Raw genomic sequence first — 72,089 nt, forward strand, 5'->3', positions numbered from 1 at the left:
ATTTGCCGGTTCTCCAAACTACTCATAATTTCTGCTACCGGTTCATCAGAACCAGTCAGAACCGGCTGAATACCACCTCTGCATGGAACCATGTTGGGGAGAAAAGTGGGGGAAGAATTGGGCACCATTTTTTCTAGATAAAAATCCACTGACTCATCTTAAAATTACAACGCCTTGTTGTGGCGAAGGGGCTTGCGTAGCTCAATGAAGCTATGAGCTATTCTGTGCAGGGCCACCCAAGACAGGCAGGTCATAGAAGAGAGCTCTGACAAAATGTGATCCACTGGAGAAAGAAATGGCAACCCACTCTAGTATCTTTGCCATGAACACCCCATGGACAGTACCGAAAGACAAAAAGGCCTGGAGGAACGTTGACCATGGGGTTGCGATGGGTCGGACATGACTTCCCAACTAACAACAATATATTTTAAAAAAATATCAGTGTGGAATACCCCACATTCCAAAGTAGGTTTTAAAAGAATTTCAGTCCTGTGCATGTTGTAGAAAAAGGTCCATCTTTTTCATCTCAAGAAGAACGTTATTAAATTAACGTCAAGACTGCCATTATGAACCAGAATGGAAAAAATCCCCCCTTGCCACCGTTCCTCACCTCTTCCACAGGTGCTGTAGCAAAGCACAGCTCAAAGTAGACATGAAACAGTAGACCCGCACGTGACACTCTGGGTTCAATTAGCTCATCCACTGGGACTACCAGGGAAACTAAATAGGACTTAAACAAGAGGAACGACCAAGTCAAATTAATAGAACCAGATCCTTTTACCGGCTTCTTTCACGGTCCTGACCACCGGCCCTAAAAAGCAAATTGGAACAAGCAATACACTGTTGAAAAATCCTTTCACCACTAGTTTGAAGTTACTCATTGCTGGGAGTTAGAGGTTGGAAGGGGACAAAAACTCAAGTTTAGCCTTAACAAAGGCAGCATTCTTGGAGGGGGGAAAAAGCCATCTATTCTGATCAAACCACCATGAAATGCATCCTTACATTCTCAGGCTAAGAGTAACAGAGCTGCTGCCAATAATTCAATCTTTACTCAGGTTTATAAAGCACATTTTGATATTAGTAATGGAGAATAGACAAGCTTATCAAAAACATGACCACATGAAATGGTAAGAATTGAATGAGCATCCTTGGTTCAATATATTGTTAGATTGGGTCTTGAGACATAGTTCCCTAACAGATTCTCAGCCACTCCCAAGAACAGACAAACCATTACATGCTCCCAGAGAGAGTGTCTATGTGCACATAAGAACAAATCATATTTATTGTATTTAACTTAATGCAGGTTTGTCCATATATGTATGGGCCTTCAGTTTTGACTCCGGGTGACTGCAATACGTCAATGTAGTGGTTTTCCATTGCTGCCTCTTTCCTAAGACTGAAGGGTGTGACTGGCCCACAATCACCCAGGTAGCTTCTTGTCTAAGATGGAAGTAGAACTTAGAATCTCCTGGTTTCTAACCTAAAGTCATTAACCACTAAACTAAAGTGTCTGTCTAATGTAAATTTAGTTACATTTAAATGTGATGAAATTAACATTCTGTCTTGACCCTGCCCATGTTTTTATCCTGAGTGTGGCTCACCGTACTTTAAATAGGAGATGGAGAGGTATGTGATTCTATTCTTCACCGTACAAAACAAAAGAAAGGTCTGAGGCCATCTTGGAGGCTTCAGGATTGCCACAAAGCAGAAGAAGGGGCAGGTGGGGGGAATCGCTAGATGGTGTTTTGTAGCCAAAACAAGAAAGTTTTCCTGTGGGAACCAAGGGCATTCCGATAGGTGGCTGACGAGGGGAGGAGTGAAGTAACCAAGCAACCAGCCAGCACCTTGATTGGACAGCATGACCAGTGACTTGGGAGAAAGGGGAAACTTTTACTTTTTCATTGGGTGAAAACCATGGGAATTTTCAGTCGGCTTTCACCAGTTGTGCCAATATGATGTACATCATAAATTGTTCTTTGAGAAATTTGCCTGCCTCAGAATTTTGCTTTCTATGGGTGCATTACTTGGAATACTGACATCTTCCTTTCCTGAGAACTACAAGCCAGGTGTCCCCTCTCCCAACTGCAGCACCTTAACCATTACACCATACTGGCTTTCCCAGAAGAAGAAAAAAGCATATAACAATGAGAATCCTGTTTCTCGATGTACTAATTGTATGTGGAGAAAATGCTTGCACATAACAGCATACAATTCCCTCTGCAACCTAAACTGATAAACTCCTTGCACAGATTTACCATTTCTGTAAGTCTATTTAAGTCAGAATAATGTAAATCAGTGGTAGTCAACCTGGTCCCTACCGCCCACTAGTGGGCGTTCCAGCTTTCATGGTGGGCGGTAGGGGTTTGCGGTAGCTCTGCTTTATAAATTTCATAAAGTTACTTCCCTACTTTATAAATCACCATTACTGTGGAACCGGTGGGTGGTTAGAAAATGTTACTACTAACAGAGATACAAAAGTGGGTGGTAGGTATAAAAAGCTTGAATAGCCCTGATGTAAATGATCATTTTAGGGGAGGGGGTGTTCCCATCTGATTTGCATTCTCCATTTTCATTATTGGAGGATCCTCAAGTATTCAGCTGGGTGGAAAGGTAGTGTACAAATCAAATAAACAAATCTATAATAAGGATATTCTAAAATAGAATTGGTGGGCTCAGGAGCTAAGACTCTGAGCTTGTCAATCAGAAGGTTGGCAGTTCAGTGGTTCGAATCCCTAGTGTTGCATAACTGAATGAGCTCCTGTTACTTGTCCCAGCTTCTGCCAACTTAGCAGTTCAAAAGCATGTAAAAATGCAAGTAGAAAAATAGGAACCACCTTTGGTGGGAAGGTAACAGTGTTCCGTGCACCTTCAGTGTTTAGTCATGCCGGCCACATGATCACGGAGAAATCTTCAAACAGCGCTGGCTCTTTGGCTTTGAAATGGAGATGAGCACCGCCCCCTAGAGTCGGAAACGATTAGCACATATGTGCAAGGAGAACCTTTATCTTTACCTTTAAATTAAAATTAAAAGATGTGGCTCTGTCCTTTGATACTGTCATTCCTAGCTTGGAACTCTAAGATTTGCAGTCCAACACATCTGGAGAAGCCAATTGTGGATGAGGAAGAATCTTTCATCCGCTCTCCTTCCCAGAAAAGGCTAAATAGGACCTGTGCATTCAGAACCTGGTCAGGAAAGGCTGCTCTAATATCTGTGACATTACTTGAATTAACAGCCACTGCAAACCAATTAATCATTTTCAGCATTTTGGATTTATTTTTAGTCCCCTTTTTCCCCCTTCACCCACTAACATAGCTGAAATAATTACCCTTCTTTTCCCCTTATTTTTCCCATCAAGGCTTATATTTACCTATTTGTTAAAAGGATTTCTCCTGCCGGCATGCTGTTGCTGTGACAAGGCAACGTTGAGTGCACAGTAGGCAAAATAATATTGTATATTGCACAGTAAACCCCCTGCAATTGAATGTTAATTTAACCAATAAAGTAACGGTATAGCAATTAGGAGAATAATCATTTCTTATCTCTTAACAGGGTTAAAAGTAGAAGACAGATTTACCCTGTAGTGCTCACCGGCTCAGAAATTACTTCAAGAGTTACCAGAAGAAACTAGCTCCATCAGTTGCTGTGGCTTGCTAATTTTAAAAAGGGGGCAAAACAGGAGCCCAAGGATGATTTAGCTTCCCTTGCTCCTTCTCCCCATCTCATCCCAGGGCAAATTCTTGCAACTGTTTTATGAAAGACAGTTGCCAGGAGTCAGCAATGACTGAAAGGCTTTAGGAGAGCCACTTTGGTCTAGTTCAGGGGTCAACAACCTTAAACACTCAAAGAGCCAATTGGGCCCGTTTCCCACAGAAAAGAAAACACCAGGAGCCACAAAACCCTTCCTGTGCCTGACTATTTCCTGAGCATCCACAAAACTAGCATATGTATTTGAATTAAAGTTTCTGTTTTCTTCTGAAACTTTTCTTTTCTTGGATTTATCCATAGTTGGCCTACTGGGGGTTTGAAAAGCTCAATAAGTCATGTGTTGGTGGGTGTCGCCCATTGGCGGTTGTGATGCCTATTTTGAGCAACAGGGAGCTGCAGCAGAGGGATGAAAGAACCACATGCAGCTCCAAAGCTGCAGGCTGCTGACTCCTAGTCTAGTAGTAAAGGCATCCGGTCAGGAGACTGTAAATTCTAGTCTCACCTTAGGAATGGAAGCAGGCTGGGTGATTTTGGTCCAGTTACTCTTTCTCAGCCCAACATATCTCCCACGGTTGTTATTGTGGGAAAATAGGCAGAAGAAAAAGTATTGTGCATGTTTGCCACCTTGGGCTGTTTATAAAAATAATAAAGCCATAATAAAAGAAATAAAATGTCAGGTTAAAATGTGTGCATAAGAGGCTAAGAGCCACTCTCTATGATGGCTCACATGCCTGAGCCAAAAAGTTTGAATAATTCAATAAATTATTGTCCAATCTGTAACTGGGTCTCTACAGCTTCCAAGACAGATCATCATAAAATACAATGTTTATCCATCTCTCGTTTTAAAATCTTTCCCTGTAGAAATCCAGTATATCAGGAACAATTCTTATGCTGTAGTTTCATTGGTATACTTGGTTGAAGATGAAGAAGTTATTCAATCCCATGGGGCCAAGTTGGCCATTTTTGGGAGATTCCTTTAGTGGATTCAGAGGTGGGATTCAGCCAGTTCTTTCCCATTTATATGAACCAGTAGCGGCAGCTGCGGGAGGCTCCGCCCACCCACCCTGACGTAATGTGTGAGCACTGCGCATGTGCAGAAGGCCACCACCTGCACAGATGAGGCATGTGCAAGCAAAGTGAGCAAGCACACACACACACACACACACACATTTGTGAACCGGTAGGGAAGGTAAATAAATCCCACCTCTGAGTGGATTCCTGAACTGAACAAGGATTCATACTGTAAGGGCTCCTCTCCTAACTTAAGAAAGTGAAGATTCTTGAAATGGAGTATTTCAAAAGGAACCTTTAATTAAGAAGGTTGGAAACCATTAAAGTCAAAGCAACATTTGAATCCCCTTAGGCAATGCAAGTAGAATTAAAGCAGTAGAGACCCCCTCCCATCAGACAGTCTATCCTTGATCCTGGGGGGTGAACACTTACACCCCTCAGAGAGGGCCCGCAATTTGGGAGTCCTCCTGGATTCACAGCTGACACTGGAACACCATTTGTCGGCTGTGACCAGGGGGGCCTTTGCTCAGGTTCGTCTGGTGCATCAATTGCGGCCCTACTTGGATCAGGAGGCACTCCAAACGGTCACTCACGCCCTAGTCACCTCAAGTCTGGATTACTGCAACGCGCTCTACATGGGGCTACCCTTGAAAAGTGTTTGGAGACTGCAAGTAGTTCAGAATGCAGCTGCGTGAGCGATATTGGGTGTACCTAGGTACACCCACGTTACACCTATCCTCCACGAGCTGCACTGGCTACCTATTGGTCTCTGGACACAATTCAAGGTGTTGGTTATTACCTTTAAAGCCCTACATGGCTTAGGGCCAGCATACCTGCGAGACTGCCTACTGCCACATTCCTCCCAACGGCCGGTGAGATCCCACAGGGTGGGCCTCCTTCAGATGCCATCAGCCAGACAATGTCGGCTGGCGGCTCCCCAGAGGAGAAACTTCTCTGTGGCTGCTCCGACCCTTTGGAATGAGCTACCCCCAGAAATCCGGACCTTACCCACTCTCATGGCCTTCAGAAAAGCTGTTAAAACCTGGCTATTCTGGCAGGCCTGGGGCTGTTGACCTCATTGTTGACGTCCAGCCCCGATCATAACGAATGTATGTGTGTTGATTTTAACCTGCTTTTATTTTCATTTTTTATTACTTTTTTTCCCTTCGTTGTAAGCCGCCCGGAGTCCTCCGGGATTTGGCGGCCTATAAATCGTAGAAATAAATAAATAAATAAATAAATAAATAAATAAATAAATAAATAAATAAACAAACAAATAAATAAATAAATAAATAAATAAATAAATAAATAAATAAATAAATAATTTGTTAAAATGCAAATTCTAACCAATACACAAGTGTGAAGATGTTTCCTTTATCAACTGCCCTGAGAGCCAAATAAACATACATTCCCATAGCTATCTTTTGTTAGGCATTAAAGTAAAACGTCCCACATGGCCATCATAACATCCCTCCAAGAGGTGATGGGATCTCAGGAATTTCAGCGCCAGAAAACCAGTTGTAAAATATCAGTTGTCACAGGCACTGCCAATAAATTGACTCCAAGCCCCCCCCCCTCCCAACTGAATGGCTGTATCACTTTTAGGGATCTGACACATACATTCTATATGTCTAATCAATGATCAAATCAAATTAAATTTAGTACATCCCCAAGCCCAAATACAAAGAAAGTACCTAATAAAGCAAGAATTCTGTATAATATTATAATGAATGGCATTGCAATTTTTAAAAAACTGTTGTTATTCATCTCTTTCATTATTTACTTTTTTAAAAAATGCTGCAGGAATTAGGATATTTCCTCATATAGTCACCAACTAATCAGTACACAGCAGCCTTTTCTACTTCAAACATGCAGAATCTGTTAGTTCTTTTGGGGAAGGGAGATAGTACATTTCAGCCAAACACAGCAAAGATGCTTGTAAAGCAGACTTGCCTACACGCGCCTTTTCCCTTACAAACATCCATTCCTTTTACCCAACACTTAGCAGGAAACCTGGGAAATGGGGTTACTGGGTCCAAAGCTGAAAATTTCAATAATCCTTTTTAAATCCTGAGATTTAATAATGCTAGAAATACAAGTTTCATCGGAACAATGCTATTAATTTAATTGTATGTAAATTACAATAAACACTTTGTCAGCATTCCAAGTATCATGCAGAATTAAATCAGAGTCCAAGGCAAAACGATCCTTAAAGTTCCAATTTAATAAATCAGACATCTTGGCACATCTGTGGAATCCCAATTCTGGAAGTTACCTAGTATTCCCACCCAGTTGAAAGTTCATGATCTTGTCCCCACACCCACAAGTCCATCACATGGTCCAATCTTCTTCTTCCACGTTGGCATCTCCACCCAGCTGGTTCCGGTCAGGTGCAGAGGTGCGGAGACAAAAGATGACCTTGGGCTTCTAGAAAAGAATGACAACAACACATTCCACAATTCTACTCCTTTCTATTCCCCCCTCCCAACTACTACACTAATGAAACAGCAGGCCAAAGATCCTAAAAGGGATATAACTACAGGCCTGACACACTTCCTGAATGCTTAAGAGAAACATTTGTGATGGACAGAGGTTTGTGAGAACGCAACAGAGGTTCATAAAAATACACTAGTAGATGCATTCTGCAAATCTCCCATGAGAAGAGAAAACCATGAAGTCATGTCAAATTTTAGAAAACCACGTCCACACAAGCAGTTCTTTGTGTGCCTGGTTTGATCCAACCTTAATAAAATAGGCCTCAGCTTCTGCCAACCTAACAGTTCGAAATGTCTATGGAGATTCTGTCATCCAGGTTGTGCTTGTCCCAAAAGTGCTTTTTCAAGAGGCATCTGGGCTTTCTTGTTTTTCGTTGAAGATGATTCGCTTCTCATCCAAGAAGATTCTTCAGCTCTGACCGAATAAACCCTTCCATTCCCCACCAGCCAACCAGAGCTGAAGAAGCTTCTTGGATGAGAAGCAAAACTTCTCCAATGAAAAACAAGAAAGTCCAGTTGCCTCTTGAAGAAGCAATTTTGGGACCTCGATGGCTGAGAATCTCCATAGACATTTAGCGATGCGCTTTGGGATGAACACCCTTCAGAACTGAAGAAGGTTCTTGGATGAGAAGCGAAATGCCTTCAAAGAAAAACCAGAAAGTCCAGTTGCCTCTTGAAAAAGGACATTTGGGATAGCAGTTCGAAAGCATGTAGGTGAAAGTGGATTAATAGGTACCACTTCAGGAGGAAGATAACAGCACTCCATGTTTTTCCATGTGCTCTGAGGGCCACATAACCATGGAAATATTTTTGGACAGTGCTGGCTCAATGGCCTACAAATGGAGATGCCCCCTAAAGTTGGCTACAACTAGCAGAATAAAATCCACAGGTACTCCTTTGCTTTCTCCTTTTTCTGAGGAAGAAGTCCATAAATTACATAAGTTAAATGACACTAAGATCGATAATTGTAGCATATTAGGAGGTGTTTTTTTTAAAAGAAATGCACAATTTCAGTTTTTCTGTTTCTTTTAAGAAAATAAATCCCCCCCAAAACCCACTAATTATAATACAAAATTTGAAACATATAGTGATTTCCCCACCCCCCCACCCCCACTCTAGGCACTCTAAATACTGTCCTCCTTTGGCTTAGCAGCCTTAATATTTGCTCCAGACTTATGTTCCTAGTGGGTTTTTTTCCCTCCCATCAGAAAAGTTAATAATAGCTTTTGGGTTGCCCTTACTCAACCAGAAAGCAAAGCTAATGCAACATTCAGCGTATTTCTGCAGTAGGCTAGGAATCATCTAATAGGTCATAAATAAACCTACCCCCTTGCAGCAAAGACAATGGAATTACTTGTACTCCTACTACCTCCAATTACTGTAAGAGCGACAATTATAAGGTTGCACTCCTACATCCACCCTAAGGAGAAAATGGGAGGAAAGTGTTCCATTAGCCAGAGTGACAGTCAAATTTTCTCTCCATTAGCCCCAATGGTGTGCCACTATCACACAAGGGAAGCCGAGGTCATAGGGGAACAATTAAAGATTCTGACAATTAGCCCTTGTGATGTGCACTCCTTCAACCTAATGAGAGCATTAAAATAAAAAGGGGGGGGGGGGAAATCCCAGATATATTTTCACCTGACTTGCTTATTCAAAGTATAGGAAGTTAGCATCCAACCCACACCCTTCTAGAAGAATGAAATATTCTAGGAAATATTTAAAAAGCAGAACATTGTACTTCCCTGGATGAGAAAAGGAGAAACATGTTTTTAAAGACAAAGCTGCTTCTTCCAGCTCACCCGCCCCTTCAGCTCCAGGATGATGGGATTAAGACATGGCCCTCAGGACATGATAGGATTTGCCCTCTACCCATCTAACCACATGGCACCTGGGAAGATTATATCTATTGCCCAGCAATGTTCAACCAAGCCTGGGACATAGACATCCTACAAAGTTAGCTAAGACTCCTGCCCCCTGGGAGTCTGACAGCCAATGGGATACATTTCTGGTACAGGAACAGGAAACTCTAAGGCAGGGCCCAAGAGATTGTATAAATATAGCCTTCTCTCCACTTCATGTGCTTTTTTTGGCCCAGGATCTCAAACCATGGGGTCCTGCCCACCATTAAAACCATCTTTTCAAGCAGTCTCCATGTTTCCAGTGTCTTTCTCCCCACTTGGAACTGAACCCAGATGGACATTTTTCCCAACAAAAGTATAAATCGGTCATAGCATAAAGGGACCCCTAACAAGCCTACATATTTAATATTTGAGCATCCAGAGTCATCATATAATGCTTAGTGTGTTTTCCAATGCGTGTGCACACACGCACACACACACGCATAGGAATATGTCTACAGCAATGAGTTTTTCAGTCAAAAAGTCAAAATTCTGACACAGGAGGGGAAACATGGTCAGTGTTATCTTACTATGAAATCTCTAATGCTGCAGAACTGGTGTGTACTCCTTCCTTCTTTCCAACATTATTTCAACCCGTTATTTTAAGGCTCACTCATTACTAGGATACTGAGATTTATTTATTTTTCATTCTGAGTTGTGACAACACTACTCAGCAATGTTACTGGCTGTTTCAAGTCTAGTTAACTCTACGGGGAGTAACCAAGTAAAAGTACTATAGCTACAGTTTGTTAGGTTTTTTGGGGGGGGATTTGTTATGTGATTTGTTGCTTTCTTATATCCCCCCCTTTCCCAATAAAGTCCTTTTTTAATATAAAAATGTAATGTCATTATTTAAAACTCTCCCCTCTTTTAGATTTGCACAGTTGTATTTGACATTTACAAGGTCTTGTTTTGTGCTATTTCTGGATCTTAGGCAGAAAGATCCAAATCCATCAAACGTTTAGGTTTTCCTTCACTGCACATTCCATCTTTCTTAAAACAGCTACGATGTCCCTAGCAGGATAATCTGATATATCAAGAAATTCAGACTGATTATTGTCCAAAGTTGTTATTTATTACCTTTTATTCCACAATGAAAAGGACACCAGACGTCTCTGTGTTTCTGCTCAGTGTTGAACAATACTTAGTGAAGTATTCCACTTATTCCCATGTTCTCATTCTTTCATCATATATTTAACTCACAGCATTCAGCAACAACCTTCACATCCCTGTGGCCACAAAACACTCCATCATTCAACCCTTCTCACTTTTTAAAATGTACAGTACAAGAACAATAGCATTTAGACTTATATACAGCTTCACAGTGCTTTACAGACCTCTCTAAGTGGTTTACAGTGTCAGCCTATTGCCCCCAACAATCTGTGTCCTCATTTTACCCACTTCAGAAGGATGGGAGGCTGAGTCAACCTTGAGCCTGGTGAGATTCAAACTGCCAAACTGCCAAACTGCAGGCAGCCGGCAGCCGGCAGCCGGCAGCCGGCAGCCGGCAGCCAGCAGAAGTACTGCACTCTCACCACTGCACCACTGTGGCTCATAAACAATAACATTTCTTGCATTCATACATTGCTCGCTGATGTCCTGAAAAGCAAAAATTGGGTCTGCATACCCTAGGCCAGAGACGGTATTCTACCGGTTCGGACCAGTTCGCCTGAACCAGTAGCGGAAATTTCAGGTGGCATCATCCACCTGCACCAGCTCTATGGCATCCCATTTAGGCCCTTTTTTCACCAAAAGCGCATGTGCAGAAGGCTGAACGCATGCGTTCACATTTGCGAACCAGTAGGGAAGGTCAGTTAATACCCCCCACCTGCCCTCAGTCTAGTATAAAGCCACCTTACACTTCTCAAGTATCTTCCATTCTCATCTTTCATTCCCTTTCAATGAGAATTCTGCCATACACTTCCAAGGCACCCTTAAAAAAACTAATTCTCCTCTCATTTGTGCTTGTATTTTTGCACCTTTTCTCTTTGCATATAGGAACAAAATGGCATTCTTCTAATTATCAAGCTCAGAATTATAACTTGTCATGCAGATGTTGAACCCATCACAAAGCAAGTCACCTCCATAAACAAACCACTTGCAAATTGTGACAATTTCTCCATTGATATCAATTTCACGACCCTCTAAGTAACAACAATTTAACAATTATTTTGCAACATTCTTGCAGTATCGTATTTATGATTTCCTTTCATCAATTTCATCTCGGACATTAAAAATTACATCATTTGTTATATTTCTAGCCTTTAACACATTATTCTTAATTCTATATAAATCTCAAAACTATTTTATAGCATATTTTCACTTCAGTTTCAACCAACTCATGTAACTACCTGTAGTTTTAATTCTTTTTACTTTGACGATGGGCCCTTGTTTATCAATACTTGTTTCACTTCAAAACCTTTTTTAAAATTTATTTTTATTTTTAAACAAACATAGAACAAACAGACATAAACACACACAATACATAAAAATCATCCTCCAGTTACATACAGTATGTCGATTGGTTACAAAGCTTTGTGCTTTCTCACAATGGTCCCCACTTGCAATTTACACAAATTCTCATATCATCAATCCAATATATGTATAAACAATTATTATAATTATTAAACATTCATTTGACTATAACTGTTATTACATCATTTTATATAAAATATTAAATTTAAAGTAAATCTATATTATGGCATTTCATTACATCCTCCTAAAATCTTCCAATAACATTTTCCAAATCTTCCAAAACAGTTTTGTATTGCTTTAATTGAACAAAAACATAAAAAAGAATCATCTTTCATTACATCTTGTAGAAAGCATGTCGATTGGTTAATCTTTCAAGTCACGGCTTTCTCTTCACTCCAGTACAGCTACTGCTATTACTCCAGAAGAGTACCTGTATAAACAACCCGTGCTCTTCCAACTATCACTTTAAATAAACAAACTGAGAAGTCTTGAGTTATAAGTCAAATGTTCAGAGAGAAAAGAGAAAAACAATGTTTCCAAGCCTCCAGCCTCAAAGTGGCAGTGTTACTTCTTTTTCCTCTTCTTTTACATCCCTCTTTGTGTTCCAAACTTAAGGAGAAAAGTTCTTAAAAGAAAAACAATCCAATCAAGCATTGTACAAAAAAGAAAATTTTAATCCATAAGTATGAAAAAAAGAATAAAAAGTAGAAGAAGAAAAATTAACCAATCCAATTTAAAAAGTAGGACACATTTGTAAAAATTCAATCTGTAAAAAGAAAAAATTAAAAAAAGATTACTTGACCAAAATCCTACTAACTGTGAATGGATTCAACCAATCCAACACAAATTGCACTCACAAGGGACACCTGGGAGAAAAAAAGAAGAAGAGATCTGTACTGGAGAACTTTTGAAGTATAATGAAGTTCTTTAAAAGCCTCCATTCAGCCTACATGTTATTCTCTAGCCCGAATAAACACTTGCACATGAGTCATTCTCTTATGTGCATTTTTCTCATCCAGAGCTGTTTTCACTCCATCCTTTTTATATTTCTTACTAGTTGATAAGCCGGCATTGCCCAGGTATTTTTTTTAATCCTAATCCTGTATTAGACAGGAAAAGCCCTGATTTCAGCGACAATTAGATTACTTCCAAATGTTTTCCCTGTGCCCCCAGAAGTTCAAGAAAAGTGATACCACCTTAATTTCTAATGTTGGATTTTCCCCCTTACCAGAGGGAGCCTCCTTGTGGAGTACTGTGAAGCTGTTACCATGGCGACTCCATTGCATTGCACAGTAGAAGCCATTTTACGGCAGTATGGTAGAAGCCATTGTAAGGCACAACAGGATGTATCTTAGCAGAACACACACCCTGAGGGGTGTTAGGGGTGTCTTACCCCACCCACATTATTTTTTTCCAGAGGGTAAGTAATCTGTGTACCAAGTTTGATTGAGACTGCTCGAGACGTTCCAGAGTTATGCTGGAACATACACAGACACACACAGCCATTTTTATATATAGGATAGGATAGGATAGGATAGAATAGGATAGGATAGGATAGGATAGGATAGGATAGGATAGGATAGGATAGGATAGGATAGGATAGGATAGGATAGGATCGGATAGACAGACAGACAGACAAACAGATTGATTTATGTGGCACTCTATTAAAAATTCTTTTCACTTGCTTCTAGGCTGCTCCTACATTCTCTTTTTGTGTCTATTTTCCATTGCTTCTGTTGGGAGATTAATCTTTTAATATCATGTAAGACTGTGTCAGCTCTCCCAATAAACCAGACAGGAAATGCTTCTAATAGGGCTAATTCTACTTTATTGTAAGGCACTTCTTGCCACCACTTTTAACTGCGTGATCCATTAGGGTCGGTCCTTCCTAAGATTTTTTTCCTCTGACCCTTAAGCCACTGAGAACTGCAGTTCCTTGTCTGATTGTTTCCTAGGCAGCATCTCTTCCCCTTGTTCTCCAAGGTCATCAACACATTCCATCACAAATTCATATTTCTGCTTCTTACATTCTACTTTTACTCTTATTTTTCACTTCTTTCCATTTCTCCTAGATACATATTTTTCCCAGGATGGATGTTTGACACACATATACAAAAACCCCAGTGTGCCCCACATACAGTGCTCTCTGAGATTATAATGTCCACTGTTTTTTTCATTAAAGAGTTTTCATTGATCAGTTGTGGTTTTAGATGTGTATTCATTGCCACGTATAGAAATGAACTGAATGTTTACTTTCTTATTCAATAAAAAACACTACGTTAGTCTTTCAAGGTAGACCAGACAGGTAACCAATAACACTACCTTTATTGTAATAGAGTATTGCAAATCTGAAAGCACTTTTCCTCTCTCTTGCCTTTATTTTCTAGAGAAATAGGACAGTCACTTCTGAGATGGTTTTTCCATCCCCATTCCTTTGTGGGCTGGGATATCTCTTGTCTGACCATTGCCCTGATTGCAGCTCTTCCTCCTGTCCCCCAAGGTTTTTCTCACAGTCCAAGCCTGCTATATTTTCTGCAATTTAAGTATTTCCTTAATAAACTAAAGCCACGTTTTCACTTCCCTGCATGTATTAATCAACTTCATGAAGAGCAGACCATCTATTCAAATCTGTTACACCCGTTTCTTTCCCTTAATTTGATAGACTGACAAGCTATCCATTTTTCTTTATTTCTTTTCATCCATTCATTAACGCTGTTGATTATTTATTCTCTTTATATTCCGAATATCCATATGCCACGATCATCACCACATGAGCTCTGTCATCCATTACAGCTTTGGTCTATCAAGTATTCTCCATTAATGATCAGTTAGTAGTGGTAAGAGGTCAGTGCTGTGATACCTATTGGCCAGTTTAGCATTATTCCAAGCATGTTCATGGCCTTCTGTGTTAGCTAGGATCTCTATTTTGTAAGCCAGCATATACAGTAGATGCTCAGATATATGCCATATTCAGGTTCCACTAGAAAAATGCAGCATATTAATAACAAAATAAATCCTTTGTTTCCCAGCTTCTTTAGTAAATCACTTTACTAATTCAGAAAAAGTTTAATGAATTTGGGGTCTCTCTGCCCCTCAAAAAGTAATTACTTTGTTACCAATGTACTCATTTAAAAATTCATTAGATTTCTGTTTTCATGTAAATACCTCTGCCAAATTGTATTAACAAAACCTAACCTATTAGAGTTCATGGTCCACATAGCATCTGAAAGGGAATAATTGTGTAACTGCTCAGTGAAAACAAAGTAAATGTTCCTCTTGAGCTTCTGCAATTAAAAACCAGGAAATTAGAACTATTCAGGCTCAAAAATGCAAATATGGCATGTTTCCCACTAGCAGGAAAATAAAATGATAATGTGCAGCAGGAGATGCAGAAGGTCTTGTATTTCCTTTGAAATGGTTCCCTTTGTGAGCTGCTGGGACTTTCAGAATTGTAGGACTTAAATACAGGGTTTTAGCAAAGCTAGCTTTGGCATTAGGTGACAACTTAAGCCAGCAGTTTCGTAGGATACAATTCATCAGGAATTGTATTCTACAGTAAGTTTTTCTATGCAAAGTACTTTGAAATTCATGGATGTTGCTCCTGAGAATTTTTTTTTTTTTAAATATATTTTATTCAATTTTCACATTCCATTTGCAATCATTTATATACAGGGTATTCACTATAAAAAAAGAAAAAAAAAAGAAAAGAAAAAGGGAATAAAACGAACAGATAAAAAGGAAACACAACTCATCATTCACAACCCCACCTAACCCTTCCATCCTCCATACACCCCATCTACCCCCTCCAACTTTCCTTTCTCCCTCTAACACTCCCCTCCTACTTCCCTTTCCCCTCAAACCTTCCTTCTCCCCTTACTCCCCAGACACCCTCCTTACATTCCCCTTACTCCTTACATTCCCCTTACTCCTTCCTTACTCCTCCCTCTTCCTTCCCTCTACCTCCCTCCTTGGTGTATGCCTTTATTCGAGTGTTGTTTGATCTGATAAAGGTAAAATGAACCAAGGAAAAAAAAAAAAAGGAAATAAAAAAAAAAAAAGAACCACCGTATATAAATACATTCTTGTTCTTATTAAGGCTATGTTAACACCCCCCCACCCCACCCCCCCACAAATCCCCATCCCTAATCCTCCCAACTTCCCAGGGCCCACACCTGGCGCTACCTTCTGTCTAAAATATCTTGTGTACATATGGATTAAAAAATAAAATAAAAAATAAAAAAATAATATATCAAAAGAAAGAAAAAACAGAGAAAAAACAGAGAAAGAAAAAAGGGGAAAAAAGAAAAAAGAAAAGGAAAAAAAAAAAGAAACCACTCTTTGTGTTGATCTCAGCCCCCCATCTTTATCTATGTTTAAATAGTATAAATCATTCTATCTATATTTTATTCTCGTCTCTTACTTCTTTGCTATTTACCCCAACCTTCTGTAGGTTCTCCCGTTCCTCTTCCTAAACCTTATGATCCCTTCCGATAAAATTTAAGCAACGTGGTTCATGCCATATATTCAAATATAACTTTACAGACAAATAATCAAACTTTCCCTTCTGGTAAAATTTTACACAGGATGAATGATCTTTCTTTACCCCCTTTTCAAACAGTAAATCTAAATAATCTAGCCAAGCTTCCCCTTCTTAGTAAAATTAAGCAGCGTAAATCAGATATTACTTTACACAGAAATCAATTTCTATCTTAAGATAATTCCAACCAACTTCCTCTTCTAATAGGATTTAAATAACGTAATTCATTCCACATGCGTTTTACCCTTTTCCCTTACTTGTCTGAAGTTTTTCCCTTCAAGTAAAAATTAAATAGCATGGGTCATTCCACATATTCGAATACTTTCAGCAAGAGTCAGTTAACCTTCTATTTTAAAATAGTCCCTTCTAACAAAGTTTAAACAACATAAATCATTCAGCATTCTTTTTACACATTATCTTAAAATAATCCCAACCGACTTTCTGTTCTAATAAGCTTTAAACAACATAAGTTTTACCCTCATCCCTTGCTTGTCTAATGTTTACCTCAAATAACGTAGTTCATTCCACATGCATTTTACCCTCATCCCTTACTTGTCTGATATTTACCACTATCAAATTTATACTAGCATTTGTTTAAAATGTAATTCAGAGCAATTTCAACCAACTTTCCCTTCATATAAAAATTAAATAACATGGATCATTCCACATATTCAAATAATACTTTCAGCAAGAATCAGTTATCCTTCTATTTTAAAGTAGTCCCTTCTAACAAAGTTTAAACACCCTAAATCATTCTGCATTCTTTTTCCTCAAGCATTTTGAAATGTCTAAATTCTCGATCTCCGTTTTTCTACTTCTCCGAGGGAGGAGGGGCTACCCCCTCCATCTTGCAACCACATGGCCAGCCGCTCGGCTTCTCCTTCCGCTTGTCTCTCCACTCTTCCAAACGCGTCAGGAAGTCCCGCCTTCAGAATCCTACAATAGAAATCTTGAGCCTCCGAAACAGAGTTAAGACGAAATCTTTGATTCTCAAATGTAACCGTGATACCGGCAGGGGCCTCCCATCTGTATCGAATCTGTTGGCTCCTAAGCTCCTTAGTTAAAAAGACGTAATCCCTTCTTGCTTTCAGCATCTGAGAAGGAATATCTTTAAAAACAATCAGGTCTTGGCCGTCAACTCGGAGACTGTTATTATGAAACTTTTGCACAATCGCATTTCTAGATTCTTTTGTAGAGAAATGTATAATTATGTCCCTCGGGAGCTGTCGCTGTTCCGCTATCAATGAGTTCTGGCGATAAATTTTCCGAATCTGCCAATCAAAGTTAAGTCCCGGGCTTCCCAGCGCATGGCTGAAGGCTTCAGCAAAGGTCTGTTTCAAATTCTCTTGCTCCTTTTCACGGAATCCTCTGACTCTTACCGCAGATGCCTTCCTATTAAAATTTATCATCATAAGCTGTTTCTCATTGTCTCTAATTTTCTGTTGTAAAATTTCAATATTGGTAGTCAGATTAAAGTTAGCCTTCTCCAGACTTTCCAATTTGTTCTCTATTTCAGCAGAGTAATCTGACAGGGCAGACACAGCTGCAAACGTATTCGCCTTCATTTGATTAACTTTAGATTTTAAATCATCATATAATTCCAATACAAATTCCCTGATTTCTTTCTTAAAAGCATTAAGCATTTTAAGGAGATATTCCTGTGTTAAAAGTTCCCCAGCAGAAGGCACAGGAGACAAAGGCTGTGTTTCCAATGAAGATTCTTTAAATTCTTTTGTAGCAAGACGCTTCTTTGACTTGGGTGGCATAATAAATAAGCAAGTAAGCAGAGCTTCGCTCCCCTCTATTTCCAAAGAAGAAAAATTTATTTTGTTAAGGAGCAGTCTGCAGGAAGATAACACCGGCTAAGTACATCAATCATCCACGGAGAGAAATCGCCATTTTGAGGTCTATTTAGACAAAGAAGTCTCTAAGACGAATGGTGCTGGTATTTACGATAGTAATAAAAACATAAATCTCACAGGGGTGGGACCCGCCCGTATCAATTCTAGCTTGAAAAAACTTTGTCTTGTCCTGGGGGGGGGCTAGCCTGTCTGGGGCTGCCAAAAAAAAAAGGCAGCTGAGAAGAAATGGCTGGAGATAAAAGCTCCGCTTCGGCCGGATCTAATCTCTTTCCACAGCCATAAAAGAAAAAAGGCTGTGGCTTACGATTAGATCCTAACCTACGGGGCTATCCTCCCTGCCCCTTTCTTAGCCAAAAAGGGGTGCTATCTATGATCTTATTTAGATATACAGACCAGATCTCTGAGGAGCTCGGTGGAGCCCTCCTCGGCAACAGGCCACGCCCCCCGGAAGTTCACTCCTGAGAATTTTTGAAGTAGCCCTTCTTTAGTTCCCCATAAAGCATCACCTTCCACTGGTTAATTGTCTTTTGTTATCTTAGGACAGCACCAGATGCCATGAAAGACGCAGCCTGCAAAACCACGTGTCTTCCCTATCTTGTTGTGCATGAATCATGTTATTTCTTGGTATTGTGAAGTGTAACCAGGGGTGGGTTCCGGATTCTTTTACTGTCAGTTCGCTCAGGGACATGCTTTGTGCGTGCATGCGCAGTAGGTAAAAACAAGATGGCGGCGCCTATGGGGCCACCGAGGGAACCGGTTTGGGTGCATGGGTGGCCAAGTTACTACTTATTTGGCTGAACCGATCCGAACTGGTAGGAACCCAACTCTGAGTGTAACCCCAAGAAGGCAGAGCCATACTCAATCTTCTGCTGGCATGCCATGTGATGAGGCATCCTGTTCAATGAAATATTATAAGAGACATAAGAGACGTTAGTGGAGTATTCATAATCTTGTATATACTTATATCTATTATCTTATACACACTTGACAAAACAAATAAATAAAATAAATAAATAAATGTTCCTTATTATTATTATTGTCCAACATGCCACCTTCAAAATTCAAGAAAGGAAACCCCCAATTCCATTGTTTTAGAGAAAAGGTACTTTTACTGAATATGAAGTGAAAGCATTGAAAGTAAAGCGAGATCTGAGGCTAAAGGCGCAAAATTGTACATATCAAAAGTTTACCCAAATCCTTCCTCCCCAACAGCCACAAGCTAAATGTCCAATCTCCAGCCCCCAAGGGTGTCGTGTGGAGTGCATCTTCAGGTGGCCTTATCTGTCTGGTATGCAGAGACAGTTGACCTGGACCAGACCTAAACATGACCATTCTGCATGTGCAGAAGATGGTGAGAACAAAACTCCCTCCTCATCCCAAGGTATCTCCTCCAGCACAATTCCCCTCTCAAATACCGAAACCCCTTCCTTCCCCATTACTACGGCAGCCAATAGCAAGCAAGCGATGTAGAGGCTGACAATTATTTTGTCTGTACAATGATCTTAGTACTCAACTGCTTTGAAACTCATTTTATTTGGTACTCAACGCATTTTGACGTGAACATTTTGTCCCGGTATACTTCATTTGTTTGGTACTCAATGCACAAGCTAGAACAGTTATGACGAACCTTTTTGGCACCAAGTGCCCAAACCAGAACCCACATGCACACCTACGTGCATCGCAGCCCCAGAAACCCAAAGACAAGCTGGCCAGCACATCTGGTCTTTTGGTTCCTGGCATTCCGGCACATGCGAAGACCAGCTGACTGGCGCTGATATGCACGCCAGAAATCAGAAGAGTACAGAAGAGAGGGCTCTGTGTGTCACCTCTGGCATGTGTGCTATAGGTTCGCCATCACGGATCTAGAACCTATAGCTATTGGCTGCCCTGTGACTCACTACATTATTCCTCATGGGAAAAATTTCTTTGGTACTCATTGTTTTTGGCACTTATCACACCTCCCAGAGCCAATTAAGAATGAGTAGCAAGGCTACTCATATATACCACTGTATCCTTACCTGTCTCTTCAGCCAAAAAGCACCCAGTATGGCTTATAGAGTAAAAGCAGAACAGAGATAAAAGACATCAAGCTAACTAAGACCCTGGCATGATACCCATTTTCTCCTAGTAGATCCAATACCTAAACCCAGAATGTTCATGTGATGTTGCTCAATCTGTCTTTGAAAGCCCCCACTCAAACTATTTTTGTGTGCGAAATCTTTGCCTTGTACATACTCTACAATATTTGTGAAATTTAAGTCAAGATAATTACATATATTTACTAATATTTGTCCCTTGATATTCTTGCCATGTGCCTTCTTTACTCCTGCCAACTGCTAAATGTTAGCTAATAAGCTGCTTAGCTAGGGATATTTCCCTTATCTTTAGGGCCATGAACAAAAAGAGCTAGTTCTGATTATAGTACTACGCTTTTATTAGCCTCATTTATTGGGAAGAGGCTATTGTTCCAAGCAAAAAGGTTGAGTCTGAAATTTTTTTATTTGCTTCTGGTAAGGGGAATCACCTTAATTTTTTAATAAGCCTAACTCTGTCACAAAGTCAAGCTCTGATTTCTTCTATCTGAATCAAAGGCTACCTATGGTGAGACTGACACAACACTTAAAAGTGGCCAACAGCCTGTTGCCTCCAAAGATACTTGTTAAGACTCCATTAGGATCTTCTTAGCAAGGATGAGAGGACTTCATAACAGCTTCAGTGGCCGATCTATACAAGTTTTACTATTGGAAGGAGGATGAAGAAATGTTTTCCTATTCATGTTCACCACATTGCAGCGATTTTCTCCACTGCTGGTGGAGGAAGGGTCATCTACCCATTCCTGAATGTACAGAAAATTGTAAAAGGCCTCCACTGCCAATTCCTATTCTGCCTCTACTCCTTCTGTTCTGATTCACTGCCAAATTCTGCTGTCGTCGGGCCCTGATAGCTGCCTTGATGTTATATATGAAGTGTTTGTGAGGCAAAGGAATTATTCCTTTTTTCTGTACATCACCAACCAACGGGAAAAAACATCTACCAATCATATTTTTTGCAGCAGAAATGGACATGTCTGGCTGCAAGGCTGTGTGTTATTTGTGGACTTCTTATACTTTTCTCTTTGCAAATTGCATTCCATCATAAATACACCTAAATCATAACTAGTCTCCAGTGTGTCTGTGGAAGGATGGACAAAAGTATCAAAAAACAGTCATGGCCACCACCTAAATAAAACTCTGCCCCTTTTTTATATGCACCACAACTATCATCTTTCTTTCTTTTTTTCTTTTTACTTCTCCAGGCATCGTCAACTAGTATTTTTATTTATTTGTTTACCTTCCTTACCTTTCTTCCTATAGACAAAAAATACTGACTTCAGGGTTCTGCAGACTATGTTTGTTTCAAATAAAGAGCCACAATGATTTTAAGCTATAATCTCAGTTACATTATTTAAGCCAGTGATGTCATTTAATTAGTGTATTATTTCATGGTCACATCATGGTTACAAGTGTTATGCTATTGTGAGTGCTAGCAAGGAAGTTTATTTGCCTTTCACAATGCCCAGTTACTTAGGAGGCACAGCAAAATGATAGCTGATTACATTGATGGGAGGGGGGTTTTCAAGGAGACAGAAGGGGACTTACCAGAAATGGCCTATCAGGATCTCTGTGACTCCATCTGCTGAAGCTCAGTTGACTTTCCCTCTGACAGAATAGCTGGCAAAATATAACATGCAGATGCTGGTAAAACATTTGGAATTAAGGGAAGGAATATTATTTAAGAGGAGCCATGGTGGTGCAGTGGTTAGAATGCAGTATTTCAGGCTAATTATGCTGACTGCCGACTGTCAGCAGTTCAATTCTGACCGACTCAAGGTTGACTCAACCTTCCATCCTTCCGAGGTCAGTAAAATGAGGACCCAGATTGTTGGGACAATATGCTGACTCTATAAATAGCTTAGAGAGAGCTGTGAAGCACTGTGAAGTGGTATATGCTATCTCTATTGCTATTAAGCTGCGGGTAACTGAAGCCCATCTTGCTCATGGGCCAAAAATGACATGACAATTTCAAGGGGACACAGCAGAAAACGCTGTCAGAACATGCTTGTACGTGTTGAGTCTGTGCTACTAGAATGCTTTTAATACGACACTGTGTGACACAGGGCAGGATGGATTATGAACCTGATCCAGAAAAGCTCTTCTTGAGCCTGAGTGCTGAGGTTTAGCTACCTCTTAGCATGAAGATCCATCTTGTGATCAGAAATGGTACATACCAAGCCCAGGTTGACTATCTGAGATCCAGGCAGGATGCTGGATGATCTACAGTTGTGCCACACTGCTCAGAACAAATTGCCCAGTGTGCTCAATACAAATCGTTTGTCACCAAAGATTTGCTCCAGTTGGCTGGGGCTTTTTGCTGTGCTCTTGGACAGCTCCACTCAGCCAAGAGCTGTATTATATCAAAAGGAAAACACAGTTGAACACAGAGCAGCGTGGTACATGAGCCTGCCGTTTCTGCACAGAATGGGAATATAGGCTAACGATTTCTCTTCCTCACAGAAACCATAATCGCTTATGAACAGCTGGAGTGAGTCTGGATCTCATTCAAAAGTAAACAAATAGCTTTTACCAAAAAAAGAAAAAAGAAAAAAAGTAACAACAGATCTTGTTTCCTGGCTCTGCATTGCCATAGAAACACAACAGAGACAGAAGCCAAACAGGTCCCTTCTGTTCTCAGTTCATTTTTGCAATATAAGATCCACAGGTTTTTAAATGGCTGGAAGAAAACCGGCATGGTAATACAGATTTTAGAAGTATTATTGTTTATTTGTCTGTTGTTACAAGAATAGGCAACTGCAGTTACATGAAATTCTTGAGTGCTCCACTGTGGGCTTACACATATTTGGTTTCATGCTCTTCCACATATTAATTTGTTAATTCATTATTTAGTTTGCATTATTGTTTCATTCATTCATTTTACATTAGCTAAAACTCCCTTGGTCCCAAAGGATCTAGGCTCTCAGAATCATGTTATCAAATCCAGATTTACCACCAGTCAGTTTTCAAACCAACAGACAAAAACAGGGAAGTCCGGCCAAATTTAAAATGACTTTTTGTAGTAACCACCAGTGAACTCTGATGTATTTCTTGCCCTACTGGAATTTGGCATCATACAAAAATGTGGATCAGATAGATTTGTAACTGGCTGACCAACAGCATCCAATATCTTATGGATAATCCTCAATGGAACTACATTGATGTGGAGGGAAGCATGCAGTGGGGTATCACAAGGTTCTGTCCTAGGCCCTGGACTCTTCAACATCTTCACATGATTTAGACGAAGGGGTAGCAGGGGAACTCATCAAATTTGCAGACAACACCAAGATGGGGGAAATAGCCAACACTACAGAACATAAGTTCAAAATCCAGAAAAATCTTGAGAGACTTGAACACTGGGTCCTATCCAACAAAGTGCAATTCAGTGGTGAGAAAAAATACATTTAGAGAAGAAAAACCAAATGTATATATGATACCTGGCTCAACAGCAGTAACTGTGAGAGGGATTTAGGAGTTCTAGTGGACAATCACTTAAGTATGGGCCAACAGTCTGCTGCAGCTGCCAAAAACACCAATGTCCTAGGCCGCATCAACAGAGGGATAATATCAAGATCACGTGAAGTGTTAGCACTGTTTTATACTGCGCTGATAAGATCACATTTGGAATACTGCATCCAGTTTTGGTCACTACAATGCAAAAAAGATGTTGAAACTCTTGAAAGAATGCAGAAAAGAGCAACAAAGAGGATTAGTGAAATAGAGGGTAAACCATATGATGGACACTTGCTGAAGCTGGGAATGTTTAGTCTAATTAACACAAGGTCTAGGGTTGACATGATTGTAGTCTCCCAATATTTGAGAGGCTGTCACAAAGAAGAGAGCATGTAATAATTCAGCTCTTTTTTCTGACCATTACACCACCTCTGTGGTCACATGATAGCAATTTGGATAAGTGGCAACTGGCTCATATTTACAGCTAGTTAAACCTCTGCAGTCACATGATTGCAATTTGCAAATTTTCTGCCAATTTCCAGTTTTTTTTTAAAAAAAAAAACCTGCCAATGAGGAAAGTGACTAATTTGCTTAGCCACTGTGTGTTTCACGTGATAACCATGTGATTCAATTAACAACCATGGTAATTACCACTGCAAAAATTGTCATAAAATTGGGTTCAATTTTATTTACAACTAGTATGACTTTCAGTCTCAATTGTGGTCATAAGCAGAGAAATACCTATATCCTATTTCTGGTCCCCAAACAAGAGAATGTGCACTGCCTCGAGAATAGGTGGGACGGTGATTCCCAAGTACTGCACAAGATATTCCTAAACTAAAATCAGAGACTCCTAAACTTCTTGCCATCACATCTCCTTTTAGTGTAAATTTAATTTACATACATTTCCTAAAAGTCCCAACTGAAAATTGAAAGACAAAACAACAATGAAAACAGTGAAATTTTGGCAAAGGTGGATTTATTGTAACAAAGTAACAGAGGGAGGATCCAAGGGAGGTACACCTCACAGTTTGAGAAATTCTGTTCTAAGATAGCAATAGCATTTAGACTTATATACAGCTTTACAGCCCCATTTAAGCAATTTAGGGTGAGTATAACATCCACTGTGATTTACTTTGTTTAGATTTATAACGTACCCCTTTCAAAAAGTGTAACTTTGGGTGACTACAAAAATAAATAATAAAGAAAAATACTAAAACGTGTGTAATATATAACTCATTGTCATCGTCATCATCATTCTATCCATTGTCTATCCACTGCAGGATGAAGACCTCTTCCGCATGTTTCCTGTTAGGAATACAATTCTAACGGTTGGGTTGGCAATATATAAATCATGTAACAATATTGTACCTGTTTCTTTAAAGCATACTGTAAAATGTGATTTGTTGCTGTTTTCCCCAATCAGCCATAAGAGGGAGCCAGAACGACTGTTAGCTCTCTCTGTTGGATGCTGGTCTGATCTGATCTGAGTGCCGTGAGCTATTGTAAGTTTTGCAATTGCTAGCAAACTTTGTGTACCAGACGGTTTGTATGGTTACTGGACTATGTTATTTTCATTATCCCTTAGCTGAAAGACGTTGATGACTGACTGTCTTATCTGTGTATGACTTGGACTGTTTGATGGACTCTGATACCTCTATTTCCACGAAAGTAAAAGCCTATTTAAACTGCAGTGTCTTTGTATGCTGGTTTGTGTGTTCTTCAACACAACTCTCACAACGCTTTGCTGAACATACTTGCTCTCTCAACGGGGAGCTTACCTAACATTTCCAATCAATATGGTCCTAAGCTTTCTTTTGCCAATTGGGCAAGCAATACTTGCTGATGTCATCTTTATATTTATATATGTTAGAAAATATAGGCGGGGGGGAGAGGGAATACTGTACAATGCAACTGTAGTAGTACTGGTAGTTCTCGACTTACAACAGTTCATTTAGCAATTGTTCGAACTTACAATGGCACTGAAAAAAATAACGACATTTTTTCACTTCTGACAATTGCAGCATTCCTGTGGTCCCATGATTGACATTTGGCTCCTTGACAACTGACTCACATTTATGACAACTGCAGCATCTCCTGGGGTCATGTGATCACCTTTTACAAACTTTTGACAAGCAAAGTCAAAGGTGAAGCCAAATTCATTGAACGACGGTGATACTAATTTAACAACTGCAGCGATTCACTTAAATGTAACAAGAAAAGTCGTAAAATGGGAAAGAACTCATTTAACAAATTTCTCACTTAGCAACATAAATTCGGGGCTCAATTGTGGTTGTGAGTGAGGACTACCCATAGAGAGCACATTGCCAGAGCATTTCAAGATTTGGATTGTGAACGATGACACACTTGTACTCCTGAGTACTGTTGTTTTCTGTCCAGAATTTCACTGTTGTGCAAAGATATCTATGCTCTCATGTATGAATTAGTTTTCACTAATCTGACAGTTGCAGAATCAAAGGCCAGATGGAAACTAGTCAGCCAGCTCAAAAGAAAAAGTCGAATACTTTATTACAGGGGGAATAAAGGGGAAAAAATGAAACACAAGAGAGTTTGAGCGTTATTTCTACATAAAATTTGTTCTTGAATCACAGTTGTTGAAATTCCTTGATTATGTCTTCTTTCTTCATCAAACACTACTTACCTGAAGGGGTTGGTTTTTTTTTGCTGTTCTTTTGAGCCAAACTACTGATTCTTTCCTGCCAACAGAGTGAAGTTTTGCAATGTATTTCCTCTGCAATTCTGTAGAAAATGTCTATATTGCAGTTACTGAATTGCTATTTCTTCTGCACCTGGTAGCTGTCTCAGCCCTTTCCCACATGTTTTCCAAATAGCACTTAGTGGGCTGTTTTCCCTCCTGGCTCATGTTTTGAAAAATGAAACATGATTGGCCTTTAAGCCTAGGTATAAACAGCACAACTAACATCACACAACCTCTTTCCCTGACTAGTGCTACAACAGCAGTGTTGGCAATGTATGATAAGAAGTCCAGTTCTCAATTTTGTGGCTGCCAGCAGCTGGGGGGGGACGGGGGGACCCAGTAAATGGCAATGGAAAACATGCATGCTACAGCAATTTCCAAAATTATGCCACTATGAGTGGCTTGCATACCGTAAAATGACTATTATAGTGCCCAGTGCCACCACCAGAACAGAGGAGACAAAATGCAGTTGCCTCTGTCTACAACAACAGTCAATCCAATTTACCATATCTATGGACAAAATACACAAAAATGATCTAAAAATAAATAATCCAGACAGGTAAATCATGTTTCTGACCCACGAATGAAAATGATGCAAAAAATCCTATGCAACATTGCCCCCTGGCGAAATGTATTTGTTAAAACACCATATTCTAAAACTCCAATCCCATTTCTGTGGTCTGGGAATTGGAAGAGGCACACAACATTAAGCAAACATATTAGCTCTAAAACCTCCAGCTGTACAAATGGCTCTTATGAGAAAAAGGTTATTTTTTTTAGAATGCTAATGATTCTTTTAAACCACTGAGGCCATAGCCGAGACAGAAAAACAGAAAATAAATCGCATCGCATCAGGCTACTTGAAGAGCTATTTCTGTATGTTTCCAACCATTCACTAAGGCCAGCTAGAGGTGAGGGCAGTCTTGAATGTGTAATTAAGAAATGTAATTTTGCAGTACCTAGGAAGCATACCTTCTCAGTGATGGTCCTTGTACCCTGGAATGGAATGATATCCATTCAGAGATACTCCCACTTCTGATTTTTCACAAATGGTTAAAAACCTACCTGTACTCCCAGGTCTTGGGTTAGGATTTTTGGTGATGGTGATGATATTGGTCTTTTTACATTTTGAAGTTGGTCTTCTGGTCAACTATATTATTATTTCTACTACTGTTTTCTTTCTTATTCTTCTAAATTGTTGTTTTGGTTGGACAACTTCAAAATCGAAATATTAATTTATAAAAAGTTCAAGCTTACAAGTGTCTTTTAAATGCCGAACTAAATATTGACGACAACAGTTCTACTTAGCAAGCACCATATGAAATACACATGTTTCAAGTGAACTTGCATTACTTTGGGCATAAGTTTAGTGTCGCTGAATTATTTCAAAGTGCCTACTTAACACATCTCTGTTTCACACAGGGGCATATTAGTGTCGCTGAATTATTTCAAAGTGCCTACTTAACACATCTCTGTTTCACACAGGGGCATATTAGATGCATTCATACAACTTACATAGCTAGTTGAAATATGCCTTCCTTCTATCAGTCTCCAGCAGTTGGTATTTAATATATGATAATAATTATTTAGGGGACAGTGAACCACCATCAAGATTAGCTATTGATAAATCCATTTCACAGTCCATGAACCTATCTGGTTTCTTTTTTTTAACTTATTTAATTTAGTGGTCATTGCCACCATCTGATGGAGTGAATTCTATAGATGAACTCTGTATTTCTAGTCCTTTTTGCACAATATCACAGACCTCACCCAAGAAGAGGTCATTTCTGACATCACTGCCACCTTTATGACTTCAGACTGAAAGAACATGGCCATTCCAAGCTGAACAGATGAGGCTTTCTTAGGGGAAAACCCCCCACACAAAATGCCCTGTGTATTACAGAGTATCTCAACAATGCAGTAAACACTTTGCAAGTCTCAGGATTATATAAAAGGAGTGAAAAACAGGTAGGTAGCTTTCGCCTATCTTCCAGGTATGTTGAACGGTAGTTTCCAGACCCACATATTTGTGATAGTCACCTGACTGGGATATTTCAGTGGAAATAAGAATCAAATGGAGGAAGCCGGCACTTAATAGCAAATAAATTTACTGACTAGGCCAAATTTCCCCATCTCAAGATTCTCCAAATCCATTGAGTGTAGAAAACTTCAGCAAACACCATCGGTCATTACAGATGCATTCTATAGGCAAATTAAACCAAATGATTTACCTCAGATATTTGGTGAAATATCTGGTTCATACACTTGCAAATTGGGCTGACAGATTTGAGCACAATATTTTTATTTGAACAGTCCTCCACAACCATTTTTCCTGTCTGCTTCCAGTTACATTCCATCCAGTCAATCTTAATTCCTGGGTACTACAGGAACAAGCCTCTGCAGTTTTCTTGGCAACATTTTCATGTGTAGTTTGTCACTGTGTCTTTCTTCCGAGGGCTGAAAGACAGGGACTGGCCCACAGGCACCAAGCTAAAAATCACTAGCATGGTGCCATTCATCGTTGCACCAAACTAGCTCTCTGTTTATCAGAGTGAAGAGAAGGACGAGGGGAGACATGATAGCAATGTTCCAATACTTGAGGGGTTGCCACAGAGAGGAAGGGGTCAAGCTATTTTCAAAAGCACCTGAAGTTCAGACAAGGAATAATGGATGGAAACTGAACAAGGAGAGATTCAACCTAGAAACAAGGAGGAACTTTTTGACAGTGAGAACAATCAACCAATGGAACAGAAGTTGTGTGGGCTTCATCACTTGAGACTTTCAAGAAGAGATTGGACTGCCATTTGTCAGAAATGGTGTAGGGTCTCCTGCTTGAGCGGGGGGTGGGTGGGGTGGACTAGATGACCTATAAGGTCCCTTCCAACTTTGTTAATCTGTTAAAGAGTGGTATCTTTCCAGTTTTCTCTGATGGAAGTGGGAATGAGTGACCATACCCAAAATATGGAAATAATCTCGCATGTCTCCGCTGATTCATATTAAAGAATCTGATCATTCCAAATGCAGGGCTTCCCAAAGTTGGCAACTTTTGAGATGTGAGGATTACCAGAATGGGGAATTCTGGGAGTTGTAGTCCACACATCTTTAAAAGTTGCCAACGTTGAAAAATGCTGACTATATTTCGGGGAGCAGAAGTAGCCTTCCTCCACAGATAAGGCATAATCCTCTCTCCTTAAAAAGTCCCTGCTGTATAGGCTGCCCTGGTGATATACTTCTGCCCAGGGCAGGGGTGGGTTCCTGCCAGTTCTACCCTCTTCTATAGAAGAGGTTCCACAAATCTACAGTGCCATTTAGAAACGGTTCCAGCTCCCTCCCCCTGCCCATCTGTGCATCATCAAGATGAAGAGCGAGAGGAGGAATTCTGGGAGTTGAAGTCCACAAGTCTTAAAGCTGTCAAGTTTGAACACTCCTGGGGTTTTTTTTCTAAAGGGTTAGGGGTGCAAGGGTGTTGTAGCTTAACAGCTTTAAGACTTGCACACTTCAATGCCAGAGTCCCTGAGCCAACATTTTGGTTGCTAAGCAAGAGCGTTAAGTGAGTTCCATCACATTTTACAAGTTGGCCATGCCCACCCAGTCACATGGCTGGCAAGCCACTCCCACAAAGCAGGCCACACATACAGAAGAGGTTCTAAAAAATTTGAAACCCACCACTGGCCCAGGGGTCCCCAAACCTGGCAACTTTAAGACTTGTGGACTTGAACTCTCAGAATTCTGGGAGTTGAAGTCCACAAGTCTTAAAAGTTGCCAAGTTTGAAGACCTTTGCGTCCAGACCTTTTCTGGTAGAAAATGCCTTTCAGCATTCGCTCCTCCGTACCCCCCCCACCCTCGCCTCACTCGAATTTTATTCCCGCCTAGTCGCGCGCTTCATAACGATGTGCGCTTGCGCCGCTCCGCCGATGTCGCCGGAGCCAGCCTTCCATTACAGGAAAGTAACCACAAGTACGGTCTCGTTCTCCCCTTTTTTTCTGACCATAGAGTCTCTTGACTACCACCGCAAGCGGAATGGAGCCAGTGACAATACAGTAGCAAGCCTAGCGGCAAGGCCAGCCGTAAAGCGAGCCGCGATCCGATGTCGCGCGCGGCCTCCTCGGAGGGAAAGGAGCTCGCGAGAAGCCACGCCCCTGACCCCTTTCTCCTTCCTCTCCCTCAGTCCTTCCTCGGGGCCAGTCATAAAGTAAAACGGCGCGAAGTGTCGCGCCTCCTCCCCGCTTCTGGAACCGCGGCGGCGGCCAGGCCTGACAGGAAACCTAGCCGCGCTTTACGGCCGCTGGATGAGGAGGAGCGGAGAAAGGGAGCGGGAGGTGCCGCGGCTGCTGCTGAAGGGACTTTGGGGTGAGGAGGAAGAGGAGGAGGTGGAGGAGGAAGAGGGAACACGCGGGTGGGATTGTGTGAATGGAAAAGGCAAAGGGAAGAGTTGGGCCTTTTTCTTCTGACACTTTCATTCTTTTTCCTTTTCGCTTCCCTCCTTCCTTTTGGTCTCCTCAGGACATGGCCGAGGTACCGCCCGGGCCTAGCAGCCTCCTCGCTTCGCCGCCGGGAGCCGCCGCTGCGCTCCTTTCTCCCTTTCCGGGAACCGCTGAAGAGGAGGAGGAGGAAGAGGAGGACGAAGAGAAAGGAGGAAGGCGTTATTGCAGGAGGGAGGAGGAGGAGGAGGAAGCTGAGGAGGAAGGCATGCGGGAGGGGAGCCTGCCCCGCCGCCGCGTTTGCCAGCCCCATCGCCACTACCATCAGCTCAACGGGCTCATCGTTGGGTCGGACTTGCGGCACTTGCGAAGCTCCCTGAAGGACAAGGTTTTAAGCCACAGCAACGAGAACCAGTGTCCGCCCAATAGCAAGAAAAACAGCAAGGCCACCATCGCCACTGCTCCTGGCAAAACAATGGGACATGGGCAGGAGCCCCAGCATCCCTGCCAGGGAGGGGAACGGGAGACAAGCCCATCTTCACTCAGCAACCACCACCAGGTCCCTTGCCCCCAGGCAAGGACTGCACAGTCCCAGCAGCAACACCACCACCACCACCACCATCATGCTTCTGCTCCCTCTGCTGGGGACAGGAATGGGCTGGTTGGGGGAGGAGAGTTGGAGGAAGGCGAGGAGGACCAGGAGTTGGAAAGGGAAGAGGAGTCCTTGCTACTTCTCTCCAGATCCTTGGCCTCTACCTGCAGTTTGCAAAAATGTTCCATGGGTTCCCATACAGACACTTCCTGGCCCCCCCAGCAGGTGAAGGAGGAGAAAGGGGACCTCACAATACGATATGTCCGATACGAGTCCGAGCTACAGATGCCAGACATCATGAGACTGATCACCAAAGATCTGTCTGAACCCTACTCCATTTACACTTATAGGTATTTTATCCACAACTGGCCTCAGCTTTGCTTTTTGGTAAGTTGGGGGTGCAGACATGATTAAAAATGTGTTGCAAGGTTGAAGGGTAAAAGGAAGAGTGTTGGAGATGGATGGACAGCAGTGGGTGATATGGAGAAAGTTAATAGGGTAAGCAAAATTCTCACATCTGTCATTCACCAGTAGTCAAATTGTGAAATAAATCATACACAAACTAGGTAGTTGTGTGTGGTTTGAATTATGCAGAATTATTCATAAACTTTCCCCCACGTGTACCGTGTAAACTGAAGATTAATCTCTCTATAATTTTGTTCCCAAGATAAAGGAAATTGAATTGTGCTTGGTGAATTTGGAATTACATGTGCTTATTTTTAAATGGTTTGGGGATACTGAGTTATATTGTCATTAGTTTTTAGAGTTCTATCAATGTCTGCCCAGTTAAAATCAGAAGTAATAATGTCTTAGAAAATATTTGAGTTGAAATTTGTACAGTTTTCTATTTGTGGAGCAAATGTTTGACAAGTAAATTAGGATAAATACAATCTTACAGAGCTTCTGAAAAACTCATTTTGGGAATTTTCAGTATGAATATTCCTTGAAACTTCATGGTATTCAATTTTAACTTGGTACCATTTATGTAATTTTAATGTTTTTGTATAAAATTGAAATTGCAACTTATTTTCAGAGATGAAAGCCTACATGTTATGTGCAACATGCTTCTTACCAAATTGTATGTCTTAAATAGACATGATTCTATATACAGAAAGCAGTTCATTCTCCCATAAAAAGGTGAGCATAGATCTTGAACCATAATTGTAAGGAGAGGGTAGTTTGAAAGGAAAAAAGGGAGGATTTCTTAAATGATTCTACCATACTACATCAATTTTTTTAAAAAAAAGATAATTATGTTAGTGTTTCTTATTATTAGCAGACTAAACTGCTATCTACTTAGTCAAATATCAGATTAGCAAGCCTTCCTTTTAAAAAACTGCATGTATATCATACAAGCAACGGAAAAAAGTATGTTTACTTGAAAGTCTTAAGATATCTCTAAAATACTTTACAAATTGAAAGAAAAAATTCAAGTTTGACATGTTTATTTGTGATGTCTACAAACCCTTAATACGGTCATTTTTAAAATTTTCAGTGGGAGAAAATATTCTGAGGATATTTGAGGTATTGAAGCAAAGGCAAAGGAGACAATAAACACGAAAACATGCCTGAATTAGATAGAATGCCATGAAAAAATTAAGATTTGTATAGTAATACATCAGTGTAATATAAATAAATGTTTGTAAAGGGGCATCTCCTTGGGGAAACTTTTGCCCAGCTGGATGAGTTATGTCCAGATTTACAGCTTTCATTTGAAATCTATTTTCCCTTTTGCAAAAAAATGAAAGTAGATAGCAACTATTGTATAAGAATAAGAAAGTCTATTTCTATATTTCTGTTGGTTTGTTTAATGAATGGACCAGTCTAGCAATGACTGGCTTAGACTCTAAAAGAAAAGTTTACAGTTTTTCCCCTATGCTGTCTCATGAAAAACAATTCAGAAATCCAAACTTTGCTGTACAATGTTTCAGTATTGGCATATCATCTCTACAGCAAACTAGGAACAAAAATAAGAGTTGGAAATGTAACAAACTCTATTTTTATTTTTAAATATAGTCCTGACCTTGTAAAAACAAAAAGTGAGATGACAAAAAAGTTTACAAATGGTTATATATGTTTGTCTACTTAGCAAAAACTTAAAAAATAACTCAGAATCATTATGCCAGTCCCATTCTTATTAGTTTAATATGAGTGTAGGGGATATAGTGATGTTTGGTAACTTTCAAAGTCTTCAACAATGTTTTCTTGATGTTTTGGATTATTAATGAATATTCTAGTATTGCAGGGTGTTAAAGGTTAATGTAGTAGCATTGTAGTTAATTAAGAACCGGAAGGGTTACTTGTATATGCTCTGTTAAGCAAGACTGCAACTTGTCCTTCTAGGCTCCCTTTAGGTAGGGACTATCATCAAACCAGGATGCAATATGAAGGAATATGGTGTGTTGATGCTCAAAATTATTGTTTTCCATATATTATGAAGAACATGTTTTGTGAAAATACCAATATCCCTATGTGATATGAGGAGAACTTATAGATTGCCTGCAAACTAGGCCAAAGATCTTTACATACTTGAAAGAAGCTAGGGGAATATTTGCTTATTAAGTTTTCCCTCCAAAATTACTTTCAAGGCATCTAGAAATTATTTACCTTTTGATTGCTCAGGTACACCATCATATTATCTGGATTAAACATTATTCAAATATTGATTAATAATATATTGGTGATCATATTAGTATTTTAGTATTTGGATAGCTAGCTTTGATTTTAACTTTTAAGGATTTTAACATAGTCGGAAAGCTCAAAAACATTCACATATTATCTGGATATTGGCAATATGTGTATTATATTGGTAATAATACTGGTATTTTAATATTTGAATAGCAAGCTTTGATTTCAACCTTTAAGGTTTTTGGAATACTTGGAAAATTACTCTCCCAGATGTACTCATTGGAATAGAAGAAGTAAAAGTCCTAAAGGGTCTTCCCTAGAACTGTTTGGAACACAGTTCCTCAATTCTTTAATTCTAAATGCATATCTGTTGGTATACAAAAGCAAATCTGACAAAACTGAAATCAGTCCGTTCTCAGTTTGTATTATTGATTCAGTCTGATTTTCACATGGCATATGTGATTTCCCCCTCTTACATGGATTCTCTCCTGCTGTGTTTTTCTATGGCTGGGATAATGTAATAAATTATGGTTAATGTGCCTTCAAAAAAAGGGGAAAAAAGCTGAGGACTTGATGGTGCATTGACAAACATAAGCCAAGAGGAGGTAGTCTGTCGCATATATCTGACTTTATTTGATTTAGGTAGTGAAGTATATAAATTGGAACGTCTAGAAAATATTTAGGAAGCAATTCCAAAATGCTTTTTTTAGAGTTGTCTTCTCGGAAGGATATAAAAAATCCTTTGATTTCTGAGGATTACATACTGATCACTCATAGCAATAGGAATAGATTATCTTAACCCTGGTTTGGAATACTCAGGCATTGATCTTTTCAGTTATTGCTGCTTCACTGCCCTTTCTATCAGAAATTATTGCCTGATCAGTCTAAGTTTGATCTAATCTGAATCTAATGCTCATTTCTTTAATTTATCAAATTTTTGACATATATAATTAATTTACCTACATAACTTAGACCTACCTTCATTTTTAGGCGAAAATATGGATTCTGGCACATAAGGGTGTTTCAGAATCTTAAGATTCTAAATGAGATTCCAGAATAAAGTTTTTATTCTTGACTTGCATGAAACATGGTCAATAATCTTGACTCATGGTATGAGCAAGATGCTTCTTTGCAGCAACAATCGGTTCTGTAAGCATGATAAATACATGCTTAACTTGAATCATATTAAAAATCATGCAGGTTGAACAGCTGTGTTAACCATCTATATGTTTCTTGATTTTACTGCATGCATCTAATGCAAAAAGTAGATCAGAAAAAAATGAAAGTTAAGTTTCAGCTAAAATGTCACCTACAGCGGTAACTAGAGTCAATATATTTTGCCAGGATTTACGACATTTTCTTTTTTCAGTTCTTTTTCCGATCTCAACATTCTAAGTTATGTATTTTTATAAGAGGATAAAAATTGATGTTAGTACTTTTTGTCAGATCTACCAAGAGAAACATATTTTGAAACTGACAACTGTAAAATATAGAAAAGTACATATATCTCGCAATATCTATGTATAAAAGAATCATGCAATGGATTTGTCAGTAATAACTTTATGAAGCCTAAAAATTTAAAATGTGCTCACTAAAAATTATATTTTAAAATTTATCTACATATCGTAATCTTTGGCTATTGAAATTACAAGGCCATTTCTTTTTTTATATTTCAGTTATTTCAGCTCTAATATAGCTCTTATTAGAAATGCTGATTGATCAATATTTCAGTTATGTACTTTCTCCTTGGAATGTAATAATTCTGTTCCTCATAAAAGTAAAAGATCCATTCTCAAAGAATAGAAAAGAATCACTGAAGAGTAATTCAAACTACACTGAGATACTGGATAAAATACTGTGTAAGGTCCAGGCCAAACAGGCTAAAGATAACATTTAGAATACTAAATATTATAAACACAGGTAGTTTGCACAGCTTCCTAACTTGTATGCCTCTTACACAAGCCCTTTAGAAGATTTGTGAAGCTTTCTTAAATAGCATAGATTTTTTTAAAAAGCAATAAAGAGAAGAAAGGCACCCTGAGTACATAAAAGATGCATCTATCCATTCTGGAGCAGTTTCTTATTCACTATTAGCCCTTTGTGATAGCAAATTAATACACTATGCATGTGTCTGGGCAGATATTTGTGCTCTTACAACTTAACATCTAAGCCAAGGAGTATAATTACTTTTCCAAGAAACTAATTTAAACTTCTGTTAATAAAGTTTTTGGGAATTTCCAAGATGGGATCTTTTTTAAAATGTGTCTATAAAATTGTGATTTTATGGCACTGTGTGTTAGCCTTAACCTACAAGATGTGTTTGGTTTTTGTTTTGTTTTTAAGGCAATGGTAGGTGATGAGTGCGTAGGTGCAATCGTCTGCAAGTTGGACATGCACAAAAAGATGTTTCGTAGAGGTTATATAGCCATGTTAGCGGTGGATTCCAAATACAGAAGAAAAGGCATAGGTAAGAATAGCAGTTGCATCTTTTTGAAGCCTTCTGAAAGTAATATACTTTCAGTTAGCTATTGCTTTGAGGTAAATATTTTTATATAAAATTGCCTTTCTTTGGGGCAATTAATTTAATCATTTTTTTTTCAAATGAAGCACTCTGCTATTGCAGCTCATGAGTCCGTATTCTGTGGATATCCACTTTGAACTCATCACTGACCCTATCATACAGTTCTGCTGCAGTGATGTTGACAAGACAAACATGCCTTGCATTTGTGAAATATATTCTCTTTAGGTTGGCTGCTTTCTCTTGTGAGCCACCACTGTATATAAGAGATTCACAGGTTAAAAGGAGACTGGGGACAGAAATTTAACCCATTAATGGAAAGGAATATGCATGATTTTATTACTTATTCTGTACCCCATTACTTCTATACCCCATTGGTTCCCTTACTTTACAGTACACTATGTTGTGGCAGGCTAAGTGAAACTGCCTCTGGAAACTGCTATGCAAATTTTTGTCAGTGCTAAAGAATAATCCTAAATAAGATCTTTGAATGTTGTGCCATGATACCTCATTTATACTTAACATGAAAAATGTGAGTGTTTGGATTTCCTTCCCTCTCCCTTACGAGACAATTTTTATTAAATGTGTAGACTATCATATTACTAATTGTTATTTCTTAAATTATGCATGTGTTGGAAGATAGGACACAGATTAGTTCATGCTGTAATAATTTGTACTTGAAGTTTAATTTTTTTTGTTTTTTATTTGTATTCCAGGTACAAACTTGGTTAAGAAAGCTATTTACGCCATGGTAGAAGGAGATTGTGATGAGGTAATTATTTTGTTTCTTTGAAGGAACTTTGTTTTTCTCCCTTGTTTCATTTGAAGCTGTTTTTCCAAATGCAGTTTACTATGTAAGCAAGGCTTCGGTTTAAGTAAAATATACTGAATATTATACTGAATGTTTTCTAGGACTCCAAAGAATACATTTGACTTCTTTGGACTGTGCAGAAAAATACATGAAATCTGACTTTACATGAGCAAAAACCCTAAACAGATCTAGATAATAATATAAATGACCTGAAGTAGTGATTTGAGCTTGCATCGTATAGTAAACGTTTATGATATTTGGGGGATATAGTACATGAAAATGAGGTAGCATGTAAATTACAGAAACCCATTCCGGCTGCCTTGTCACCTGGGTAATAAGGACCATGTTAGGTGTTGGATTTCCTGGACATCTGGTGAAAAGTAAGCTACAGGACTCAGGATTGTTGGCTGAGCAACCAGGGCTAGCAGCTGCAGAACTACTGGAAGGAAAGGTGTTTTCCCATCACAAACATACAGTGATTGAAAACAAAGAAATAATGATCTGTTATTACAGCTTAAGTCCAACAAGAGAATTTTTGAAATGAGCATACCAGTTCTGGAAAGAACAACATCCAGAAACAGAAACAACAGAACAGAGGCTAGCAGATCAATATCAGTTTATAATATGAAATGAAGTATTCACAGAAACAGAATTGCAAGAATTGCAAAAGTCTACCGAGGACAAAGAAATCAAAGCCTTGCCAGAAGTAATTCAGATTATAAAGGCAGACTAAGGGGAGTTGGCAGTTAGAGGAAGCCAGCACAGCTATAGAATTGTTTTCATTTGGAAACCAGGCACCCTCTATTCTGCCTCAGAAAGAACAAAGCCCTCTAACTAAAGAACTAGAAGAATTGAAACAAAGAATAAGAGCATCTAGAACAGCACAAAAACAATAGAATAAGGTTGCCTGCATTGAAACTTGTTCCAAAGAAACAGCTAGCATAAGCATTAAAAGATGCCAATGCTGTAATATTAAATATAAGCACCAGCTCATTGCATGAAACAAACCAACTAATATATAGCACATCTACAGTTATAACTGAATATCTAGGATGCAAAATCAACAAAGAAGGAAAAAAAGCCACACAGTGTACCACCAAAATAGAAGATCAGGCTGGAAAATAAATTAGCAAACTGAGATCAGATGCAAGTAAGCTAGAACAGATGGGGGGAAAAAACCCCAAGAAGAACATTAAATAATACCTAATCAAGAAATACCATGTAGAAACAAAAGTTCAAAGAACACTGGAAATAATAAAGTAGCAAATAACAGCCAAGAAAATTAGCAGATACAAAACCTGAATTGAAAATTGTAGGCAGAATCTCCAATTTTAATCCAACCAGAAAGGTTTCTATCAGTCCATTAGTGGTGATACACCAGTGAATCAGTCAGCACCTGATAAGGAAGAAACTGCAGTTTTTGGGTGAATATATGGAGTAACTCAAAGAAATATAGCAAAAACACAGCTTGGTTAAAGAAGGTGAATAAGAATGAAAAAAGATGAAATGAAAGAACTTGTAATAACAGCAGAAATGGTGGAGAAAAGAGCAAGGAAGGTCAAGAATGCTCAGCACCAGGTAAATATGAATTGCATAGATTTTGGTTGAAGCTTCTGATTAGTTTATACCCACTTGTTGCCAAGCAGTTTAACAGTGTACTGCAAGAAAGTGAAATTGAAGAGTTACTAACATCTTGGATAACCTACCTGAAAGTTCCAGCAAAAGAGGCAGCACCAGGTAACTATACGCAATTACTTGCTTAACAGCAAATTTTAAAATTGTTAACTAGTGTGTTGCTGATGCAGTCCCACAGCATCTAGATAAAAACAAGCTCTCTCCACCTGAACAGAAAGGAAACTACCCCAACAGCAGAAGAACAAAAGATAAACTCCTAATTGACAAGATGACTCTGGAAAACTGCAAGAGAAAGAAAACCAAATTGAATGTAGCATGGATTGATTACAATAAGTCATTGAATTCCCTACCACATGATTGAATAATCAAGTGCCAAGAAATAAGAGGAGTCAGTAGAAACATCAGAAGTTTTATAAAAAGATTGATGGCAAAGTGGAAGACATAGTTGTTAATCAATAGTGATAGATTGGAATCTAAAACACAAAGCAACCCAAATATGCCCCAATAAAGCCGTAGTTGTCTCAATCAAAATATTCCTGATCCTATCATTGCTGCGTCAGATATAATTTTTCAATACTGTCTGTAAAGTCCATAATTATGAGTGTCAGATCATTATCAACCATTGTTTATGGTGGGTATCAGAGCAAATACTCTACATTCATAGAATTATAGTGTTAGAAGAGAGCATTTAAGTCATAAAGTTATATCTCCTACTCACTGGAGGAATCCAAATTCCCTCATAGATGGCTATTTAACTTTCACTTGAAAGTATCTAAAGAAGAAAAGCCCACCACTTTTCTAGGTACATAGTTCTAGAATTGAACTGCTCTTGTGGTTGGTGGTTTTTTTGTCTAACATTTAATCAGAATCTTTCTTCTGTGACTTGAATTCATTATTTCATCATCTGAACTCCAGATGTCAGATTTAATCTTCTAAAAATAATAAATACATAAATAATATACCTTTCCGGTATTTAAAGAGTGCCATCATATTTCCTTCACTCCTGTCTTCTCAAGTTTAAATAAATCCATCTCTTAATCTTATAAGAATTAGTTTTCTAAATCGTCTGATCATCAACTTTGCTCATCTTCTGATCATCTTCCTTGAATCTGTTTCTGATCTGTTTAAATTCTTAACAGAGTGATTCCAGAATTTTACATAGTATTCAAGGCAAACTCTTACAAATGCATAAAAAAGAATGATTACATTCATAATTGGAAAAAAATGGTGTGCCAAAAGAGTTGATTTTAGGTAGTACAAACTCAAAACACATTCAAAATGATTTGGTTCATATATGTCATAAAATGGAATTTAGTTGCAGCTATGGGACAAAACACAGTGATTCTACACAGAAATAGCTGTGGGGTTGGATGAAGCAGGAAAAAACCATGGTTAGCAGTAATAGTTGAGCAGTGGGAGGAAAGATCCTATAGAGGCATGTTAGTGGGATATCCTAGTCTTTGATGATCAATAGCAACTGAGGGAAGGAAGGGATAAAAAGAGCTGGAAGGCTGCTCTTTAAAATCCTTAAAATTGAAAAATGTGTTTAACTCATCTTTAGTCATCCTTAAAATTAAGAATGTTTGCATTACCAATTTCCCCCACTCATTGTGCTACTTCTACTTTCTTGACTTTTATTTTCTTTATTTTTAAAAATCAAGTCAAAGGTAGTTTGTGTCTTCCATCTTTTTTAAAAAAAATTGAAAACAAACAAAATAGAACTAGCCAAAATTATTATAAAATGATTCTTCATAACAACGTATTTTTGTAAAGCCTTACTGGAAATTCACATTCCTTGAGTATCTAGAAAGCAAGAAATATTCAGAATACTATTAAAACGTGAATGTCAGCATTGTTCTTTAAAGAGAAGGTGATTTGGCAGGACTTGTTCAGAGAGTTTTCTAGTAGCAACATCCAGCATTTCAGGTCCTTAGGCCTAACTAACTAACTGCAATAGCAGTTAGACTTATATGCCGCTTCATAGGGCTTTCAGCCCTCTCTAAGTGATTTACAGAGTCAGCATATCGCCCCCACAGTCTGGGTCCTCATTTCACCCACCTCGGAAGGATGGAAGGCTGAGTCAACCTTGAGCCGGTGAGATTAGAACTGCTGAACTGCAGATAACAGTCAGCTGAAGTGGCCTGCAGTACTGCACCCTAACCACTGCGCCACCTCGGCTATTTTTACTAGGGGGAAAAAATGAAATGTATGATGCTGCTTTTATTTATGCTCATGGTATTTTTCTTATAATACCACTTATTTAGACATAAAATTAATAATTGTGCTAGTAGATTTAATAGAAGATTTTGCAATTTTTGCCTTCAGATAAACTCCTAGCAATTACCTGGATAAGTCCTTGTAGTTTTCTTGGCAACGTTTTGGAAGTGGCTTTCTACTTCTGATTTTCTCTCAAGAATTTAAAGTGTATAAGTAGTCTTTGACCAGTTGGGGCCACAAATTAGGCTGCTAAATGATACAGTCATTAAGCAAATTATCATGTGACTGGATTTGATTTTGCAACCATCTTTTCTATGGTTGTTAAGTGAATCCATGATCATTAAGTGGCTTTCCCAGCTGACTTTGTTTGGCAGAGGCCGGCTGGGAAAGTTGTAAATTGCAGTTCCATGACAAGATTCTGCAACCTTTGTGAATGTAAGCTGATTGCCAAGTGCCTAAATTGCAATGACCATAGGGATGTGTTGTTATAACTTCAAAGTCAGTTTATAAGTCACTTTTTTGAGGCTACACTAATTTTGAACATTGTGAAATGAACTATTGTAAGACTAACTGAAATAAGACTAATCATAAACTTTGTTATGGCTTAATGTAATATAAGCAGTAACATTAGTTCATGTCATTAAAACTTGTAAAAAACTCTTCAGTGAAGAAAACCAGTGACTGCTAACAGTTATCTAATCACTTTTTCTTGGTTGCAACGAGATGTAAATATTCTGGAAACCCCACTCTCTTAAATCAATTATTAGTTTGCTCTTTTGTGGATAGATTTCAGAAATATATTTGATTTTTAGTCTTCCACACAATATCAGTTCCTTTTAACATTATTATGTAAATGATGTGCTTCTAGATTGCTCAGTAATACAGTATCTGAGCAGTATTCAAACATAAGCTCTATTAAGTATAGGGTTTTCCGTATATTTTATTTCTATATAGTTCTCCCTGCAAATAGGAGTCAGCATTTTAGAAGAAGGTAATATTAAATAAAGTATTACAATGAAACCAACACTACTTACCAACAATAAATACTAATTTTCAAATTAGAAAATCAAACCCAGAAAAAAGGTATAAATACAGAGCCTGGTTCTGGATTAGTTGCCTGCCCAACCAAACATATCTTCAATATTTTCTGCAAGAGGAATGGACAGCAGGGAAACACTTCTTGTGAGCAACATCACTATAGTTGCCTTACTTTTCCTCATTGCATTGTGAGTCAAAATTATCAGTGGTAACACAAAGTGATCTTCCTAACTGACATGAATGGTATGGGTATGGTGTTGGGTGAGATAATCATATTAAGTATTTATCATTTTAATTGGATTAACTTTGCCATAGGATATTATCTGATTTCGTAGTTCTAAGAATGCAGGATCTTTCTTTGTTCTAGAAATCTAACTGCAAGTTTGTATACACTAAAATTATTATTTTAATTATTTTATCTTTACCCCCAACTTTCTTCTGAAGAATTCAGGACAGCATGAAAATTGCTTTCTCCATTTTTATCTTCAAAAGACATTACTCACATTATTAATTTTATTGCAGTCATTAACTAGCATAGTTGTGAAAAATTAAGCTGAGAGTATAGTGAGCTAACTAGATCCTTTTAATTTATTTTTTCTATTTATATTCCAATTTTCAAAAGGCTAATTCTTCCAAAATAGCATGTAAGCATCATTAGTACATAATTTGTTCATACCTTAATAAATAACATAAATATATGGCAATCCTCCTGAGATTATTGATAGTAAAACACAGAGAGCTACCTCTGGGATCCTGGATCCAGGGAGAGTTCAAGAACCTTATGGAATGTCTTTTTAATGCCAGGGAACTTGTAAGTATAAATAATTGCAAGCTGTACTATAACATTTGGTCAAGAAGCTTGTTTTCACTTTAATATGCAACTCAACTTGGGCTAGAAACTCAAGCGTTGGACTAAGATTGAGTTGGGGATCGGTTGGTCTGGGCACTTGGGTGGGAAACATATTTCTGTTTGTATTTTTATGGTTTGTTGTGAACTGCTTAAAATCTACATGAGCCTAGGCAGCCATATACGTAAGTCTTGCAAATAAATTAAAAGCATTGAAAAATATGTCTTATTTTTCAGGTTGTCCTGGAGACTGAGATCACGAACAAGTCTGCATTGAAACTTTATGAAAATCTTGGCTTTGTGCGAGACAAGAGGTTGTTCAGATACTATTTAAATGGAGTTGATGCATTGCGTCTTAAACTTTGGCTGCGTTAATTGGAGGACTTTTCTTCTCAACAAACATGGCAGCAGCATCTTCTGCATTCAATGCAATTTGTGTGGAATTGCTTTGCAGTTGGACATAATAACTTCCATACAGCTCTTCTTTGTGAGTGTCTCATCGAGCATTGCACCTAAATTGTTGCACTGTGTGGCATGGCACATCTTGTTCTGAATTTACAACAGGTTGTTTCAGACTTCAAATCCTCTTGGTAACCAGGAAGATGTGCCAATAGGTAGCCAAGAGCTCCTCTTTTCATTTGCAAGTCTACTGACTCCTGTTATATAAATGGTGAACATTTTATCAAGAATCTGTGTATACAGAACAAAACCTTTTTTTTTTGTTTAAGAGAGAAAGAAAAGCCAATGTAATTGTAAAATTCTATAAGTATACTAACATTTCATACAAATCTCACCATAGTTTTTTTTTCCCTGGGGAAAATAAAAATTACTTCAACTTTAGGTTTTATTTTTCAATATTGAAGTTTCCATTCTTAAATATTGGTACCTCAGTGATTAGTGGATGAAAAAAATGTATTGTAGGGTTGGGTGTGTGTTACATCGAGTAACGGTAACAATTAAATTGCGTCTGCCAGTGCCTGTAGAAATACGTATATTTGTCTCCACTGCTAATTTGAGTGCATGCTTTCTTTTCTTGATTTTTTTTTTGTCTTTGCAAGAATGGCTTTTATTTAAATTCTGGATTTGATAATAAATTATTTAATGTATCATTTGGACAGAACTCCCATGTGAGGGCTTAAGAAGCCCTTGTCTTACAGTAAAAAGTCTAAGCTATTTTTCAAAAGAACAATTTTGAGTAGCTGCTAAAAGGGAGTCTGATGCACTTTTTCCTTTAAAGAGAGAGAGAGGGATCTTTTTAAAAAGCAAACAAATTAATGTAATCTGGATTAATTTTTATTTAATTAGAATTATCACTAGAATAGCTAAAGAACCGTTATTTTTAAACAGTTGAATGAATTTAAATTCTGCTTGGACTCATGCTTATCTTCCATGTTATAAAAATGCTTCGGTCTTCAGTTCTTGGTTTTGAAAATGAATTTCAAACCGCAATACTATGTTTGTTCTTTAGCTGCTTTCACTTTATTTTTTTATTTTAGAAAAGCCAAATCTCTTGCAGTTTTATTTTATTTTTCTGAATCATTTGACAGAGGAGTGTCCAAAGGTTGGTTTTGAGTTCTTCCCTCTTTTTAAAATCTACTACATGAGCTTGTATTCTTTTTCACCAGTTACACTGTGTACTTCTGTCTGTCAGTGCAATATGTAAAGCAACTCACTTCTTTTTGGCAGTTCAGCAATGACAGCATTAGTATATAATATATAAAAGCAAAACAAAAGATTGATCCCAAGTAACTCATGGGAAAAAAATTCTATTGATAGGAAACCCTTCAGAATTCAAGTTTGCCTTACTGTGTAATATGTTAAGTTCAATCGATCATTTTATAAAACGGTTTAAGTTACTGTAAATTTGAGAGGACTTTACCTCTAGTCCCCCTCTGGAGAAGAATACCCATTCTGGATAGTTTAGCAAATTTAAAGGAAGGCCATCCTTATTTTGCACAGTCTGAGCATCTCCCCCACTATGTATAAGTTGTGAATTGTATTTGGGAAAAAAATAAAGGATTTTAATTTAAAACTGGCACTTATCTCCTGATATATTTTGTGTAGTGTATTTCATCCACTTGATGGTTGAATTTAAGATCTTAGCAACTTTCTGCCCTGTTTGCAGCACCAGGCTTGAACAGCAGATAATTGAATGCTGAGCGCCATCAAATATTTCAACCATGCCCTTTTTAGCTCTAGTGTAGTCTTCCTGGTTGGCTATATTTACTTCATCTGGAAGGTGTCAGACTGCAGAAAGTCCTTCTAAACCACCAGGTAAGCCCAGTTTGCAATCCATTGAAATGTTTAGAGAATGGGGCAATAATGCTAAATTGTGATGCACAGTCCTGTGATAACATCAGACTGGAAACTTTGTTTTTAATTACTTACATTTGTATATAAAAAAATATAAGTTTCCTGCAAATGAACCAGAAAAATTAGAGAATGCTCCTAAGTATTAATTGTTTTCAGGAGAATTCTTGTGTTCATTCCTTTTCTGCTTCTTTGACTCTAGTTAACAAAGTGTCCATGTTCTGGATTAATGTGTTGGTGGTACTTGAATGTGTTATAATAGGAGGGGTTTTCCTAAGATTTAAATCAACAATGAAGATCCTTATTGTTTAATTCATAAGCCTTCACTGCTTTAAAATACCTATTAAATAGAATATGAAATAATTAGGAAATTAGATTTCAGACTAGAAAAATCTCTAAGAAAAGTTGTATACCATATTATTTTTTGACTTTCAGTATAAACTCATTGCTTTTTTTTAAAAAAAAAGACAATCAGAAGATAGGTTTAAGGCTAGTTTTCTGGATGACCTGAAATAAACATTTCTATGTGTTCCCTCATTCTTCCCTCCCACCCAAAAAAACCCAATTCTTGTGCAAATGCTAAAATGAAAGTAGCGGAGAAGATATTGTATTGTATTGTATTTATTTGTCTTGTATGCCGCCCACTCCCGAAGGACTCCAGGCGGCTCACAATAGACAAGGGAAGGGGGAAGACTAGACAAAGACAACACTTTAAAACAAAACCGCAACATTCACAATTTCTGCGGGGCTGGATGTTTCACAGGCCCCCCCGGCCTGCTGGAGCAGCCAGGACTTGGTGGCTTTGCGGAAAGCCGGGAGGGTCGTAAGGGTCCGGATCTCGACAGGGAGATCATTCCAGAGGGCTGGAGCCGCAACAGAGAAGGCTCACCTCCGGGGGGTCGCCAGCCGACATTGGCTGGCGGATGGAATCCGGAGGAGACCTAACCTGTGAGATCTGATCGGTCTATGGGAGGTAATCGGCAGGAGGCGGTCTCTCAGGTACCCAGGTGACGTTAGAATGAAGTTACATACAAAATCTTTGATATTCAGAGGTTAACTGCTGATGCAAGCAAAAATGGGTTTGGTGAAGGACTGGAATCTTAAATACCTTTCTTCACTTTCCAACTCATGTTCTACAAATGGCATTTGAGCTAAATGGCTTGCAAGATTGGGAAATATACAGCTATCCCAGTTAGTTGCTATTGTTATATATATGGAATAACCATGTTCGTAGATACTAGTTTGAACTGTTCAGCAGTGTTGTGTTTTCTCAAATATGTGGCAACATTTCTACTCAGTTCAGTCAAATATATTGACTTTCAGCATTTAAAATTCAATTGTTAAGCAAAATGTATATAACTTCTTGTGATTTATGATAAGGTATTTAAATAATAACTCTACATTACAGAAACTGTGGAAATTCAGGGCAGTTTCTAGTGAATATACAAAGTATCTTTGCCTAATTTAAGAAAGCAAAATACATCAGAAGATAAACCACACTGAATCTGTACAAATGGAATTTTGTCCTCAGGTTCAAAAATATATCTGCTGTTCTGCAGTGAAAAACCACACACCATAGTTAGTCATTGACTCAAGAAACAAGGCTTGGCAACAAGTTACAAGTTCTTACAGTTCCCAAAGTATCATCTGATTATAAGATTATTTCCATATTTTAGAATATGTTTATGAATCTCTTTGTTGTTTGTTTATTTGAAAGCATAGTGGATGATGTATAAGTGGACGATATATAACTATATATATAGTTATTCGGGTTTTCTCCTGTGTAAAATTGGAGATGTCTTGGTGACGTTTCGATGAAGTCTCATTCATCATCTTCAGGCTCGGTGCTTCCAGGAGCAATGTGAGATCTCGGCTGTTTCTTCCTTTTAACTGCCAGTGGGGGTTTGAACTGATTGGGTGGGAGCTTGGCTGTGTCCTGATTGGGTGGAGGTGTGTCCTGATTGGGTGGAGGTGTGTTCTGATTGGGTGGGGGTTTGTGTTTCATGTAAGGATAGGAGGGGTTTAAAGAGGCTAATTGTGCATTTGCAGTCTGGCTTCTGGTCCTTGGTCGTGCCTCCTCATCAGTGTGGGTTTTTGTCTGCTTTCTTTGTGGATGTTTGGTGGTGATATCCTGTGTGGCTCTTGTGAGTGTGGGCCTGGTGTCATTCATCATGTTAGGGATTCGTTTATCAATAAGGGCAGGCTTCCAAATGGCTGTGGGACTTTTGAGAAAGCATATTTAGGATTGCACCACAGGTAGCCATCTGCATTAAATGACCTCTCACTATCCCATTACACCCTTTTCTAATGCTGCTCCAATCTAGCTTCCTTTAACAACAACAGAACTACCAATTATTTAACAAATTTATTTAGCAGCTTAACCCACACAAAGGTGACTCCAGGCAGCTTACAACATTTAAAATTTCATCCCATAATAAAAACCCATAATACCCTCCACCACCAATGGCAGTGTCAACATAAATCAGCCATTTGATTTGCTCCCTCTCCATTTGTGGTTCCCCCAGGCCCACTGAATAAACCACATTTAGTGCATTTCAAAAAAGCCAAAGGATGTCAGAATTTCTAGATAAAATTCATTCTAATGAATAATTCTGGGACTTGTGTTCGCAATGTCTGCTGAAAATTCTGGGTCAGAAAAGGTGGTCCTGTTGCTTTATTTGTCAGTTAACACATTTGGGTCAGGCTGACTACATAGACAGGTAATCTTTCTCCTTTAATAGATGCTATCTTTGTTCTACAAAAAAAGCTGGGAGGACTGGTTTATCTTTCTGCCCCCTCCTCAAATTAGTTGCTGGAACTAAACTCTCTGCCCTCCTATCTCTGGGGAGCTAACCCTAACCCTAAGTTGGTTTTCCCTTCTATGGGATTTTTCCATGTATTTTACCAGGAAACGTGGATAACGCAAGCAGCAAAAGTCTTTGCCCCCCAAAGCGTACCGACGCACCCCAAAATTGTTGGTGATGTCCATTTTGCTGTACAAGTTCAGAGGGAGTGAACCCTAACCCTGTGGACTTTTCCCCCAATGGGCTTTTCCCATGTATTTTACCAGGAAACAAGGATAAAGCAGGCAGGAAAAGTCTTTGCGCTGCAAAGCATATCGATGCACCCCAAAATTGTTGGCGATGTCCATTTTGCTGTAAAAGTTCAGGAGGAGCGAACCCTAACCCTAAGCGGGTTTTTCCCCCAATGGGATTTTCCCATGTATTTTACCAGGAAAGGAGGATAAAGCAGGCAGGAAAAGTAAGCACCCTCCTAAGCATACCGAAACGCTCCAAATTTGTTGGCGATGTCCATTTTGCTTTATGAGTTCATGGGGAGCTAACCCTAATCCTAAGTGGGTTTTCCCTTCTGTGGAATTTTTCCATCTATTTTACCAGGAAACATGGATAAGGGAGGCAGGACAAATCAGACCCCTCCTAAACATACCGAAGTGCGCCAAATTTGTTGGCGATGTCCATTTTGCTTTATGAGTTCATGGGGAACTAACCCTAACCCAAAGTTGGTTTTCCCTTCTGTGGGATTTTTCCATGTATTTTACCAGGAAACGTGGATAACGCAAGCAGCAAAAGTCTTTGCCCTCCAAAGCATACCGACGCACCCCAAAATTGTTGGCGATGTCCATTTTGCTGTAAAAGTTCAGGGGGAGCGAACCCTAACCCTAAGTGGGTTTTTCGCCCAATGGGATTTTCCCATGTATTTTACCAGGAAACGAGGATAAAGCAGGCAGGAAAAGCACCCTCCTAAGCATACCGAAACGCTCCAAATTAGTTGGCGACATCCATTTTGCCTTACAAGTTCAGAGGGAGCGAACCCTAACCCTAAGTGAACTTTTCCCCCAATGGGCTTTTCCCATGTATTTTACCAGGAAACAAGGATAAAGAGGCAGGAAAAGTCTTTGCGCTCCAAAGCATACCGATGCACCCCAAAATTGTTGGCGATGTCCATTTTGCTGTAAAAGTTCAGGGGGAGCGAACCGTAACCCTAAGTGGGTTTTTCCCCCAATGGGATTTTCCCATGTATTTTACCAGGAAATGAGGATAAAGCAGGCAGGAAAAGTAAGCACCCTCCTAAGCATACCGACATGCTCCAAATTTGTTGGCGATGTCCATTTTGCGTTATGAGTTCATGGTGAGCTAACCCTAACCCTAAGTTGGTTTTCCCTTCTGTGGGATTTTTCCATGTATTTTAGCAAGAAACGTGGATAAGGCAGGCAGGAAAAATCAGACCCGTCCTAAACATACCGAGGTGTGCCAAATTTCTTGGCGATGTCCATTTTGCTTTATGAGTTAATGGGGAGCTAACCCTAATCGTAAGTGGGTTTTGCCCCCAATGGGCTTTTCCCATGTATTTTACCAGGAAACAAGGATAAAGCAGGCAGGAAAAGTCTTCGCGCTCCAAAGCATAGCGATGCACCCCAAAATTGTTGGTGATGTCCATTTTGCTGTAAAAGTTCAGGGGGAGCGAACCCTAACCCTAAGTGGGTTTTTCCCCCAATGGGATTTTCCCATGTATTTTACCAGGAAACGAGGATAAAGCAGGCAGGAAAAGTCTTTTTGCTCCAACGCATACCGACACACCCCAAATTTGTTGGCGATGTCCATTCAGCTGTAAAAGTTCAGGGGGAGCGAACCCTAACCCTAAGTGGGGTTTTCCCCCAATGGGATTTTCCCATGTATTTTACCAGGAAACGGGGATAAAGCAGGCAGGAAGAGTCTTTTCGCTCCAATGCATACCGACACACCCCAAATTTGTTGGCAATGTCCATTCTGCTGTACAAGTTCAGAGGGAGCGAACCCTAACCCTAAGTGGGTTTTTCCCCCAATGGGATTTTCCCATGTATTTTACCAGGAAACGAGGATAAAGCAGGCAGGAAAAGTCTTTTTGCTCCAACGCATACCGACACACCCCAAATTTGTTGGCGATGTCCATTCAGCTGTAAAAGTTCAGGGGGAGCGAACCCTAACCCTAAGTGGGGTTTTCCCCCAATGGGATTTTCCCATGTATTTTACCAGGAAACGGGGATAAAGCAGGCAGGAAGAGTCTTTTCGCTCCAATGCATACCGACACACCCCAAATTTGTTGGCAATGTCCATTCTGCTGTACAAGTTCAGAGGGAGCGAACCCTAACCCTAAGTGGGTTTTTCCCCCAATGGGATTTCCCCATGTATTTTACCAGGAAACGAGGATAAAGCAGGCAGGAAAAGTCTTTTCGCTCCAACGCATACCGACACACCCCAAATTTGTTGGCGATATCCATTTTGCTGTACAAGTTCAGAGGGAGTGAACCCTAACCCTAACTGGGTTTTTCCCCCAATGGGATTTTCCCATGTATTTTACCAGGAAACGAGGATAAAGCAGGCAGGAAAAGTCTGTGCGCTCCAACGCATACCGACACACCCCAAAATTGTTGGCGATGTCCATTTTGCTGTAAAAGTTCAGAGGGAGCGAACCCTAACCCTAAGTGGGGTTTTCCCACAATGGGATTTTCCCATGTATTTTACCAGGAAACGAGGATAAAGCAGGCAGGAAAAGTCTTTTCGCTCCAACGCATACCGACACACCCCAAATTTCTTGGCGATGTCCATTCTGCTGTAAAAGTTCAGGGGGAGCGAACCCTAACCCTAAGTGGATTTTTCCCCCAATGGGATTTTCCCATGTATTTTACCAGGAAACGAGGATAAAGCAGGCCGGAAAAGTATTTACGCTCCAAAGCATACTGACGCACACCAAAATTGTTGGCGATGTCCATTTTGCTGTATAAGTTCAGGGGGAGCGACCCCTAACTAAGTGGGATTTTCCCCCATGGGATTTTCCCATGTATTTTATCAGGAAACGAGGATAAAGCAGGCAGGAAAAGTAAGCACCCTCCTAAGCATACCAACGTGTGCCAAATTTGTTGGTGATGTCCATTTTGCTGTAAAAGTTCAGGGGGAGCGAACCCTAACCCTAAGTGGGTTTTTCCCCCAATGGGATTTTCCCATTTCTTTTACCAGGAAACGAGGATAAAGCAGGCAGGAAAAGTAAGCACCCTCCTAAGCATACCGACACGCTCCAAATTTTTTGGCCATGTCCATTTTGCTGTACAAGTTCAGAGGAAGCGAACCCTAACCCTAAGTGGGTTTTTCCCCCAATGGGCTTTTCCCATGTATTTTACCAGGAAACGAGGATAAAGCAGGAAGGAAAAGTCTTTGCGCTCCAAAGCATACCGATGCACCCCAAATTTGTTGGCGATGTCCATTCTGCTGTAAAAGTTCAGGGGGAGCGAACCCTAACCCTAAGTGGGTTTTTCCCCCAATGGGATTTTCCCATGTATTTTACCAGGAAACGAGGATAAAGCAGGCAGGAAAAGTCTTTTCGCTCCAACGCATACCGACACACCCCAAATTTGTTGGCGATATCCATTTTGCTGTACAAGTTCAGAGGGAATGAACCCTAACCCTAACTGGGTTTTTCCCCCAATGGGATTTTCCCATGTATTTTACCAGGAAACGAGGATAAAGCAGGCAGGAAAACTAAGCACCCTCCTAAGCATACCGAAACGCTCCAAATTTGTTGGCGACATCCATTTTGCTGTACAAGTTCAGAGGGAGCGAACCCTAACCCTAAGTGAACTTTTCCCCCAATGGGCTTTTCCCATGTATTTTACCAGGAAACAAGGATAAAGCAGGCAGGAAAAGTCTTTGCGCTCCAAAGCATACCGATGCACCCCAAAATTGTTGGCGATATCCATTTTGCTGTACAAGTTCAGAGGGAGTGAACCCTAACCCTAACTGGGTTTTTCCCCCAATGGGATTTTCCCATGTATTTTACCAGGAAACGAGGATAAAGCAGGCAGGAAAAGTAAGCACCCTCCTAAGCATACCGAAACGCTCCAAATTTGTTGCCGATATCCATTTTGCTGTACAAGTTCAGAGGGAGCGAACCCTAACACTAAGTGGGTTTTTCCCCCAATGGGATTTTCCCATGTATTTTACCAGGAAACGAGGATAAAGCAGGCAGGAAAAGTCTTTTCGCTCCAACGCATACCGACACACCCCAAATTTGTTGGCGATGTCCATTCAGCTGTAAAAGTTCAGGGGGAGCGAACCCTAACCCTAAGTGGGTTTTTCCCCCAATGGGATTTTCCCATGTATTTTACCAGGAAACGAGGATAAAGCAGGCAGGAAAAGTCTTTTCGCTCCAACGCATACCGACACACCCCAAATTTGTTGGCGATATCCATTTTGCTGTACAAGTTCAGAGGGAGTGAACCCTAACCCTAACTGGGTTTTTCCCCCAATGGGATTTTCCCATGTATTTTACCAGGAAACGAGGATAAAGCAGGCAGGAAAAGTCTGTGCGCTCCAACGCATACCGACACACCCCAAAATTGTTGGCGATGTCCATTCTGCTGTAAAAGTTCAGGGGGAGCGAACCCTAACCCTAAGTGGATTTTTCCCCCAATGGGATTTTCCCATGTATTTTACCAGGAAACGAGGATAAAGCAGGCCGGAAAAGTATTTACGCTCCAAAGCATACTGACGCACACCAAAATTGTTGGCGATGTCCATTTTGCTGTATAAGTTCAGGGGGAGCGACCCCTAACTAAGTGGGATTTTCCCCCATGGGATTTTCCCATGTATTTTATCAGGAAACGAGGATAAAGCAGGCAGGAAAAGTAAGCACCCTCCTAAGCATACCAACGTGTGCCAAATTTGTTGGTGATGTCCATTTTGCTGTAAAAGTTCAGGGGGAGCGAACCCTAACCCTAAGTGGGTTTTTCCCCCAATGGGATTTTCCCATTTCTTTTACCAGGAAACGAGGATAAAGCAGGCAGGAAAAGTAAGCACCCTCCTAAGCATACCGACACGCTCCAAATTTTTTGGCCATGTCCATTTTGCTGTACAAGTTCAGAGGAAGCGAACCCTAACCCTAAGTGGGTTTTTCCCCCAATGGGCTTTTCCCATGTATTTTACCAGGAAACGAGGATAAAGCAGGAAGGAAAAGTCTTTGCGCTCCAAAGCATACCGATGCACCCCAAATTTGTTGGCGATGTCCATTCTGCTGTAAAAGTTCAGGGGGAGCGAACCCTAACCCTAAGTGGGTTTTTCCCCCAATGGGATTTTCCCATGTATTTTACCAGGAAACGAGGATAAAGCAGGCAGGAAAAGTCTTTTCGCTCCAATGCATACCGACACACCCCAAATTTGTTGGCAATGTCCATTCTGCTGTACAAGTTCAGAGGGAGCGAACCCTAACCCTAAGTGGGTTTTTCCCCCAATGGGATTTCCCCATGTATTTTACCAGGAAACGAGGATAAAGCAGGCAGGAAAAGTCTTTTCGCTCCAACGCATACCGACACACCCCAAATTTGTTGGCGATATCCATTTTGCTGTACAAGTTCAGAGGGAGTGAACCCTAACCCTAACTGGGTTTTTCCCCCAATGGGATTTTCCCATGTATTTTACCAGGAAACGAGGATAAAGCAGGCAGGAAAACTAAGCACCCTCCTAAGCATACCGAAACGCTCCAAATTTGTTGGCGACATCCATTTTGCTGTACAAGTTCAGAGGGAGCGAACCCTAACCCTAAGTGAACTTTTCCCCCAATGGGCTTTTCCCATGTATTTTACCAGGAAACAAGGATAAAGCAGGCAGGAAAAGTCTTTGCGCTCCAAAGCATACCGATGCACCCCAAAATTGTTGGCGATATCCATTTTGCTGTACAAGTTCAGAGGGAGTGAACCCTAACCCTAACTGGGTTTTTCCCCCAATGGGATTTTCCCATGTATTTTACCAGGAAACGAGGATAAAGCAGGCAGGAAAAGTAAGCACCCTCCTAAGCATACCGAAACGCTCCAAATTTGTTGCCGATGTCCATTTTGCTGTACAAGTTCAGAGGGAGCGAACCCTAACACTAAGTGGGTTTTTCCCCCAATGGGATTTTCCCATGTATTTTACCAGGAAACGAGGATAAAGCAGGCAGGAAAAGTCTTTTCGCTCCAACGCATACCGACACACCCCAAATTTGTTGGCGATGTCCATTCAGCTGTAAAAGTTCAGGGGGAGCGAACCCTAACCCTAAGTGGGTTTTTCCCCCAATGGGATTTTCCCATGTATTTTACCAGGAAACGAGGATAAAGCAGGCAGGAAAAGTCTTTTCGCTCCAACGCATACCGACACACCCCAAATTTGTTGGCGATATCCATTTTGTTGTACAAGTTCAGAGGGAGTGAACCCTAACCCTAACTGGGTTTTTCCCCCAATGGGATTTTCCCATGTATTTTACCAGGAAACGAGGATAAAGCAGGCAGGAAAAGTCTGTGCGCTCCAACGCATACCGACACACCCCAAAATTGTTGGCGATGTCCATTTTGCTGTAAAAGTTCAGAGGGAGCGAACCCTAACCCTAAGTGGGGTTTTCCCACAATGGGATTTTCCCATGTATTTTACCAGGAAACGAGGATAAAGCAGGCAGGAAAAGTAAGAACCCTCCTAATCATACCGAAACGCTCCAAATTTGTTGGCGATGTCCATTTTGCTGTACAAGTTCAGAGGGAGCGAACCCTAACACTAATTGGGTTTTTCCCCCAATGGGAGTTTCCCATGTATTTTACCAGGAAACGAGGATAAAGCAGGCAGGAAAAGTCTTTTCGCTCCAACGCATACCGACACACCCCAAATTTCTTGGCGATGTCCATTCCGCTGTAAAAGTTCAGGGGGAGCGAACCCTAACCCTAAGTGGATTTTTCCCCCAATGGGATTTTCCCATGTATTTTACCAGGAAACGAGGATAAAGCAGGCCGGAAAAGTATTTACGCTCCAAAGCATACTGACGCACACCAAAATTGTTGCCGATGTCCATTTTGCTGTATAAGTTCAGGGGGAGTGACCCCTAACTCTAAGTGCGATTTTCCCCCATGGGATTTTCCCATGTATTTTATCAGGAAACGAGGATAAAGCAGGCAGGAAAAGTAAGCACCCTCCTAAGCATACCAACGTGTGCCAATTTTTTTGGCCATGTCCATTTTGCTGTACAAGTTCAGAGGAAGCGAACCCTAACCCTAAGTTGGTTTTTCCCCCAATGGGCTTTTCCCATGTATTGTACCAGGAAACGAGGATAAAGCAGGCAGGAAAAGTCTTTGCGCTCCAAAGCATACCGATGCACTCCAAAATTGTTGGCGATGTCCATTTTGCTGTACAAGTTCAGGGGGAGCGAACCCTAACCCTAAGTGGGTTTTTCCCCCAATGGGATTTTCCCATATATTTTACCAGGAAACGAGGATAAAGCAGTCAGGAAAAGGAAGCACCCTCCTAAGCATACCGTAACGCTCCAAAATTGTTGGTGATGTCCATTTTGCGTTATGAGTTCATGGCGAGCTAACCCTAACCCTAAGTTGGTTTTCCCTTCTGTGGGATTTTTCCATGTATTTTACCAAGAAACGTGGATAAAACAGGCAGGAAAAATCAGACCTGTCCTAAACATACCGAGGTGTGCCAAATTTGTTTGCGATGTCCATTTTGCTTTATGAGTTCATGGGGAGCTAACCCTAATCGTAAGTGGGTTTTTCCCCCAGTGGGCTTTTCCCATGTATTTTACCAGGAAACGAGGATAAAGCTGTCAGGAAAAGTCTTTCCGCTCCAACGCATACCGACACACCCCAAAATTGTTGGTGATGTCCATTTTGCTGTAAACGTTCAGGGGGAGCGAACCCTAACCCTAAGTGGGTTTTTCCCCCAATGGGATTTTCCCATGTATTTTACCAGGAAACGAGGATAAAGCAGGCAGGAAAAGTAAGCGCCCTCCTAAGCATACCGACGCACCCCAAAATTGTTGGCGATGTACATTTTGCTGTAAAAGTTCAGGGGGAGTGAACCCTAACCCTAAGTGGGTTTTTCCCACAATGGGATTTTCCCATGTATTTTGCCAGGAAACGAGGATAAAGCAAGCAGCAAAAGTCTTTGCGCTCTAACGCATACCGACACACCCCAAAATTGTTGGCGATGTCCATTTTGCTGTAAAAGTTCAGGGGGAGCGAACCCTAACCCTAAGTGGGTTTTTCCCACAATGGGATTTTCCCATGTATTTTACCAGGCAACGAGGATAAAGCAGGCAGGAAAAGTCTTTGCGCTCCAAAGCATACCGATGCACCCCAAAATTGTTGGCGATGTCCATTTTGCTGTACAAGTTGAGGGGGAGTGAACCCTAACCCTAAGTGGGTTTTTCCCACAATGGGATTTTCCCAGGTATTTTACCAGGAAACGAGGATAAAGCAGGCAGATAAAGTCTTTGCGCTCCAACGCATACCGACACCCCCCAAAATTGTTGGCGATGTCCATTTTGCTGTACAAGTTCAGGGGGAGTGAACCCTAACCCTAAGTGGGTTTTTCCCACAATGGGATTTTCCCATGTATTTTACCAGGAAACGAGGATAAAGCAGGGAGGAAAAGTCTTTGCGCTCCAACGCATACCGACACACCCCAAAATTGTTGGTGATCTCCATTTTGCTGTAAAAGTTCAGGGGGAGCGAACCCTAACCCTAAGTGGGTTTTTCCCCGAATGGGATTTTCCCATGTATTTTACCAGGAAACGAGGATAAAGCAGCAGGAAAAGACTTTGCGCTCCAACGCATACCGACACACCCCAAAATTGTTGCCGATGTCCATTTTGCTGTAAAAGTTAAGGGGGAGCGAACCCGTACCGTAAGTTGGTTTTTCCCCCAATGGGATTTTCCCATGTATTTTACCATGAAACGAGGATAAAGCAGGCAGGAAAAGTAAGCCCCCTCCTAAGCATACCGACGCACTCCAAAATGGTTGGCGATGTCCATTTTGCTGTAAAAGTTCAGGGGGAGTGAACCCTAACCCTAAGTGGGATTTTCCCACAATGGGATTTTCCCATGTATTCTACCAGGAAACGAGGATAAAGCAGGCAGGAAAAGTCTTTGCGCTCCAACGCATACAGACACACCCCAAAATTGTTGGCGATGTCCATTTTGCTGTAAAAGTTCAGGGGGATTGAACCCTAACCCTAAGTGGGTTTTTCCCACAATGGGATTTTCCCATGTATTTTACCAGGAAACGAGGATAAAGCAGGCAGGAAAAGACTTTGCGCTCCAACGCATACCGACACACCCCAAAATTGTTGGCAATGTCCATTTTGCTATAAAAGTTCAGGGGGAGCGAAACCTAACCCTAAGTGGGTTTTTCCCCGAATGGGATTTTCCCATGTATTTTACCAGGAAACGAGGATAAAGCAGGCAGCAAAAGTCTGTGCGCTCCAACGCATACCGACACATCCCAAAATTGTTGGCGATGTCCATTTTGCTGTACAAGTTGAGGGGGAGTGAACCCTAACCCTAAGTGGGTTTTTCCCACAATGGGATTTTCCCAGGTATTTTACCAGGAAACGAGGATAAAGCAGGCAGATAAAGTCTTTGCGCTCCAACGCATACCGACACCCCCCAAAATTGTTGGCGATGTCCATTTTGCTGTACAAGTTCAGGGGGAGTGAACCCTAACCCTAAGTGGGTTTTTCCCACAATGGGATTTTCCCATGTATTTTACCAGGAAACGAGGATAAAGCAGGGAGGAAAAGTCTTTGCGCTCCAACGCATACCGACACACCCCAAAATTGTTGGTGATCTCCATTTTGCTGTAAAAGTTCAGGGGGAGCGAACCCTAACCCTAAGTGGGTTTTTCCCCGAATGGGATTTTCCCATGTATTTTACCAGGAAACGAGGATAAAGCAGCAGGAAAAGACTTTGCGCTCCAACGCATACCGACACACCCCAAAATTGTTGCCGATGTCCATTTTGCTGTAAAAGTTCAGGGGGAGCGAACCCGTACCGTAAGTTGGTTTTTCCCCCAATGGGATTTTCCCATGTATTTTACCATGAAACGAGGATAAAGCAGGCAGGAAAAGTAAGCCCCCTCCTAAGCATACCGACGCACTCCAAAATGGTTGGCGATGTCCATTTTGCTGTAAAAGTTCAGGGGGAGTGAACCCTAACCCTAAGTGGGATTTTCCCACAATGGGATTTTCCCATGTATTCTACCAGGAAACGAGGATAAAGCAGGCAGGAAAAGTCTTTCCGCTCCAACGCATACAGACACACCCCAAAATTGTTGGCGATGTCCATTTTGCTGTAAAAGTTCAGGGGGAGTGAACCCTAACCCTAAGTGGGTTTTTCCCACAATGGGATTTTCCCATGTATTTTAGCAGGAAACGAGGATAAAGCAGGCAGGAAAAGACTTTGCGCTCCAACGCATACCGACACACCCCAAAATTGTTGGCAATGTCCATTTTGCTATAAAAGTTCAGGGGGAGCGAAACCTAACCCTAAGTGGGTTTTTCCCCCAATGGGATTTTCCCATGTATTTTACCAGGAAACGAGGATAAAGCAGGCAGCAAAAGTCTGTGCGCTCCAACGCATACCGACACACCCCAAAATTGTTGCCGATGTCCATTTTGCTGTAAAAGTTCAGGGGGAGCGAACCCTAACCCTAAGTGGGTTTTTCCCCCAATGGGATTTTCCCATGTATTTTACGAGGAAACGAGGATAAAGCAAGCAGGAAAAGTAAGCGCCCTCCTAAGCATACCGACGCAACCCAAAATTGTTGGCGATGTCCATTTTGCTGTAAAAGTTCAGGGGGAGCGAACCCTAACCCTAAATGGGTTTTTCCCACAATGGGATTTTCCCATGTATTTTACAAGGAAACGAGGATAAAGCAGGCAGGAAAAGTCTTTGCGCTCCAAAGCATACCGATGCACCCCAAAATTGTTGGCGATGTCCATTTTGCTGTACAAGTTCAGGGGGAGTGAACCCTAACCCTAATTGGGTTTTTCCCCCAATGGGATTTTCCCATGTATTTTACCAGGAAACGAGGATGAAGCAGGCAGTAAAAGTAAGCACCCTCCTAAGTATACCAAAACGCTCCAAATTTGTTGGCGATGTCCATTTTGCTGTACAAGTTCAGAGGGAGCGAACCCTAACCCTAAGTGGGTTTTTCCCCCAATGGGATTTTCCCATGTATTTTACCAGGAAACGAGGATAAAGCAGGCAGCAAAAGTCTGTGCGCTCCAACGCATACCGACACACCCCAAAATTGTTGCCGATGTCCATTTTGCTATAAAAGTTCAGGGTGAGCGAACCCTAACCCTAAGTGGGTTTTTCCCCCAATGCGATTTTCCCATGTATTTTACCAGGAAACGAGGATAAAGCAGGCAGCAAAAGTCTGTGCGCTCCAACGCATACCGACACACCCCAAAATTGTTGGCGATGTCCATTTTGCTGTAAAAGTTCAGGGGGAGCGAACCCTAACCCTAAGTGGGTTTTTCCCCCAATGGGATTTTCCCATGTATTTTACCAGGAAACGAGGATAAAGCAGGCAGGAAAATTAAGCGCCCTCCTAAGCATACCGACGCACCCCAAAATTGTTGGCGATGTCCATTTTGCTGTAAAAGTTCAGGGGGAGCGAACCCTAACCCTAAGTGGGTTTTTCCCACAATGGGATTTTCCCATGTATTTTACCAGGAAACGAGGACAAAGCAGGCAGGAAAAGTAAGCACCCTCCTAAGTATATCAAAACACTCCAAATTTGTTGGCGATGTCCATTTTGCTGTACAAGTTCAGAGGGAGCGAACCCTCACCCTAAGTGGGTTTTTCCCCCAATGGGATTTTCCCATGTATTTTACTAGGAAACGAGGACAAAGCAGGCAGGAAAAGTAAGCCCCCTCCTAAGCATACCGACGCACTGCAAAATTGTTGGCGATGTCCATTTTGCTGTAAAAGTTCAGGGGGAGTGAACCCTAACCCTAAGTGGGTTTTTCCCCCAATGGGATTTTCCCATGTATTTTACCAGGAAACGAGGATAAAGCAGGCAGGAAAAGTCTTTGCGATTCAACGCATACCGACACACCCCAAAATTGTTGGCGATGTCCATTTTGCTGTAAACGTTCAGGGGGAGCGAACCCTAACCCTAAGTGGGTTTTTCCCACAATGGGATTTTCCCATGTATTTTACCAGGAAACGAGGATAAAGCAGGCAGGAAAAGTCTTTGCGCTCCAATGCATACCGACACACCCCAAAATTGTTGGCGATGTCCATTTTGCTTTAAAAGTTCAGGGGGAGCGAACCCTAACCCTAAATGGGTTTTTCCCCCAATGGGATTTTCCCATGTATTTTACCAGGAAACGAGGATAAAGCAGGCAGGAAAAGACTTTGCGCTCCAGCGCATACCGACACACGCCAAAATTGTTGGCGATGTCCATTTTGCTGTAAAAGTTCAGGGGGAGCGAACCCTAACCCTAAGTGGGTTTTTCCCCCAATGGGATTTTCCCATGTATTTTACCAGGAAATGAGGATAAAACAGGCAGGAAAAGTATGCGCCCTCCTAAGCATACCGACGCACCCCAAAATTGTTGGCGATGTCCATTTTGCTGTAAAAGTTCAGGGGGAGGGAACCCTAACCCTAAGTGGGTTTTTCCCCCAAAGGGATTTTCCCATGTATTTTACCAGGAAACGAGGATAAAGCAGGCAGCAAAAGTCTGTGCGCTCCAACGCATACCGACACATCCCAAAATTGTTGGCGATGTCCATTTTGCTGTAAAAGTTCAGGGGGAGCGAAACCTAACCCTAAGTGGGTTTTTCCCACAATGGGATTTTCCCATGTATTTTACGAGGAAACGAGGATAAAGCAGGCAGGAAAAGTAAGCGCCCTCCTAAGCATACCGACGCACCCCAAAATTGTTGGCGATGTCCATTTTGCTGTAAAAGTTCAGGGGGAGGGAACCCTAACCCTAAGTGGGTTTTTCCCCCAATGGGATTTTCCCATGTATTTTACCAGGAAACGAGGATAAAGCAGGCAGCAAAAGTCTGTGCGCTCCAACGCATACCGACACACCCCAAAATTGTTGGCGATGTCCATTTTGCTGTAAAAGTTCAGGGGGAGCGAACCCTAACCCTAAGTGGGTTTTTCCCACAATGGGATTTTCCCATGTATTTTACCAGGAAACGAGGGTAAAGCAGGCAGGAAAAGACTTTGCGCTCCAACGCATACTGACACACCCCAAAATTGTTGGCGATGTCCATTTTGCTGTAAACGTTCAGGGGGAGCGAACCCTAACCCTAAGTGGGTTTTTCCCACAATGGGATTTTCCCATGTATTTTACCAGGAAACGAGGATAAAGCAGGCAGGAAAAGACTTTGCGCTCCAACGCATACCGACACACCCCAAAATTGTTGGCGATGTCCATTTTGCTTTAAAAGTTCAGGGGGAGCGAACCCTAACCCTAAATGGGTTTTTCCCCCAATGGGATTTTCCCATGTATTTTACCAGGAAACGAGGATAAAGCAGGCAGGAAAAGACTTTGCGCTCCAGCGCATACCGACACACGCCAAAATTGTTGGCGATGTCCATTTTGCTTTAAAAGTTCAGGGGGAGCGAACCCTAACCCTAAATGGGTTTTTCCCCCAATGGGATTTTCCCATGTATTTTACCAGGAAACGAGGATAAAGCAGGCAGGAAAAGACTTTGCGCTCCAGCGCATACCGACACACCCCAAAATTGTTGGCGATGTCCATTTTGCTGTAAAAGTTCAGGGGGAGCGAACCCTAACCCTAAGTGGGTTTTTCCCCCAATGGGATTTTCCCATGTATTTTACCAGGAAACGATGATAAAGCAGGCAGGAAAAGATTTTGCGCTCCAACGCATACCGACGCACCCCAAAATTGTTGGCGATGTCCATTTTGCTGTAAAAGTTCAGGGGGAGCGAACCCTAACCCTAAGTGGGTTTTTCCCCCAATGGGATTGTCCCATGTATTTTACCAGGAAACGAGGATAAAGCAGGCAGGAAAAGACTTTGCGCTCCAACGCATACCGACACACCCCAAAATTGTTGGCGATGTCCATTTTGCTGTAAAAGTTCAGGGGGAGCGAACCCTAACCCTAAGTGGGTTTTTCCCACAATGGGATTTTCCCATGTATTATACCAGGAAACGAGGATAAAGCAGGGAGGAAAAGTCTTTGCGCTCCAACGCATACCGACACACCCCAAAATTGTTGGCGATGTCCATTTTGCTGTAAAAGTTCAGGGGGAGCGAACCCTAACCCTAAGTGGGTTTTTCCCACAATGGGATTTTCCCATGTATTTTACCAGGAAATGAGGATAAAGCAGGCAGGAAAAGACTTTGCGCTCCAACACATACCGACACACCCCAAAATTGTGGGCGATGTCCATTTTGCTTTAAAAGTTTAGGGGGAGCGAACCCTAACCCTAAGTGGGTTTTTCCCACAATGGGATTTTCCCATGTATTTTACCAGGAAACGAGGATAAAGCAGGGAGGAAAAGTCTTTGCGCTCCAACGCATACCGACACACCCCAAAATTGTTGGTGATCTCCATTTTGCTGTAAAAGTTCAGGGGGAGCGAACCCTAACCCTAAGTGGGTTTTTCCCCGAATGGGATTTTCCCATGTATTTTACCAGGAAACGAGGATAAAGCAGCAGGAAAAGACTTTGCGCTCCAACGCATACCGACACACCCCAAAATTGTTGCCGATGTCCATTTTGCTGTAAAAGTTAAGGGGGAGCGAACCCGTACCGTAAGTTGGTTTTTCCCCCAATGGGATTTTCCCATGTATTTTACCATGAAACGAGGATAAAGCAGGCAGGAAAAGTAAGCCCCCTCCTAAGCATACCGACGCACTCCAAAATGGTTGGCGATGTCCATTTTGCTGTAAAAGTTCAGGGGGAGTGAACCCTAACCCTAAGTGGGATTTTCCCACAATGGGATTTTCCCATGTATTCTACCAGGAAACGAGGATAAAGCAGGCAGGAAAAGTCTTTGCGCTCCAACGCATACAGACACACCCCAAAATTGTTGGCGATGTCCATTTTGCTGTAAAAGTTCAGGGGGATTGAACCCTAACCCTAAGTGGGTTTTTCCCACAATGGGATTTTCCCATGTATTTTACCAGGAAACGAGGATAAAGCAGGCAGGAAAAGACTTTGCGCTCCAACGCATACCGACACACCCCAAAATTGTTGGCAATGTCCATTTTGCTATAAAAGTTCAGGGGGAGCGAAACCTAACCCTAAGTGGGTTTTTCCCCGAATGGGATTTTCCCATGTATTTTACCAGGAAACGAGGATAAAGCAGGCAGCAAAAGTCTGTGCGCTCCAACGCATACCGACACATCCCAAAATTGTTGGCGATGTCCATTTTGCTGTACAAGTTGAGGGGGAGTGAACCCTAACCCTAAGTGGGTTTTTCCCACAATGGGATTTTCCCAGGTATTTTACCAGGAAACGAGGATAAAGCAGGCAGATAAAGTCTTTGCGCTCCAACGCATACCGACACCCCCCAAAATTGTTGGCGATGTCCATTTTGCTGTACAAGTTCAGGGGGAGTGAACCCTAACCCTAAGTGGGTTTTTCCCACAATGGGATTTTCCCATGTATTTTACCAGGAAACGAGGATAAAGCAGGGAGGAAAAGTCTTTGCGCTCCAACGCATACCGACACACCCCAAAATTGTTGGTGATCTCCATTTTGCTGTAAAAGTTCAGGGGGAGCGAACCCTAACCCTAAGTGGGTTTTTCCCCGAATGGGATTTTCCCATGTATTTTACCAGGAAACGAGGATAAAGCAGCAGGAAAAGACTTTGCGCTCCAACGCATACCGACACACCCCAAAATTGTTGCCGATGTCCATTTTGCTGTAAAAGTTCAGGGGGAGCGAACCCGTACCGTAAGTTGGTTTTTCCCCCAATGGGATTTTCCCATGTATTTTACCATGAAACGAGGATAAAGCAGGCAGGAAAAGTAAGCCCCCTCCTAAGCATACCGACGCACTCCAAAATGGTTGGCGATGTCCATTTTGCTGTAAAAGTTCAGGGGGAGTGAACCCTAACCCTAAGTGGGATTTTCCCACAATGGGATTTTCCCATGTATTCTACCAGGAAACGAGGATAAAGCAGGCAGGAAAAGTCTTTCCGCTCCAACGCATACAGACACACCCCAAAATTGTTGGCGATGTCCATTTTGCTGTAAAAGTTCAGGGGGAGTGAACCCTAACCCTAAGTGGGTTTTTCCCACAATGGGATTTTCCCATGTATTTTAGCAGGAAACGAGGATAAAGCAGGCAGGAAAAGACTTTGCGCTCCAACGCATACCGACACACCCCAAAATTGTTGGCAATGTCCATTTTGCTATAAAAGTTCAGGGGGAGCGAAACCTAACCCTAAGTGGGTTTTTCCCCCAATGGGATTTTCCCATGTATTTTACCAGGAAACGAGGATAAAGCAGGCAGCAAAAGTCTGTGCGCTCCAACGCATACCGACACACCCCAAAATTGTTGCCGATGTCCATTTTGCTGTAAAAGTTCAGGGGGAGCGAACCCTAACCCTAAGTGGGTTTTTCCCCCAATGGGATTTTCCCATGTATTTTACAAGGAAACGAGGATAAAGCAGGCAGGAAAAGTCTTTGCGCTCCAAAGCATACCGATGCACCCCAAAATTGTTGGCGATGTCCATTTTGCTGTACAAGTTCAGGGGGAGTGAACCCTAACCCTAATTGGGTTTTTCCCCCAATGGGATTTTCCCATGTATTTTACCAGGAAACGAGGATGAAGCAGGCAGTAAAAGTAAGCACCCTCCTAAGTATACCAAAACGCTCCAAATTTGTTGGCGATGTCCATTTTGCTGTACAAGTTCAGAGGGAGCGAACCCTAACCCTAAGTGGGTTTTTCCCCCAATGGGATTTTCCCATGTATTTTACCAGGAAACGAGGATAAAGCAGGCAGCAAAAGTCTGTGCGCTCCAACGCATACCGACACACCCCAAAATTGTTGCCGATGTCCATTTTGCTATAAAAGTTCAGGGTGAGCGAACCCTAACCCTAAGTGGGTTTTTCCCCCAATGCGATTTTCCCATGTATTTTACCAGGAAACGAGGATAAAGCAGGCAGCAAAAGTCTGTGCGCTCCAACGCATACCGACACACCCCAAAATTGTTGGCGATGTCCATTTTGCTGTAAAAGTTCAGGGGGAGCGAACCCTAACCCTAAGTGGGTTTTTCCCCCAATGGGATTTTCCCATGTATTTTACCAGGAAACGAGGATAAAGCAGGCAGGAAAATTAAGCGCCCTCCTAAGCATACCGACGCACCCCAAAATTGTTGGCGATGTCCATTTTGCTGTAAAAGTTCAGGGGGAGCGAACCCTAACCCTAAGTGGGTTTTTCCCACAATGGGATTTTCCCATGTATTTTACCAGGAAACGAGGACAAAGCAGGCAGGAAAAGTAAGCACCCTCCTAAGTATATCAAAACGCTCCAAATTTGTTGGCGATGTCCATTTTGCTGTACAAGTTCAGAGGGAGCGAACCCTCACCCTAAGTGGGTTTTTCCCCCAATGGGATTTTCCCATGTATTTTACTAGGAAACGAGGACAAAGCAGGCAGGAAAAGTAAGCCCCCTCCTAAGCATACCGACGCACTGCAAAATTGTTGGCGATGTCCATTTTGCTGTAAAAGTTCAGGGGGAGTGAACCCTAACCCTAAGTGGGTTTTTCCCCCAATGGGATTTTCCCATGTATTTTACCAGGAAACGAGGATAAAGCAGGCAGGAAAAGTCTTTGCGATTCAACGCATACCGACACACCCCAAAATTGTTGGCGATGTCCATTTTGCTGTAAACGTTCAGGGGGAGCGAACCCTAACCCTAAGTGGGTTTTTCCCACAATGGGATTTTCCCATGTATTTTACCAGGAAACGAGGATAAAGCAGGCAGGAAAAGTCTTTGCGCTCCAATGCATACCGACACACCCCAAAATTGTTGGCGATGTCCATTTTGCTTTAAAAGTTCAGGGGGAGCGAACCCTAACCCTAAATGGGTTTTTCCCCCAATGGGATTTTCCCATGTATTTTACCAGGAAACGAGGATAAAGCAGGCAGGAAAAGACTTTGCGCTCCAGCGCATACCGACACACGCCAAAATTGTTGGCGATGTCCATTTTGCTGTAAAAGTTCAGGGGGAGCGAACCCTAACCCTAAGTGGGTTTTTCCCCCAATGGGATTTTCCCATGTATTTTACCAGGAAATGAGGATAAAACAGGCAGGAAAAGTAAGCGCCCTCCTAAGCATACCGACGCACCCCAAAATTGTTGGCGATGTCCATTTTGCTGTAAAAGTTCAGGGGGAGGGAACCCTAACCCTAAGTGGGTTTTTCCCCCAAAGGGATTTTCCCATGTATTTTACCAGGAAACGAGGATAAAGCAGGCAGCAAAAGTCTGTGCGCTCCAACGCATACCGACACATCCCAAAATTGTTGGCGATGTCCATTTTGCTGTAAAAGTTCAGGGGGAGCGAAACCTAACCCTAAGTGGGTTTTTCCCACAATGGGATTTTCCCATGTATTTTACGAGGAAACGAGGATAAAGCAGGCAGGAAAAGTAAGCGCCCTCCTAAGCATACCGACGCACCCCAAAATTGTTGGCGATGTCCATTTTGCTGTAAAAGTTCAGGGGGAGGGAACCCTAACCCTAAGTGGGTTTTTCCCCCAATGGGATTTTCCCATGTATTTTACCAGGAAACGAGGATAAAGCAGGCAGCAAAAGTCTGTGCGCTCCAACGCATACCGACACACCCCAAAATTGTTGGCGATGTCCATTTTGCTGTAAAAGTTCAGGGGGAGCGAACCCTAACCCTAAGTGGGTTTTTCCCACAATGGGATTTTCCCATGTATTTTACCAGGAAACGAGGGTAAAGCAGGCAGGAAAAGACTTTGCGCTCCAACGCATACTGACACACCCCAAAATTGTTGGCGATGTCCATTTTGCTGTAAACGTTCAGGGGGAGCGAACCCTAACCCTAAGTGGGTTTTTCCCACAATGGGATTTTCCCATGTATTTTACCAGGAAACGAGGATAAAGCAGGCAGGAAAAGACTTTGCGCTCCAACGCATACCGACACACCCCAAAATTGTTGGCGATGTCCATTTTGCTTTAAAAGTTCAGGGGGAGCGAACCCTAACCCTAAATGGGTTTTTCCCCCAATGGGATTTTCCCATGTATTTTACCAGGAAACGAGGATAAAGCAGGCAGGAAAAGACTTTGCGCTCCAGCGCATACCGACACACGCCAAAATTGTTGGCGATGTCCATTTTGCTTTAAAAGTTCAGGGGGAGCGAACCCTAACCCTAAATGGGTTTTTCCCCCAATGGGATTTTCCCATGTATTTTACCAGGAAACGAGGATAAAGCAGGCAGGAAAAGACTTTGCGCTCCAGCGCATACCGACACACCCCAAAATTGTTGGCGATGTCCATTTTGCTGTAAAAGTTCAGGGGGAGCGAACCCTAACCCTAAGTGGGTTTTTCCCCCAATGGGATTTTCCCATGTATTTTACCAGGAAACGATGATAAAGCAGGCAGGAAAAGATTTTGCGCTCCAACGCATACCGACGCACCCCAAAATTGTTGGCGATGTCCATTTTGCTGTAAAAGTTCAGGGGGAGCGAACCCTAACCCTAAGTGGGTTTTTCCCCCAATGGGATTGTCCCATGTATTTTACCAGGAAACGAGGATAAAGCAGGCAGGAAAAGACTTTGCGCTCCAACGCATACCGACACACCCCAAAATTGTTGGCGATGTCCATTTTGCTGTAAAAGTTCAGGGGGAGCGAACCCTAACCCTAAGTGGGTTTTTCCCACAATGGGATTTTCCCATGTATTATACCAGGAAACGAGGATAAAGCAGGGAGGAAAAGTCTTTGCGCTCCAACGCATACCGACACACCCCAAAATTGTTGGCGATGTCCATTTTGCTGTAAAAGTTCAGGGGGAGCGAACCCTAACCCTAAGTGGGTTTTTCCCACAATGGGATTTTCCCATGTATTTTACCAGGAAACGAGGATAAAGCAGGCAGGAAAAGACTTTGCGCTCCAACACATACCGACACACCCCAAAATTGTGGGCGATGTCCATTTTGCTTTAAAAGTTTAGGGGGAGCGAACCCTAACCCTAAGTGGGTTTTTCCCCCAATGGGATTTTCCCATGTATTTTACCAGGAAACGAGGATAAAGCAGGCAGGAAAAGATTTTGCGCTCCAACGCATACCGACGCACCCCAAAATTGTTGGCGATGTCCATTTTGCTGTAAAAGTTCAGGGGGAGCGAACCCTAACCCTAAGTGGGTTTTTCCCCCAATGGGATTTTCCCATGTATTTTACCAGGAAACGAGGATAAAGCAGGCAGCAAAAGTCTGTGCGCTCCAACGCATACCGACACACCCCAAAATTGTTGGCGATGTCCATTTTGCTGTAAAAGTTCAGGGGGAGCGAACCCTAACCCTAAGTGGGTTTTTCCCACAATGGGATTTTCCCATGTATTATACCAGGAAACGAGGATAAAGCAGGGAGGAAAAGTCTTTGCGCTCCAACGCATACCGACACACCCCAAAATTGTTGGCGATGTCCATTTTGCTGTAAAAGTTCAGGGGGAGCGAACCCTAACCCTAAGTGGGTTTTTCCCACAATGGGATTTTCCCATGTATTTTACCAGGAAACGAGGATAAAGCAGGCAGGAAAAGACTTTGCGCTCCAACACATACCGACACACCCCAAAATTGTGGGCGATGTCCATTTTGCTTTAAAAGTTTAGGGGGAGCGAACCCTAACCCTAAGTGGGTTTTTCCCCCAATGGGATTTTCCCATGTATTTTACCAGGAAACGAGGATAAAGCAGGCAGGAAAAGATTTTGCGCTCCAACGCATACCGACGCACCCCAAAATTGTTGGCGATGTCCATTTTGCTGTAAAAGTTCAGGGGGAGCGAACCCTAACCCTAAGTGGGTTTTTCCCCCAATGGGATTTTCCCATGTATTTTACCAAGAAACGAGGATAAAGCAGGCAGGAAAACACTTTGCGCTCCAACGCATACCGACACACCCCAAAATTGTTGGCGATGTCCATTTTGCTGTAAAAGTTCAGGGGGAGCGAACCCTAACCCTAAGTGGGTTTTTCCCACAATGGGATTTTCGAATGTATTTTACCAGGAAACGAGGATAAAGCAGGCAGGAAAAGTCTTTGCGCTCCAATGCATACCGACACACACCAAAATTGTTGGCGATGTCCATTTTGCTTTAAAAGTTTAGGGGGAGCGAACCCTAACCCTAAATGGGTTTTTCCCCCAATGGGATTTTCCCATGTATTTTACCAGGAAACGAGGATAAAGCAGGCAGGAAAAGACTTTGCACTCCAACACATACCGACACACCCCAAAATTATGGGCGATGTCCATTTTGCTGTAAAAGTTCAGGGGGAGCGAACCCTAACCCTAAGTGGGTTTTTCCCCCAATGGGATTTTCCCATGTATTTTACCAGGAAACGAGGATAAAGCAGGCAAGAAAAGTCTTTGCGCTCCAACGCATACCGACGCACCCCAAAATTGTTGGCGATGTCCATTTTGGTGTAAAAGTTCAGGGGGAGCGAACCCTAACCCTAAGTGGGTTTTTCCCCCAATGGGATTTTCCCATGTATTTTACCAGGAAACGAGGATAAAGCAGGCAGCAAAAGTCTGTGCGCTCCAACGCATACCGACACACCCCAAAATTGTTGGCGATGTCCATTTTGCTGTAAAAGTTCAGGGGGAGCGAACCCTAACCCTAAGTGGGTTTTTCCCACAATGGGATTTTCCCATGTATTTTACCAGGAAACGAGGGTAAAGCAGGCAGGAAAAGACTTTGCGCTCCAACGCATACTGACACACCCCAAAATTGTTGGCGATGTCCATTTTGCTGTAAACGTTCAGGGGGAGCGAACCCTAACCCTAAGTGGGTTTTTCCCACAATGGGATTTTCCCATGTATTTTACCAGGAAACGAGGATAAAGCAGGCAGGAAAAGACTTTGCGCTCCAACGCATACCGACACACCCCAAAATTGTTGGCGATGTCCATTTTGCTTTAAAAGTTCAGGGGGAGCGAACCCTAACCCTAAATGGGTTTTTCCCCCAATGGGATTTTCCCATGTATTTTACCAGGAAACGAGGATAAAGCAGGCAGGAAAAGACTTTGCGCTCCAGCGCATACCGACACACGCCAAAATTGTTGGCGATGTCCATTTTGCTTTAAAAGTTCAGGGGGAGCGAACCCTAACCCTAAATGGGTTTTTCCCCCAATGGGATTTTCCCATGTATTTTACCAGGAAACGAGGATAAAGCAGGCAGGAAAAGACTTTGCGCTCCAGCGCATACCGACACACCCCAAAATTGTTGGCGATGTCCATTTTGCTGTAAAAGTTCAGGGGGAGCGAACCCTAACCCTAAGTGGGTTTTTCCCCCAATGGGATTTTCCCATGTATTTTACCAGGAAACGAGGATAAAGCAGGCAGGAAAAGACTTTGCGCTCCAACACATACCGACACACCCCAAAATTGTGGGCGATGTCCATTTTGCTTTAAAAGTTCAGGGGGAGCGAACCCTAACCCTAAGTGGGTTTTTCCCCCAATGGGATTTTCCCATGTATTTTACCAGGAAACGAGGATAAAGCAGGCAGGAAAAGATTTTGCGCTCCAACGCATACCGACGCACCCCAAAATTGTTGGCGATGTCCATTTTGCTGTAAAAGTTCAGGGGGAGCGAACCCTAACCCTAAGTGGGTTTTTCCCCCAATGGGATTGTCCCATGTATTTTACCAGGAAACGAGGATAAAGCAGGCAGGAAAAGACTTTGCGCTCCAACGCATACCGACACACCCCAAAATTGTTGGCGATGTCCATTTTGCTGTAAAAGTTCAGGGGGAGCGAACCCTAACCCTAAGTGGGTTTTTCCCACAATGGGATTTTCCCATGTATTATACCAGGAAACGAGGATAAAGCAGGGAGGAAAAGTCTTTGCGCTCCAACGCATACCGACACACCCCAAAATTGTTGGCGATGTCCATTTTGCTGTAAAAGTTCAGGGGGAGCGAACCCTAACCCTAAGTGGGTTTTTCCCACAATGGGATTTTCCCATGTATTTTACCAGGAAACGAGGATAAAGCAGGCAGGAAAAGACTTTGCGCTCCAACACATACCGACACACCCCAAAATTGTGGGCGATGTCCATTTTGCTTTAAAAGTTCAGGGGGAGCGAACCCTAACCCTAAGTGGGTTTTTCCCCCAATGGGATTTTCCCATGTATTTTACCAGGAAACGAGGATAAAGCAGGCAGGAAAAGATTTTGCGCTCCAACGCATACCGACGCACCCCAAAATTGTTGGCGATGTCCATTTTGCTGTAAAAGTTCAGGGGGAGCGAACCCTAACCCTAAGTGGGTTTTTCCCCCAATGGGATTTTCCCATGTATTTTACCAAGAAACGAGGATAAAGCAGGCAGGAAAACACTTTGCGCTCCAACGCATACCGACACACCCCAAAATTGTTGGCGATGTCCATTTTGCTGTAAAAGTTCAGGGGGAGCGAACCCTAACCCTAAGTGGGTTTTTCCCACAATGGGATTTTCGAATGTATTTTACCAGGAAACGAGGATAAAGCAGGCAGGAAAAGTCTTTGCGCTCCAATGCATACCGACACACACCAAAATTGTTGGCGATGTCCATTTTGCTTTAAAAGTTCAGGGGGAGCGAACCCTAACCCTAAATGGGTTTTTCCCCCAATGGGATTTTCCCATGTATTTTACCAGGAAACGAGGATAAAGCAGGCAGGAAAAGACTTTGTGCTCCAGCGCATACCGACACACCCCAAAATTGTTGGCGATGTCCATTTTGCTGTAAAAGTTCAGGGGGAGCGAACCCTAACCCTAAGTGGGTTTTTCCCCCAATGGGATTTTCCCAT

The 72,089-nt window shown here is 41.3% G+C and overlaps 1 protein-coding gene across 1 annotated transcript; it reads left to right on the forward strand.

The window, feature by feature from the left end:
• Positions 1 to 30,467: 30,467 nt before the first annotated feature.
• On the forward strand, positions 30,468 to 44,992 carry NAA30 (N-alpha-acetyltransferase 30, NatC catalytic subunit). The gene is made up of 5 exons (XM_014063724.2): positions 30,468 to 30,600; positions 30,754 to 31,650; positions 36,235 to 36,358; positions 37,126 to 37,181; positions 43,195 to 44,992. Exons 2-5 carry the CDS (start codon positions 30,757 to 30,759, stop codon positions 43,330 to 43,332), a joined length of 1,212 nt encoding a protein of 403 aa, XP_013919199.2. The 5' UTR covers positions 30,468 to 30,600; positions 30,754 to 30,756; the 3' UTR covers positions 43,333 to 44,992.
• Positions 44,993 to 72,089: the final 27,097 nt, after the last annotated feature.

Source organism: Thamnophis sirtalis, unplaced genomic scaffold, assembly GCF_051295495.1.
Source record: "Thamnophis sirtalis isolate CommonGarterSnake01/CBP01778 unplaced genomic scaffold, rThaSir2_p1.2 scaffold_1, whole genome shotgun sequence".
NCBI classification, from domain to species: domain Eukaryota; kingdom Metazoa; phylum Chordata; class Lepidosauria; order Squamata; family Natricidae; genus Thamnophis; species Thamnophis sirtalis.

What these genes read in the sequence shown, in the direction of transcription:
- NAA30 (XM_014063724.2), top strand. Translation starts at nt 30,757, where the DNA reads ATGGCCGAGGTACCGCCCGGGCCTAGCAGCCTCCTCGCTTCGCCGCCG. An exon ending in GGCCTCAGCTTTGCTTTTTG is followed by an intron (nt 31,651 to 36,234) that starts GTAAGTTGGGGG and finishes TTTGTTTTTAAG; the next exon opens with GCAATGGTAGGTGATGAGTG. An exon ending in TAGAAGGAGATTGTGATGAG is followed by an intron (nt 37,182 to 43,194) that starts GTAATTATTTTG and finishes CTTATTTTTCAG; the next exon opens with GTTGTCCTGGAGACTGAGAT.